Genomic DNA, 72,089 nt, shown 5'->3' on the forward strand with positions numbered 1-72,089 from the left:
AACACTATAAGTACCGCTGCCTTCCCTTCTAAAAGGAATTTCTACGAGGAACGCTGGCTTCCCTTCCACAGGGAAACACTATGAGGACTGCTGCCTTGCCTTCATCAGTGAAACACTATGAGGACTGCTACCTTGCCTTCATCAGTGAAACACTATGAGGACTGCTGCCTTGCCTTCATCAGTGAAACACTATGAGGACTGCTACCTTGCCTTCATCAGTGAAATACTATGAGGACTGCTGCCTTGCCTTCATCAGTGAAACACTATGAGGACTGCTGCCTTGCCTTCATCAGTGAAACACTATGAGGACAGCTGCCTTGCCTTCATCAGTGAAACACTATGAGGACTGCTGCCTTGCCTTCATCAGCGAAACACTATGAGGACTGCTACCTTGCCTTCATCAGTGAAACACTATGAGGACTGCTGCCTTGCCTTCATCAGTGAAACACTATGAGGACTGCTGCCTTGCCTTCATCAGTGAAACACTATGAGGACTGCTACCTTGCCTTCATCAGTGAAACACTATGAGGACTGCTGCCTTGCCTTCATCAGTGAAACACTATGAGGACTGCTACCTTGCCTTCATCAGTGAAACACTATGAGGACTGCTGCCTTGCCTTCATCAGTGAAACACTATGAGGACTGCTGCCTTGCCTTCATCAGTGAAACACTATGAGGACTGCTACCTTGCCTTCTGCAAGGGAACACTATGAGGACTGCTACCTTGCCTTCTACAAGGGAACACTATGAGGACTACTGCCTTGCCTTCTACAAGGGAACACTATGAGGACTCCTTCCTTGCCGTCTACAGAGAAACACTATGAGGACTGCTGCCTTGCCTTCTGCTGGGAAACTCTGTGAGGACTGCTGCCTTGTCTTCTACAGGGAAACACTATGAGGACTGCTGCCTTGCCTTCTACAGGGGAACAGTATGAGGACTGCTGCCTTGCCTTCTGCTGGGAAACTCTGTGAGGACTGCTGCCTTGCCTTCTGCTGGGAAACTCTGTGAGGACTGCTGCATTGCCTTCTGCTGGGAAACTCTGTGAGGACTGCTGCAATGACTTCTATAGGGGAACACTATGAGGACTGCTGCCTTGCCTTCTACAGGGAAACATTTTGAGGACTGCTGCCTTGCCTTCTACAGTGAAACACTATGAGGACTGCTGCCTTGCCTTCTACAGGTAATCACTATGAGGACTGCTGCCTTGCCTTCTACAGGTAAACACTATGAGGACTGCTGCCTTGCCTTCTACAGGGGAACGCTACGAGGACTGCTGCCTTGCCGTCTACAAGGGAACACTATAAGGACTGCTGCCTTGCCTTCTACAGGGAAACACTATAAGTACCGCTGCCTTCCCTTCTAAAAGGAATTTCTACGAGGAACGCTGGCTTCCCTTCCACAGGGAAACACTATGAGGACTGCTGCCTTGCCTTCATCAGTGAAACACTATGAGGACTGCTACCTTGCCTTCATCAGTGAAACACTATGAGGACTGCTGCCTTGCCTTCATCAGTGAAACACTATGAGGACTGCTGCCTTGCCTTCATCAGTGAAACACTATGAGGACTGCTACCTTGCCTTCATCAGTGAAACACTATGAGGACTGCTGCCTTGCCTTCATCAGTGAAACACTATGAGGACTGCTACCTTGCCTTCATCAGTGAAACACTATGAGGACTGCTGCCTTGCCTTCATCAGTGAAACACTATGAGGACTGCTGCCTTGCCTTCATCAGTGAAACACTATGAGGACTGCTACCTTGCCTTCTACAAGGGAACACTATGAGGACTGCTACCTTGCCTTCTACAAGGGAACACTATGAGGACTGCTGCCTTGCCTTCTGCTGGGAAACTCTGTGAGGACTGCTGCCTTGTCTTCTACAGGGAAACACTATGAGGACTGCTGCCTTGCCTTCTACAGGGGAACAGTATGAGGACTGCTGCCTTGCCTTCTGCTGGGAAACTCTGTGAGGACTGCTGCCTTGCCTTCTGCTGGGAAACTCTGTGAGGACTGCTGCATTGCCTTCTGCTGGGAAACTCTGTGAGGACTGCTGCAATGACTTCTACAGGGGAACACTATGAGGACTGCTGCCTTGCCTTCTACAGGGAAACATTTTGAGGACTGCTGCAATGACTTCTACAGGGGAACACTATGAGGACTGCTGCCTTGCCTTCTACAGGGAAACATTTTGAGGACTGCTGCAATGACTTCTACAGGGGAACACTATGAGGACTGATTCCTTGCCTTCTGCAGTGAAACACTCGGAGGACTGCTTCCTCTTCTTCTAGAGGGGAGGGATTTAAGGGCTGAATGCATTACCCTGCACAGGGGAGCAGTGCCCCGTATTGGGTGCATAATTCACTTTGGCTCCCATTTGGCTCCTAGGCGCAAGGTTGCAAGTTTTTTCAAACACACACGGGCACACCCACACACAGACACGTTCACATTTATTCATGTATGTATTCAGGCACACATACACACACACAAATACACATGCATGTTTCAGGGCACCCACGTACTAGTCTCGAAAACCAACCCTAGGCAATACAGTGACTAGAATCTGGTTTCAATTATGGACTCTTTTGGCATAGAAGAACTATGTCACTACCTACTTCAACAAGGTCGTCTCTGTGATCTCCAGTTGGCTAGCTAATATTTTCTATTTTATTCAAGTGGATAACGTAGTGAGGTAGGCAGTGACGTGGGTTCCTCTATGCCAAAAGAGTCCATCATTGAAACCAGACGCTAGTCACTGTGTTGCCTTGGGTCGGGTTTTAAAGACTACCCATATACAGCCACGCAAATACACATACACGCTTCAGTGCACCCACATACAGCCATGCAAATACACACACACACACACACACACACACACACACACACACACACACACACACACACACACACACACACACACACACACACACACCTCCAGAGCAAGCACCCAGTCCCCTCCCCTGGAGTAACGTTAAATGGATTATCTTCCACCAGTTTCTTCGTTATACTTCCTATGATTTGTGTCACTTGCTTCCACTCCAGCCCCATCCCCAGCACAAGGTGTGGCTGAGGAGAAGAAACAGAGGAGGATGTCCTTAATTTTCTCCCTTCTCTCCTGCTTCCCTCCCTCTCTCCGCCCTCTCTCCTCCCTCCCTCTCCACTGCCACTAATGACTGTGAAAGGACCATACCTCTGGGAAGATTTCTATTGAGAAATCCATTTGCGTGGAGAATGGAGGCTGAGGTGAAGGGTGGAGGGTGGGAGGTGGAGGGGAGAGTAGTCAACATGGCTCAGCACAGACAGCAGCCTGTGTGCTGAATGGGGATTAGCCAAACAGAAAGATACTTAGGGAGTTCACCTGGCTTCAACTCCTCTAACACCGCCCAGGCTATGGAACATGATTACACAGAATGTCTGCAGTCCCTGTCTTTTAATGTGAAATACATTCACTTCTGGAGGATCTTCTGCTGTATACACGTTGGTTCTGACGATAGAACGATGTCCCCACATTAGTCATGCAGTCATGATAAACTCTGATATGTTCCATGTTGATTAGGTTCCCTGAAGAGAGGGTGGACGCTAAAATAACGTATTCATTCTGTCATCATTCATTAAATAAATAATCTTATACTAAGTGGTCTGGCTGAAGTGTATTTGGCCACTGGGCTAAAAAAAACACACATTTGAGTTCAGATAGTTCATTTTTCCACAAGGGGGACACCCCTCCACAAAAGTTCCCTTTAGACTACAGAATTAAGGCCTCCAATCCCCATCCCTACTCCCTCCAACCCCCCTTTAGATTACAGACCCACACTCCCCATCCCTAGCCCTTCCAACCCCCCAAAGTCATGAGGGAAAGTCGTGACTGGTCTGTCCTGTGAGTGTCAGTGAGCGTTACTAATTTAGTGACCTCAGTTCTCCAGTGATGCAGTCAGACATTGTTTTGGCTCTGTCCTCTCTCTCACTCTCTTTCTCCTTTTTAAAGTACAGCTACACTGTTTTGTAGTGGAGCCATACTTCTCGCTCCCTCACTGGATGACCTCACCACTTCATCAGTGTGGATTAGGTCAAGTTTCTCCACACTGGCTCTGTTCCAGGTTCCAGGAGGGGGAGATCAGCAAGGCTCTCTCCCTAACAAAACACTCGATATGTCACAAATTTCCCGCTATTCACTATGTAGTGCAGTACTATTCACCAGAGTCCTATGGGATTCAGGTGCCATTTGGGACATAGACATTCCCTTACCACTCCCTCCCCACTCCCTCCCCACTCCCTCACCACTCCCTCACCACTCCAGTCAGCTAAAGAGAAAGTACCAGGCTGGGGTGGAAATAAAGTGTGCTTAAACTAAAACTTAATTAAAGGATCTCTGAGCTGAGAGATGCCCAAGCTAAATTCAAGTGGAATTTAGGAGAGAGAGTGTGCGTGTGTGTGAGCGTGTGTGTGTGTGTGTGTGAGTTCCCTGTTTCCCTGCCTACCTACCTGTCTACAAACACGAGTATACTTTTGTTTTTGTCTAAACCAAAAGCAAAGCAGAGTGCAAACGCTCCATAAACCCTCCAATAACAACTATGTCATTCGGGGGTTAAATCCGTCTGTGATCCCCATCGTCTGCTGCAGCCTGCTCCACCCTGACTTTAAGTGGTGATCTCACCGACCAGACTGCTCATTGTTCACTCAATCCCACTCTCAGACCCAGATGTCAGCTTTACAGTCTCATGCCGACCTCCCAGCCTCAGCTCCCATCTCAGCCATCCTCCCTGCCTCTCAGACAAGCTCCAAGGACCATGACCTTGGACAAAAGAGATAGGGGGAGGTAAACAAAAGGCAAGAATCAAACAGGGATGGCATATTTCTACAGTAAAAGTAAAGACAATAAAAAGTAAAAACAGAACGAGAGAGAGTTTTCGGGTGAAAGGTCTGACTGGATTCTGCTCTGGTTCCTCTACACCTCCATGTGAAGGAAAAAATAAAATAGAAATAGAAAAAGACAGATCTGGAAATCGAACCTGATTTACATGCAGATAAATACTCATCCTCCCACTCTCAATTTCTCTCTATTCATCTGTTGTGTCAGGTTGTATTTCTGTTGTCAGACATGGCAGAGAGTCTATCTGTGTGTCTATATTTGCGTGAAGAAGGTGGGTGGAACAGAACTATACCTCCACACAGTAATGCAGCACTACAACAAAATAATACATTCTATTCTATTCAAGTCTAAAAGTAGTCCGTAGGCAATATCTGTCGGCTTAGGGAGGCTGAGTGTTTGCCAGTGTAGCTCTATTTGAACAGGGGCTGGCTGGACCTGATGTGGAGAGTGTCATGCTTTACTGTGATAGATAAACACACGCAGCTGCCAGGCGGGGTTTTGATAAGGTCTGTGTGTGTGAGCTGTTATCAACGCAGAGTTGCGTTATGGGCAGGTGTGTGACCACCTTCATAGTCTGGTTTGATAAAGCAGGTTTGAAGAAAGGAAAGTCGGTTAATGGAGTGAAACACAAGGACTCATAAACATACAGCCAAACACTTTGACAGAGTTAAAAAACACAGCAAATATACAATAGCGTGTACACAAACGCACATATACATGCACACACGCACACACACACACACCCAGAAGCTCAACACACTGCACAGCACACACTAATCCACACACAAAAACCCATTGGACACAAAGCTCATACATTGTGCTCTCTCTCTCATACACACACACACACACACACACACACACACACACACACACACACACACACACACACACACACACACACACACACACACACACACACACACACACACACACACACACACACACACACACACAATTACTCTACTGTAGGCTGACTGTATAATTACAAATTTCACAACTCTTATATGCAACTCAAAACAGATCATCAAAAGGCTGTTTTTTCACAACTTTAATTAAGCACATTTTCAACACACAAAATTACCTACTAACTTTTTTACCAAACCTAACCGTTGTTTCATCTAGAAAAACTTTTCATATAAAGTAATTGCCGTTCACAATGCAATACTCACAATACTTTTCATATGATTCTCTTCTCATTTGTTTAAATGCATTTGACCATCACTTAATGCAACTGTGCTTAGTGGTTAATCACTTAACAGTTTAGTAAACCTATAGATTTGAAATTGGTTTGTCTACTATACAGTACCAGTCAAAAGTTTGGACACACCTACTCATTCAAGGGTTTTTCTTTATTTTTACTATTTTCATAGTTGTAAAATAATAGTGAAGACATCAAAACTATCATGTAGTAACCAAAAGTGCTAAAAATATATATATATATATTTGCCTTGATAACAACTGTGCACACTCTGGGCATTCTCTCAACCAGCTTCATGAGGTAATCACCTGGAATGTCTACAGTTTCCCTGTCTTTTAATGTGAAATAAATTCACTTCTGGAGGATCTTCTGCAGTATTCACGTTGGTTTACGAGGTAATCACCTGGAATGTATTTCAATTAACAGGTGTGCCTTGTTAAAAGTACATTTGTGGAATTTCTTTCCTCTTAATGCATTCGAGCCAATCAGTTGTGATATACAGACAATAGCCCTATTTGGTAAAAGACCAAGTCCATATTATGGCAAGAACTGATCAAATAAGCAAAGAGAAACAACAGTCCATCATTAATTTAAGACATGAAGGTCAGTCAAAACAGAACATTTCAAGAACTTTCCAAGTGCAGTCGCAAAAACAGTCAAGCTCTGTGATGAAACTGGCTCTCATGAGGACCGCCACAGAAAAGGAAGACCCAGAGTTGCCTCTGCTGCAGAGGACAAGTTCGAGTTACCAGCCTCAGACATTGCAGCCCAAATAAATTCTTCACAAAGTTAAAGTAACAGACACATCTCAAAATCAACTGTTCAGAGGAGACTGCGTGAATAAGCCTTTCATGGACGAATTGCTGCAAAGAAACCACTACCAAAGGACACCAATAATAAGAAGAGACTTGCTTGGGCCAAGAAACATGACCAATGGACATTGGACTGGAGGAAATCTGTCTTTGGTCTGATGAGTCCAAATGTGAGATTTTTGGTTCCAACAGCGGTGTCTTTGTGAGACGCAGAATAGGTGAACGAATGATCTCCACATGTGTGATTCTCACTGTAAAGCATGGAGGAGGAGGTGTGTGGGTGCTTTGCTAGTGACACTGTCAGTGATTTATTTAGAATCGTGTTACACTTAACCAGCATGAATACCACAGCATTCTGCAGCAATACACCATTCTATCTGGTTTGCGCTTATTGGGACTATAATTTGTTTTTCAACAGGACAATGACCCAACACACATACAGGTTGTGTAAGGGCTATTTGACCGAGAAGGAGAGTGATAGAGTGCTGCATCAGATGACCTGGCCTCCACGATCACCCAACCTCAACCCATTTGAAATTGTTTGGGATGAGTTGGACCACAGAATGAAGGAAAAGCAGCCAACATGTGCTCAGCATATGTGGGAACTCCTTCAAGACTTTTGGAACTGCATTCCAGATGAAGATGGTTGAGAGAATGCCAAGATTGTGCAAAGCTGTCATCAAGGCAACGGGTGGGCTACTTTGAAGAATCTAAAATATATTTTTAAAATCGTTTTGGTTACTACATGATTCCAAAAGTGTTATTTCATAGTTTTTACTATTTTCTACAATTTAAGAATGATGGAGGCCACTGTGTTCCTGGGGGGACCTTCAATGACACAATCCTGTCTCGAAGCTCTACGGACAATTCCTTTGACCTCATGGCTTGGTTGTTGCTCTGACATGCACTGTCAACTGTGGGACCTTATATAGGCAGGTGTGTGCCTTTACAAATCATGTCCAGTCAATTGAATTTACCACAGGTAGACTCCAATCAAGTTGTTGAAACATCTCAAGGATGATCAATGGAAACAGGATCCACCTGAGCTCAATTTTCGAGTCTCATAGCAAAGGGTCTGAATACTTATGTAAATAAGGTATTTCTGTCATTTATTTTCAATAAATTTACCAAACATTCGAAAAACCTGTTTTCGCTTTGTCATTATAGGGTATTGTGTGTAGATTGATGAGGAAAACAAATATTTAATCCATTTTAGAATAAGGCTGTAACGTAATAAAATGTGGAAAAAGTCAAGGGGTCTGAATACTATCTGAATGCACTATAAATTCACAAAATGTGTTACAGTATAATCTATTGGCAGTATACTCTGTTCTACCCTCAGAATTGACAGAAGACCCCATGGTGGTGGCCGGCTGCTGACCGACCAGCAGGAGTATGCAGTGGTGTAAATGGTGAGGGCCAGGAATGACATACGGATGTCCCAATATAAGCAGGCCATTGAGGAGAACGATGACACCTTTGCCAGTGTGGCATCCATCAGCCTACCAACAATCGGCTGCCTTTTGAAGAGGCTCGAGGTATCAATGAAACACATTTACCTGGTGCCTTTTGAGAGAAACAACGACCGGGTGAAACAACTGTATGTTCAGGGACAGCACTATACAGTATTGCTGTTACTTTTTGATGCAAATTCTACTTCACAATATCATATTGTAACTATACTGTAAAAATACGAACCAAAATATATTTTTAGAGGCTGAAGGTGCTTGATGCTGCTGTGAACCATCATGAGTATATCTTTGTTAATGAAGCGAGTTTCAACCTGGCCAAAACTCGGCGCAGTGGGCAGAACCTCATCATTTCACAATAAACGTATATTTTTGAATCAATGGTTGCATGGTGAGAGATGTTTACAATGATTTCACAATTGCACCTGCACTATTACAGGTTTTTAAGACTGGCTGCATTACAAGTGTGACCAGTTTGGAGTTTTGTACTAAGAATTGTGAAAATATACCACATACTTGTGAAAATAGTACCAAAGCGATCAAGAAAAACAAGTTATTTAAGGTGTACACACATCCTTATTGGGGCTAGCTTACACACTTGACATGAGATTGATTTCTAATGAATTTTCCCCTGTGATGAATGGTGGTAATAACAGTGGTCTGGCTGAGAGCAGAATACTGTACAGTCAGTATGCTCTCTGCAAGGCCAGGGTGATGTGATGTGTGTGTGTGTGTGTGTGTGTGTGTGTGTGTGTGTGTGTGTGTGTCTAATCAAGGTAGGGCTATGCATTATGCAGGTTGTACTGGACATGGTCAGACCCCATGCTGCATCATTTTTATGGCATGATCTGTCTTCTCTGGGCTCAGGATGCCATCGTGGTCCGCCGTGGGAGAAGTCAACTCCATGACAATCAAGCTTAATGGTTATAGAGTAGATGTACCTGAGTCTCTATCTCTCTCTCTCTCTCTCTCTCTCTCTCTCTCTCTCTCTCTCTCTCTCTCTCTCTCTCTCTCTCTCTCTCTCTCTCTCTCTCTCTCTCTCTCTCATATTATGTCCATATACAAATTGTTATATTTCAAAATGGGAAAATAAATAAACTTAGGTTTAGGTTGTATTTACAATGGTGATTGTTATTCACTGGTTGCCCCTTTCTTGCTGCTGTGATGGCACACTGTGGTATTTCATCCAAAAGATATGGGAGTTTATCAACATTCAATTTGTTTTCAAATTCTTTGTGGGTCTGTGTAATCTGAGGGAAATATGTGTCTCTAATATGGTCATACATTTGGCAGGAGGGTAGGAAGTGCAGCTCAGTTTCCACCTAATTTTGTGAGCGGTGTGGATACAGCCTGTCTTCTCTTGAGAGTCAGGTCTGACTTTGGTGACCTTTCTCAATAGCAAGGCTACGCTCACTGAGGCTGTACATAGTCAATGATTTCCTTAATTTTGGGTCAGTCACAGTGGTCAGGTATTCTGCCACTGTGTAGTCTCTGTTTAGGGTCAAATAGCATTCTAGTTTGGTCTGCTCTTTTGTAAATTCTTTCCAATGTTGTTTGTAATTATCTTTTATTTTCTCATGATTTGGTTGGGTCTAATTGTGTTCCTGTCCTGGAGCTCTGTGGGGTCTATTTGTGTTTGTGAACAGAGCCCCAGGACCAGCTTGGTTAGGGGGCTCTTCTCCAGGTTAATTTCTCTGTAGGTGATGGCTTTGGTTTGGAAGGTTTGGGAATCGCTTCCTTTTAGGTGGTTGTAGAATTGAACGTCTCTTTTCTGGATTTTGATAATTAGTGGGTATTGGCCTAATTCTGCTCTGCATGCATTATTTGGTGTTTTACATTGTACACTGAGAACATTTTTGCAGAATTCTGCATGCAGAGTCTCAATTTGGTGTTTGTCCCATTTTGTGAATTCTTGGTTGGTGAGCGGACGCCAGACCTCACATTCGCAATGGGTTCTATAACTGATTCAATAATTTTTTTGCCAGATCCTAATTGGTATGTCGAATTTTATGTTCCTTTTAATGGCATAGAAGGCCCTTCTTGCCTTGTCTCTCAGATCGTTCGCAGCTTTGTGGAAGTTACCTGTGGTGCTGATGTTTAGGCCGAGGTGTGTATCGTTTTTGTGTGCTCTAGGGCAACGGTGTCTAGATGTAATTTGTATTCGTGGTCCTGGCAACTGGACCTTTTTTTGGAATACCATTATTACTGAGATTTACTGTCAGGGACCAGGTCTGGCAGAATCTGTGCATAAGATCTAGGTGCTGCTGTAGGCCCTCCTTGGTTGGTGACAGAAGCACCAGATCATCAGCAAACAGTAGACATTTGACTTCAGATTCTAGTGGATGATGCCAGGTGCTGCAGAGTTTTCTAGTGCCCTCGCCAATTCGTTGATATATATGTTGAAGAGAGAGGGGCTTAAACTGCATTCCTGTCTCACCCCACTGCTCCGTGGGAAGAAATGTGTGTTTTTTGCCAATTTGTAACCGCATACTTGTTGTTTGTGTACATGTATTTTACAATGTTGTATGTTTTGAAATCAACAAAGCATGAGAAGTCTTTGCCTTTGTTTTGTTTGGTTGTCAATTAGGGTGTGCAGGGTGAATACATGGTCTGTTGTACAATAATTTGGTAAAAAGCCTATTTGACAATTGCTCAGTACATTGTTTTCATTGAGGAAATGTACGAGTCTGCTGTTCATGATAATGCAGAGGATTTTCCCAAGGTTGCTGGTTCCCATGGTAGTTATTGGGGTCTAATTTGTCTCCACTTTTGTGGATTGGGGTGGTCAGTCCTTGGTTCCAAATATTGGGGAAGATGCCAAAGCTAAGGATGATGTTAAAGAGTTTTAGCATAACCAATTGGAATTTGTCGTCTGTATATTTGATCATTTCATTAATGATACCATCAACACCCCATGCCTTTTTAGGTTGGAGGGTTTGTATTTTGTCCTGTAGCTCATTCAAGGTAATTGGAGAATCGAGTGGGTTCTGGTAGTCTTTAATAGTTGATTCTAAGATTTGTATTTGACCCTGTATATGTTTTGCTCTTTATTCTTTGTTATAGAGCCAAAAAGATTGGAGAAGTGGTTTACCCATAAATCTCCATTTTGGATAGATCATTCTTCGTGTTGTTGTTTGTTTAGTGTTTTCCAATTTTCTCAGAAGTGGTTAGAGTCTATGGATTCTTCAATTACATTGAGCTGATTTCTGATGTGCTGTTCCTTCTTTTTCCATAGTGTATTTCTGTATTGTTTTAGTGATTCACCATAGTGAAGGCGTAGACTCAGGTTTTCCGGGTCTCTATGTTTTTGGTTGGACAGGTTTCTCAATTTCTTTCTTAGATTTTTTGCATTCTTCATCAAACCATTTGTCATTGTTGTTCAATTTTCTCCAGTTTTGTATTTGAGATTTTTAGATTTGATAGGGAAGCTGAGAGGTCAAATATACTGTTAACCTCTTCAACCTATGGGGGCGCTATCATTATTGGATAAAAAAAACGTGCCTGTTTTAAGCGCAATATTTTGTCACGAAAAGATGCTCGACTATGCATATAATTGCCAGCTTTGGAAAGAAAACACTCTGACGTTTTCAAAACTGCAAAGATATTATCTGTGAGTGCCCCAGAACTGATCTACAGGCGAAACTAAGATGAAACTTCAAACAGGAAATGAGCAGGATTTTTGATGCTCTGTTTTACTATCGTCTCCTTATAAGGCTGTGAATATGCTGTGAACGAGCTTATGCGCTCTGCCGTTCGTCCAAGATGTCTGCAGCATTGTGACGTGTTTGCAGACATATCATTGGAAGATTGACCATAAGAGACTACATTTACCTGGTGTCCCGCCCGGTGTCCTGTGTCGAAATTATTGCGTAATCTGTAGGTCCATGCGCGTTCCATTTCTTCAGAAGAGAAAGTCAACTGCCACGAAGGATTTATCGTCGATAGATACAGTGCCTTGCGAAAGTATTCGGCCCCCTTGAACTTTGCGCCCTTTTGCCACATTTCAGGCTTCAAACATAAAGATATAAAACTGTATTTTTTTGTGAAGAATCAACAACAAGTGGGACACAATCATGAAGTGGAACGACATTTATTGGATATTTCAAACTTTTTTAACAAATCAAAAACTGAAAAATTGGGCGTGCAAAATTATTCAGCCCCCTTAAATTAATACTTTGTAGCGCCACCTTTTGCTGCGATTACAGCTGTAAGTCGCTTGGGGTATGTCTCTATCAGTTTTGCACATCGAGAGACTGACATTTTTCCCATTCCTCCTTGCAAAACAGCTCGAGCTCAGTGAGGTTGGATGGAGAGCATTTGTGAACAGCAGTTTTCAGTTCTTTCCACAGATTCTCGATTGGATTCAGGTCTGGACTTTGACTTGGCCATTCTAACACCTGGATATGTTTATTTTTTAACCATTCCATTGTAGATTTTGCTTTATGTTTTGGATCATTGTCTTGTTGGAAGACAAATCTCCGTCCCAGTCTCAGGTCTTTTGCAGACTCCATCAGGTTTTCTTCCAGAATGGTCCTGTATTTGGCTCCATCCATCTTCCCATCAATTTTAACCATCTTCCCTGTCCCTGCTGAAGAAAAGCAGGCCCAAACCATGATGCTGCCACTACCATGTTTGACAGTGGGGATGGTGTGTTCAGGGTGATGAGCTGTGTTGCTTTTACAGCAAACATAACGTTTTGCATTGTTGCCAAAAAGTTCAATTTTGGTTTCATCTGACCAGAGCACCTTCTTCCACATGTTTGGTGTGTCTCCCAGGTGGCTTGTGGCAAACTTTAAACTACACTTTTTATGGATATCTTCAAGAAATGGCTTTCTTCTTGCCACTCTTCCATAAAGGCCAGATTTGTGCAATATACGACTGATTGTTGTCCTATGGACAGAGTCTCCCACCTCAGCTGTAGATCTCTGCAGTTCATCCAGAGTGATCATGGGCCTCTTGGCTGCATCTCTGATCAGTCTTCTCCTTGTATGAGCTGAAAGTTTAGAGGGACGGCCAGGTCTTGGTAGATTTGCAGTGGTCTGATACTCCTTCCATTTCAATATTATCGCTTGCACAGTGCTCATTGGGATGTTTAAAGCTTGGGAAATCTTATTGTAATCCAAATCCGGCTTTAAACTTCTTCACAACAGTATCTCGGACCTGCCTGGTGTGTTCCTTGTTCTTCATGATGCTCTCTGCGCTTTTAACGGACCTCTGAGACTATCACAGTGCAGGTGCATTTATACGGAGACTTGATTACACACAGGTGGATTGTATTTATCATCATTAGTCATTTAGGTCAACATTGGATCATTCAGAGATCCTCACTGAACTTCTGGAGAGAGTTTGCTGCACTGAAAGTAAAGGGGCTGAATAATTTTGCACGCCCAATTTTTCAGTTTTTGTTTGTTAAAAAAGTTTGAAATATCCAATAAATGTCGTTCTACTTCAGGATTGTGTCCCACTTGTTGTATCTCAGTCTCTCTCTCTAGCCTCAGTCTCTCTCTCTGTCTCTCTCTAGCCTCACTGTCTCTCTCTTGTCTCTCTCTGTCTCTCTCCCTCTTCTCTCTCTGTCTATCTCTCTCTCTTTTTCTCCTCTCTCTCTGTCTCTCTCTCTCTGTCTCTCTCTCTTTCTTTTCTCTCTCTGTCTCTCAGTCTCTCTCTAGCCCCACTGTCTCTCTCTCTCTTCTCTCTCTCTGCCTCTTTCAGTCTCTCTCTAGACTCACTTTCTCTCTCTCTCTCTCTTTCTCCTCTCTCTGTCTCTCTCTCTTCTCTCTGTCTGTCTCTCTTAGTCTCTCTCTAGCCTCACTGTCTCTCTCTCTCTTTCTCCTCTCCCTCTGTCTCTCTCTCTCTGTCTCTCTCTCTTTCTCCTCTCCCTCTGTCTCTCTCTCTCTGTCTCTCTCTCTGTCTCTCTTTCTTCTCTCTCTCCGTCTCTCTCAGTCTTTCTCTAGACTCACTGTCTCTCTCTCTCTTCCTCCTCTCTCTCTTCTCTCTCTCTGCCTTGCTCAGTCTCTCTCTAGCCTCACTGTCTCTCTCTCTCTTTCTCTCTGTCTCTCTTCTCTCTGTCTGTCTCTCTTAGTCTCTCTCTCTCTCTCTCTCTCTCTCTCTCTAGCCTCTCTCTCTCTCTCTCTCTCTCTCTCTCTCTCTCTCTCTCTCTCTCTCTCTCTCTCTAGCCTCACTGTCTCTCCTCTCTCTGTCTCTCTCTAGCCTCTGTCTCTCTCTCTCTCTCTCTCTCTCTCTCTCTCTCTCTGTCTCTCTCTCTCTCGCTCTCTCTCTCTCTCTGTCTCTCTCTCTCTCTCTCTCTGTCTCTCTCTAGCCTCTGTCTCTCTCTCTTCTTCTCTCTCTCTCTCTCTCTCTCTCTCTCTCTCTCTCTCTCTCTCTCTCTCTCTCTCTCTCTCTGTCTCTCTCTCTAGCCTCACTGTCTCTCCTCTCTCTGTCTCTCTCTAGCCTCTGTCTCTCTGTCTCTCTCTCTCTAGCCTCACTGTCTCTCCTCTCTATCTCTCTCTCTCTCTCTCTGTCTCTCTCTCTAGCCTCACTGTCTCTCCTCTCTATCTCTCAAACCTAACTCTCTCTCTCCTCTCCTCACTCTCTCTCTTTGTCATTCTCTCATTTCCTTTTCCTTTCACCTTCCTGTTTTAATTTCTCTCCCCTTTCTCTCTCATTTCTTACCAACCCCTCCCTTTCTCATTTTGATACCCCTAAACTCTCATTTTCACACATTGTAATACAAAGTCTCATAGCCTTTCATTCAAACTCATTCCCACCAGGTAAGGGTTTAAAAACCCTTGATCTCTAAAATAAAATAGATCATAAAGTCGTGGCTGACTATCCTCACACTTTGTCCTTCTCTCTCATGTAAACCTTCCATCTCTTCCACTTTCTCTTTCTCTCTCTCTTCATTCACCCCTTTTCAGAATTAAAGCACACCTATTTGTATCAATGACTCATTGCAGGTTTTCCCACATGTTGTGTTAATTAATTCACGGTGGGATTGGTGAAAAACACTCTCTCTCTCTCTCTCTCTCTCTCTCTCTCTCACACACAATCTTTGGGGTTGCCATGACACCCGGCGAAAAGAGATAATACCACCAATAAGAGTGTGTCATGTGAGCTGAGAGGCTGATGTTATTGGCTCCAGGCCAGTTTACTCAACAGCCAGAGGATGTATAAACCCTCTCAAGTAGGCCTTAACCCCTGCAATCTGTCACGTTCTGACCTTATTTTTTTTTTTATGTCTATATTTTCGTTGTTCAGGGCTTGAGTTGGGGTGGGCATTCTATGTTGTTTTTCTATGTTTTGTTCTGTTGTTATATTTCTATGTGTTTGGCCTGGTATGGTTCTCAATCAGAGGCAGGTGTCAGTCGTTGTCTCTGATTGGGAGCCATATTTAGGTAGCCTGTTTTCTATTGTGTTTTGTGGGTGGTTGTATTTTCTGTCTGTCACACGGAACTGTTCCGGTTTTTGTTATTTCACGTTGTTATTTTGTATTTTTCAGTGTTCTATTAAAAGAATCATGAACACGTACCATGCTGCGCATTGGTCCTCCGATCCTTCCTACTACTCCTCGTCAGAGGAGGAAGAAGACGTTACACAATCCATCTCTCTGTGATGTTAACCCCTGCAATACATTTCTCTGTGATGTTAACCCCTGCAATCCATCTCTCTGTGATGTTAACCCCGGCAATACATCTCTCTGTGATGTTAACCCCGGCAATATATCTCTCTGTGATGTTAACCCCGGCAATACATCTCTCTGTGATGTTAACCCCGGCAATACATCTCTCTGTGATGTTAACCCCAGCAATACATCTCTCTGTGATGTTAACCCCGGCAATACATCTCTCTGTGATGTTAACCCCGGCAATACATCTCTCTGTGATGTTAACCCCAGCAATACATCTCTCTGTGATGTTAACCCCGGCAATACATCTCTCTGTGATGTTAACCCCAGCAATACATCTCTCTGTGATGTTAACCCCGGCAATACATCTCTCTGTGATGTTAACCCCGGCAATACATCTCGCCATGTCACTGGCGTTATGGAAAACTAGTAAATCAACTGGCTATGCTGTTCTGGAAAAATTATTTAAGCACATGTGCTGCAGTCTGTGGTTATCTCTTCCAGCAGGAAAATCTTTAAAAAGTGACTTCCCTAACATACAGGCAAAATAAATCAGCGACTATATGAAACTGTATACTGAGAGCAGGTAGCTGTTGTTCTCTCAGGGAAATAGCCCCATACACACCTACTAAATCAACGACTATATGGAACTGGTTATTGAGCACAGTTAGCTGTTGTTCTCTCAGGGAAATAGCCCCATACACACCTACTAAATCAGCGACTATATGGAACTGGTTATTGAGCACAGGTAGCTGTTCTCTCTGGGAAATAGCCCCATACACACCTACTAAATCAACGACTATATGGAACTGGTTATTGAGCACAGGTAGCTGTTCTCTCAGGGAAATAGCCCCATACACACCTACTAAATCAACGACTATGTGGAACTGGTTATTGAGCACAGGTAGCTGTTCTCTCAGGGAAATAGCCCCATACACACCTACTAAATCAACGACTATATGGAACTGGTTATTGAGCACAGGTAGCTGTTCTCTCAGGGAAATAGCCCCATACACACCTACTAAATCAATGACTATATGGAACTGGTTATTGAGCACAGGTAGCTGTTCTCTCAGGGAAATAGCCCCATACACACCTACTAAATCAACGACTATATGGAACTGGTTATTGAGCACAGGTAGCTGTTCTCTCAGGAAATAGCCCCACACACCTACTAAATCAACGACTATATGGAACTGATTATTGAGGACAGGTAGCTGTTGTTCTCTCAGGGAAATAGCCCCATACACACCTACTAAATCAACGACTATATGGAACTGGTTATTGAGCACAGGTAGCTGTTCTCTCAGGGAAATAGCCCCATACACAACTACTAAATCAACGACTATATGGAACTGGTTATTGAGCACAGGTAGCTGTTCTCTCAGGGAAATAGCCCCATACACACCTACTAAATCAACGACTATATGGAACTGGTTATTGAGCACAGGTAGCTGTTGTTCTCTCAGGGAAATAGCCCCATACACACCTACTAAATCAACGACTATATGGAACTGGTTATTGAGCACAGGTAGCTGTTCTCTCAGGGAAATAGCCCCATACACACCTACTAAATCAACGACTATATGGAACTGGTTATTGAGCACAGGTAGCTGTTCTCTCAGGGAAATAGCCCCATACACACCTACTAAATCAACGACTATATGGAACTGGTTATTGAGGACAGGTAGCTGTTGTTCTCTCAGGGAAATAGCCCCATACACACCTACTAAATCAACGACTATATGGAACTGGTTATTGAGCACAGGTAGCTGTTCTCTCAGGGAAATAGCCCCATACACACCTACTAAATCAACGACTATATGGAACTGGTTATTGAGCACAGGTAGCTGTTCTCTCAGGGAAATAGCCCCATACACACCTACTAAATCAACAACTATATGGAACTGGTTATTGAGCACAGGTAGCTGTTCTCTCAGGGAAATTACACACCTACTAAATCAACGACTATATGGAACTGGTTATTGAGCACAGGTAGCTGTTCTCCATAAATAGCCCCATACACACCTACTAAATCAACGACTATATGGAACTGGTTATTGAGCACAGGTAGCTGTTCTCTCAGGGAAATAGCCCCATACACACCTACTAAATCAACGACTATATGGAACTGGTTATTGAGCACAGGTAGCTGTTCTCTCAGGGAAATAGCCCCATACACACCTACTAAATCAACGACTATGTGGAACTGGTTATTGAGCACAGGTAGCTGTTCTCTCAGGGAAATAGCCCCATACACACCTACTAAATCAACGACTATATGGAACTGGTTATTGAGCACAGGTAGCTGTTGTTCTCTCAGGGAAATAGCCCCATACACACCTACTAAATCAACGACTATGTGGAACTGGTTATTGAGCACAGGTAGCTGTTCTCTCAGGGAAATAGCCCCATACACACCTACTAAATCAACGACTATATGGAACTGATTATTGAGCACAGGTAGCTGTTCTCTCAGGGAAATAGCCCCATACACACCTACTAAATCAACGACTATATGGAACTGGTTATTGAGCACAGGTAGCTGTTCTCTCAGGGAAATAGCCCCATACACACCTACTAAATCAACGACTATATGGAACTGGTTATTGAGCACAGGTAGCTGTTCTCTCAGGGAAATAGCCCCATACACACCTACTAAATCAACGACTATATGGAACTGGTTATTGAGCACAGGTAGCTGTTCTCTCAGGGAAATAGCCCCATACACACCTACTAAATCAACGACTATATGGAACTGGTTATTGAGCACAGGTAGCTGTTCTCTCAGGGAAGTAAACACTAACTAAACCAACGACTATGACTCATATAGGACTCTCTCAGGCCTCTTACGTGGATTGCAATGAGTCTGAGGCATTGATCAATGAACAGTGTAAAAGTACAGACATACTCTGGTGTGGTGGCTGCTGTTATAGAATAATGAAGAGAGAGAAAGAGAGACAGACCGAATTGTTTTATTATTTATTTCCCTTTTTTTATTATCCATTTCACTTGCTTTGGCAATGTAAACATATGTTTCCCAAGCCAATAAAACCCTTAAATTGAAATTGAATTGAGAGACAGCGAGGCGAGAGAGATACTGAGTGAGAGAGAGAGAGAGAGAGAGAGAGAGAGAGAGAGAGAGAGAGAGAGAGAAAGATATATATATTTTGAGAGAGAGAGAAAGAAAGATAGAGAGGGAGATAGATAGTGTAACGAACTTCTTCGTCTGATGAGGAGTAGGAAGGATCGGACCAAAATGCAGCGTCGTACGTGTTCATATTTCCTTTAATAAACTGAACACTAAATACAAAAGAACAAAATGAGGGAAAGAAATTAAAATCGAAACAGTTCTCTATGGTGAAAACAATTACCCACAAACACCAGGTGGGAACAGGCTACCTAAGTATGGTTCTCAATCAGAGACAACGATTGACAGCTGCCTCTGATTGGGAACCATACCAGGCCAAACACATAGAACTATAACACACAGAACAGAGGCTGAGACATAGGACACAGCTGATCCAATTATATCAACCCACACTGCCACGTCTCTGTTGTGCTGCTATTAAAACCAGCAGCCAATCACATTGACAGTTATTGCACTGTTACTAAGGGAAGATCCATAGAACCATAGGTAGTCATCAGGGCCTGCCCAGCAGAGTGGGCCTACCCTGTCTGTGATTCAGTAATGAGTGTTGTGCTGTATGTGTTTCAGTAATGAGCGTTGTGCTGTCTGTGTTTCAGTAATGAGCTTTGTGCTGTCTGTGTTTCAGTAATGAGCTTTGTGCTGTCTGTGTTTCAGTAATGAGCGTTGTGCTGTATGTGTTTCAGTAATGAGTGTTGTGCTGAATGTGTTTCAGTAATGTGCGTTGTGCTGTCTGTGTTTCAGTAATGAGCGTTGTGCTGTATGTGTTTCAGTAATGAGCGTTGTGCTGTCTGTGTTTCAGTAATGGGCTTTGTGCTGTCTGTGTTTCAGTAATGAGTGTTGTGCTGTATGTGTTTCAGTAATGAGCGTTGTGCTGTATGTGTTTCAGTAATGAGCGTTGTGCTGTATGTGTTTCAGTAATGAGCTTTGTGCTGTCTGTGTTTCAGTAATGTGCGTTGTGCTGTCTGTGTTTCAGTAATGAGCGTTGTGCTGTATGTGTTTCAGTAATGAGCGTTGTGCTGTCTGTGTTTCAGTAATGAGCTTTGTGCTGTCTGTGTTTCAGTAATGAGTGTTGTGCTGTATGTGTTTCAGTAATGAGCGTTGTGCTGTATGTGTTTCAGTAATGAGCGTTGTGCTGTCTGTGTTTCAGTAATGAGTGTTGCGCTGTCTGTGTTTCAGTAATGAGTGTTGTGCTGAATGTGTTTCAGTAATGTGCGTTGTGCTGTCTGTGTTTCAGTAATGAGCGTTGTGCTGTATGTGTTTCAGTAATGAGCTTTGTGCTGTCTGTGTTTCAGTAATGAGCGTTGTGCTGTATGTGTTTCAGTAATGAGTGTTGCGCTGTCTGTGTTTCAGTAATGAGTGTTGTGCTGAATGTGTTTCAGTAATGTGTGTTGTGCTGTATCTGTTTCAGTAATGTGCGTTGTGCTGTATGTGTTTCAGTAATGAGTGTTGTCCTGCGTCTCATATTTGTATATGATGGGTTTCATATCATTTAGCCAGGCTTAATTGGAATGTGTTTGACAGTCTTAAAGGAGTAGCTTTGTAGAACTTGATGTTAGATGGTTCCTCACCCTGGAAGGAGAAACAGTAATCCATGGTTAAGTTTTATTTAAACAGCCACTACAACCTAAGAATCAATGGAAGTTATGGGGGCACGTGAGCATGTTTTAAAAAACGTAACTATCAAAGGTAATGTGCACATACACACACAAACAGTCATACATGCACACACGCGCACACACACACACACACACACACACACAGGTCAATTGCCATAGCCTACACAAGTCTTTTTACTCACACTGTCTGCATTTATTACCCACCACATTCTGGGAGAATTGTGTGTGTGTGTGTGTGTGTGTGTGTGTGTGTGTGTGTTAAAGTGGAATTTCTCCAGTTAATGGTGCACTGTAGACTTTCTCTGTCTCTGCCTCTAAGGGATTTTCATCTTTGACCCTGGGGACAGGAGAGAGGTCACAAACTAAGCCCAGGAAAAGGAAACATGTTCCTCAGTGTTTCGTAAAGGCTCTAATAAAGCCTCTATTTTTTTCTCAACATCTATCTCTTCTAAATACTGTAAATTCAAAACACAGTTCTTCCAGACACAACATTGTTAAAGCAGTCAGGTTAAGTGGAGTTATGTCTCATTTTTGACATACACTGCTACGAACGAGACTGATATACAGTCTACTGTATGACTTCCAAAGTTACAACAGATATTTTCCGTTTTTTTGTTTGTTTTTTTGATAACTTTCTATCCTATGTAAGTCCTGTAGTAGAAATCTAAAGTATTATCATTCAGGCACATGCACAGACTACTCCTGTGTGTTAGTGTCTCAAAGCTGGGTTTAATTATGCGAGACACAGTGTCACGACTCCCACAGAAGGCGGCTCCTCTTCTTGTTCGGGCGGCGCTCGGCGGTCGTCGTCACCGGTCTACTAGCTGCCACCGATCCCTTTTTCCTTTTCTGTTGGTTTTGTCTTATTGGTTACACCCGTTTCTTGTTTAGGTTTTAGTCTGGCTATTTAAGCCGATGATGCCCGCCTGCTTTTGTGCGGGCTTATTTCCTCTGTTCGTGTCTGTGGTTGTGCAACTTTCTTGTTTTTCTCCGGACTGGTTGGGTCCTGGTTTTGGGCCGGTCTTTGTTATGCACCTGGTGTTTTGGCGTGACCATTTTCCTGCGCCGGAATAAAAAACAATTGTCCTTTACCCTCTGTTCCCTGCGCCTGTTCATAAGCGAGCTCAAATGTATGCACACACACACACACACACGTATCCACGGATACACACACACACACATTGGTTTTACTATCAAAGTGGGGAACCAAAAAATGTATTTCCCTAACCCGTAAATCAAACCCTAACCCTAATCCTAACCCCTAACCCCTTACCTTAATTCTAACCCTAACCCTAATCCTAACCCCTAACCCCTAACCCCTTACCCCTTACCCCTAACCCCTTACCTTAATTCTAACCCTAACCCTAATTCTAAACCTAATGTCCGAAATGTCCCCACTTGTCAAATGTTCCTTGTTTTACAATCCTTGTGAGGACTGGTCTTTGTCTCTGCCTCGGTCTCTTCCTTGGTCACTGTCACTGCCTCTGTCTCTGCCTAAAATATAATGTTTCCTTTCAGAGACCAGCGAAATGTCCCCACTTGTCAAGTGTTCCTTGTTTTACAATCCTTGTGAGGACTTCTGGAACACCAAAAGGATGTCTCTGTCTGTCTCTGTCTCTGTCTCTCAACCCAAGAATTCTAGGACAATCTGCTTTTTCCCCATCCCTCTTTCTTCTTTTGTCATTCTCCCTCCAGTCTCTGTCTTTTGCTCTTCTTTCTTTATCCCTCTCTTTCCCTCTTTCTTTTGACATCCTCCCTCCGTCTCTGTCGTTGTGAGTCCATGACTGCTGGCAGTCCAAGCGAGGGATGTTATTTGGAGAATAATGGGACCACATTCTTCAGCTTGCTCTGATACATTCGTTTCTAACAGCTAGGAGGCATCAGTCATTCCTTTCTTCCTAAGGCTACTGTCAAACTTTTGATTTGATTTCTGGGTTTTGGGAGAAGACACTGAAGACAATATTCAGTCAGCCTGGCACATGACAGAGACATCAAAGATGTAAGGAGGTTTAAGAAAAAGTGCAAATGTTGAAATATGGAGCTAAAAGACAAAGCGTTGATGTTAAATTGTCTCCCACAGGAGTGAGGAAGAGTTAGTAATGTCCTTTAACGATGATCTTGTGGCCATGATAGATAGAAGTCCTTGGATACACTTTAACAGCAAGAGCCTAGCCTGCAAGACACAAGACAAAGAGTGTAACATCACATTCACACAAGCATCATGGGATACGAGAATCTCATAGATGGGGTGAGGTGACAGAAACACAGCTACACCTCTCCTCTAGCTCTTCTGTCTCTGGGAAATTGACAGACGACCATGAAAAATATTTATGGCTTTTTAAAAGAAACCATGCCACAATTTTATGAGAAATAAAATTCATCGTGGTTTTTTACAACATCATACATTTTTAGAGGTCTGTCTTTCTATCTCAATCCTATACACTGTTGTTCTCAATCACTGTTTAATATTTCAGAGGGATTGTGACAAAATGGGCTTCTCATGAAACCCAGTGAAAACATTTCCGCTGCTGAAGCTAGGTTTCCATACAACTGCCGGCAGATTTTCATGCAATTATTATCAAATCTGCATAAAAACAATATGCACATTGTACCACCAGAGATGTGTTTTCATCAAATGTACTTGCTGTGGATAAAAGGCTGTGCGTAATGATGTAGTACACATACAAAATGCCTTTTGCAGTTAAATTCCCATGTACCGAATAAAACATACAAGTTAAATGGGTTTCCATCACATTTTCAAATCAACTGATAGTTTTCTCACAACAAAAATGTGCGTTATATAGCATGTGTGCCTACTCTGGCCAACACCTAGCAGATACAGTGCAGGTATAGCCAACAACTGGCAGATCCAGTGCAGGTATAGCCAACACCTAGCAGATCCAGTGCAGGTATAGCCAACACCTAGCAGATACAGTGCAGGTATAGCCAACACCTAGTAGATACAGTGCAGGTATAGCCAACACCTAGCAGATCTAGTGCAGGTATAGCCAACAACTGGCAGATCCAGTGCAGGTATAGCCAACACCTAGCAGATACAGTGCAGGTATAGCCAACACCTAGCAGATCCAGTGCAGGTATAGCCAACACCTAGCAGATCCAGTGCAGGTATAGCCAACAACTGGCAGATCCAGTGCAGGTATAGCCAACACCTAGCAGATACAGTGCAGGTATAGCCAACAACTGGCAGATACAGTGCAGGTATAGCCAACAACTGGCAGATACAGTGCAGGTATAGCCAACAACTGGCAGATACAGTGCAGGTATAGCCAACAACTGGCAGATACAGTGCAGGTATAGCCAACACCTAGCAGATACAGTGCAGGTATAGCCAACAACTGGCAGATACAGTGCAGGTATAGCCAACACCTAGCAGATCCAGTGCAGGTATAGCCAACAACTGGCAGATCCAGTGCAGGTATAGCCAACAACTGGCAGATCCAGTGCAGGTATAGCCAACAACTGGCAGATCCAGTGCAGGTATAGCCAACAACTGGCAGATACAGTGCAGGTATAGCCAACACCTAGCAGATCCAGTGCAGGTATAGCCAACAACTGGCAGATCCAGTGCAGGTATAGCCAACAACTGGCAGATCCAGTGCAGGTATAGCCAACAACTGGCAGATACAGTGCAGGTATAGCCAACACCTAGCAGATACAGTGCAGGTATAGCCAACAACTGGCAGATCCAGTGCAGGTATAGCCAACAACTGGCAGATCCAGTGCAGGTATAGCCAACAACTGGCAGATCCAGTGCAGGTATAGCCAAAAACTGGCAGATCCAGTGCAGGTGTAGCCAACACCTAGCAGATACAGTGCAGGTATAGCCAACACCTAGCAGATCCAGTGCAGGTATAGCCAACAACTGGCAGATCCAGTGCAGGTATAGCCAACACCTAGCAGACCCAGTGCAGGTATAGCCAACAACTGGCAGATCCAGTGCAGGTATAGCCAACAACTGGCAGATCCAGTGCAGGTATAGCCAACAACTGGCAGATACAGTGCAGGTATAGCCAACAACTGGCAGATACAGTGCAGGTATAGCCAACACCTATCAGATACAGTGCAGGTATAGCCAACACCTAGCAGATCCAGTGCAGGTATAGCCAACAACTGGCAGATCCAGTGCAGGTATAGCCAACAACTGGCAGATACAGTGCAGGTATAGCCAACACCTAGCAGATACAGTGCAGGTATAGCCAACACCTAGCAGATCCAGTGCAGGTATAGCCAACAACTGGCAGATCCAGTGCAGGTATAGCCAACAACTGGCAGATCCAGTGCAGGTATAGCCAACACCTAGCAGATACAGTGCAGGTATAGCCAACACCTAGCAGATACAGTGCAGGTATAGCCAACACCTAGCAGATACAGTGCAGGTATAGCCAACAACTGGCAGATCCAGTGCAGGTATAGCCAACAACTGGCAGATACAGTGCAGGTATAGCCAACAACTGGCAGATACAGTGCAGGTATAGCCAACAACTGGCAGATCTAGTGCAGGTATAGCCAACAACTGGCAGATCCAGTGCAGGTATAGCCAACAACTGGCAGATCCAGTGCAGGTATAGCCAACAACTGGCAGATCCAGTGCAGGTATAGCCAACAACTGGCAGATCCAGTGCAGGTATAGCCAACAACTGGCAGATCCAGTGCAGGTATAGCCAACAACTGGCAGATCCAGTGCAGGTATAGCCAACACTGGCAGATCCAGTGCAGGTATAGCCAACAACTGGCAGATCCAGTGCAGGTATAGCCAACAACTGGCAGATCCAGTGCAGGTATAGCCAACAACTGGCAGATCCAGTGCAGGTATAGCCAACAACTGGCAGATACAGTGCAGGTATAGCCAACACCTAGCAGATACAGTGCAGGTATAGCCAACACCTAGCAGATACAGTGCAGGTATAGCCAACACCTAGCAGATACAGTGCAGGTATAGCCAACAACTGTCAGATACAGTGCAGGTATAGCCAACAACTGTCAGATACAGTGCAGGTATAGCCAACAACTGTCAGATACAGTGCAGGTATAGCCAACAACTGTCAGATACAGTGCCGTATAGCCAACAACTGCCAGATGCAGTGCCGTATAGCCAACAACTGGCAGATGCAGTGCAGGTATAGCCAACACCTAGCAGATACAGTGCAGGTATAGCCAACAACTGGCAGATCCAGTGCAGGTATAGCCAACAACTGGCAGATCCAGTGCAGGTATAGCCAACAACTGGCAGATCCAGTGCAGGTATAGCCAACAACTGGCAGATACAGTGCAGGTATAGCCAACAACTGGCAGATATAGTACAGGTATAGCCAACAACTGGCAGATCCAGTGCAGGTATAGCCAACAACTGGCAGATCCAGTGCAGGTATAGCCAACAACTGGCAGATCCAGTGCAGGTATAGCCAACAACTGGCAGATCCAGTGCAGGTATAGCCAACAACTGGCAGATCCAGTGCAGGTATAGCCAACAACTGGCAGATATAGTGCAGCTATAGCCAACAACTGGCAGATCCAGTGCAGGTATAGCCAACAACTGGCAGATACAGTGCTGTATAGCCAACAACTGGCAGATACAGTGCAGGTATAGCCAACAACTGGCAGATACAGTGCAGGTATAGCCAACAACTGGCAGATACAGTGCTGTATAGCCAACAACTGGTAGATATAGTGCAGGTATAGCCAACAACTGGCAGATCCAGTGCAGGTATAGCCAACAACTGGCAGATACAGTGCTGTATAGCCAACAACTGGCAGATACAGTGCAGGTATAGCCAACAACTGGCAGATGCAGTGCAGGTATAGCCAACAACTGGCAGATGCAGTGCAGGTATAGCCAACAACTGGCAGATACAGTGCAGGTATAGCCAACAACTGGCAGATCCAGTGCAGGTATAGCCAACAACTGGCAGATACAGTGCTGTATAGCCAACAACTGGCAGATACAGTGCAGGTATAGCCAACAACTGGCAGATACAGTGCTGTATAGCCAACAACTGGTAGATACAGTGCAGGTATAGCCAACAACTGGCAGATACAGTGCGAGTATAGCCATCAACTGGCAGATACAGTTTGGGTATAGCCAACAACTGGCAGATACAGTTTGGGTATAGCCAACAACTGGCAGATACAGTTTGGGTATAGCCAACAACTGGCAGATACAGTGCAGGTATAGCCAACAACTGGTAGATACAGTACAGTGCAGGTATAGCCAACAACTGGCAGATACAGTGCCTGTTACGAATCCCTTTTGGCCCGACAGTCTAGGGGGGATGGTAATGAGACCCGTAACATAACTCATGCAAATTATTATTGTGACAAAGTAAAAGTGTGCACGAAATAACCACGACAACAGAAATCTACCGTCAAACTCTAGGTTTATTTATAAACACACGGTAATGGGGGGGAGCAGGAAAAGGGGCTGAGCTGGACCTAAGGAAAGAAACAATAAGCATCCAAAACACCCCTAAGCTAGACTAGCCTACTTTAACAACAGCTAACTAACTAACCAAAAATACAGTGGGTGGTCCGCCCAGTTCTAACTAGTGTATTTAACAAAGTTCACCTACGGGTAGTGTATGCCCATGGGCGACTTGTCTTGGTTTCCCCCTTTTCCCACCAGCAAACAAACAAACACCATAACCAAAAACAATACTCACAGGTGATGACAAAGTGCTATGGAGGTGCTTTAAACAAAAGAGAGGTTAAGACACAAAGCGAGAGTGAAACACAGAGACCTACAGACATGGCACTTACAGAGAGATTGAGCTAGAGATTGAGCTCTAGAACAAACAAATGATGGGGTTTTTAAACCATGGGGAAGGAACTGTGATAGGGTAGGAAATAGGAGGAGGTGTGTCTTCTGATTGATGATTGATTGTTGACTGATTGGGGAGTGATGATTTTCACCTGTGAGGGGAGAAGGAGAGAAAAGAAACACACACACAGGATACACACACACACACAGGATAACTGTATCCGTAACAGTGCCGTATAGCCAACAACTGGCAGATACAGTGCCGTATAGCCAACAACTGGCAGATACAGTGCCGTATAGCCAACAACTGGCAGATACAGTGCCGTATAGCCAACAACTGGCAGATACAGTGCCGTATAGCCAACAACTGGCAGATACAGTGCCGTATAGCCAACAACTGGCAGATACAGTGCCGTATAGCCAACAACTGGCAGATACAGTGATGTATAGCCAACAACTGGTAGATATAGTGCAGGTATAGCCAACAACTGGCAGATACAGTGATGTATAGCCAACAACTGGTAGATATAGTGCAGGTATAGCCAACAACTGGCAGATCCAGTGCAGGTATAGCCAACAACTGGCAGATACAGTGCTGTATAGCCAACAACTGGCAGATACAGTGCAGGTATAGCCAACAACTGGCAGATACAGTGCTGTATAGCCAACAACTGGCAGATACAGTGCAGGTATAGCCAACAACTGGCAGATACAGTGCAGGTATAGCCAACAACTGGCAGATACAGTGCTGTATAGCCAACAACTGGTAGATATAGTGCAGGTATAGCCAACAACTGGCAGATCCAGTGCCGTATAGCCAACAACTGGCAGATACAGTGCCGTATAGCCAACAACTGGCAGATAGTGCGGCTATAGCCAACAACTGGCAGATACAGTGCAGGTATAGCCAACAACTGGCATAGCCAACAACTGGCAGATACAGTGCCGTATAGCCAACAACTGGCAGATACAGTGCCGTATAGCCAACAACTGGCAGATAGTGCGAGTATAGCCAACAACTGGCAGATACAGTGCCGTATAGCCAACAACTGGCAGATACAGTGCCGTATAGCCAACAACTGGCAGATAGTGCGGCTATAGCCAACAACTGGCAGATACAGTGCCGTATAGCCAACAACTGGCAGATACAGTGCCGTATAGCCAACAACTGGCAGATACAGTGCCGTATAGCCAACAACTGGCAGATAGTGCGAGTATAGCCAACAACTGGCAGATACAGTGCCGCATAGCCAACAACTGGCAGATACAGTGCCGTATAGCCAACAACTGGCATAGCCAACAACTGGCAGATACAGTGCCGTATAGCCAACAACTGGCAGATACAGTGCAGATATAGCCAACAACTGGCAGATACAGTGCCGTATAGCCAACAACTGGCAGATACAGTGCCGTATAGCCAACAACTGGCAGATACAGTGCCGTATAGCCAACAACTGGCAGATAGTGCGGGTATAGACAACAACTGGCAGATACAGTGCCGTATAGCCAACAACTGTAAGATACAGTGCCGTATAGCCAACAACTGGCAGATACAGTGCCGTATAGCCAACAACTGTAAGATACAGTGCCGTATAGCCAACAACTGGCAGATACAGTGCTGTATAGCCAACAACTGGCAGATACAGTGCCGTATAGCCAACAACTGGCAGATACAGTGCCGTATAGCCAACAACTGGCAGATAGTGCGAGTATAGCCAACAACTGGCAGATAGTGCGAGTATAGCCAACAACTGGCAGATAGTGCGAGTATAGCCAACAACTGGCAGATACAGTGCCGTATAGCCAACAACTGTAAGATACAGTGCCGTATAGCCAACAACTGGCAGATAGTGCGAGTATAGCCAACAACTGGCAGATAGTGCGAGTATAGCCAACAACTGGCAGATACAGTGCCGTATAGCCAACAACTGGCAGATACAGTGCCATATAGCCAAGAACTGGCAGATAATGCGGGTATAGACAACAACTGGCAGATACAGTGCCGTATAGCCAACAGCTGGCAGATAGTGCGAGTATAGACAACAACTGGAAGATACAGTGTGGGTATAGCCAACAACTGGCAGATAGTGCGAGTATAGACAACAACTGGCAGATAGTGTGAGTATAGCCAACAACTGGCAGTTAGTGCGAGTATAGACAACAACTGGCAGTTAGTGCGAGTATAGACAACAACTGGCAGTTAGTGCAAGTATAGACAACAACTGGCAGATACAGTGCGAGTATAGCCAACAACTGGCAGATACAGTGCCGTATAGCCAACAACTGGCAGATACAGTGCCATATAGCCAAGAACTGGCAGATAGTGCGGGTATAGACAACAACTGGCAGATACAGTGCTGTATAGCCAACAGCTGGCAGATAGTGCGAGTATAGACAACAACTGGAAGACACAGTGTGGGTATAGCCAACAACTAGCAGATAGTGTGAGTATAGCCAACAACTGGCAGTTAGTGCGAGTATAGACAACAACTGGCAGTTAGTGCGAGTATAGACAACAACTGGCAGTTAGTGCAAGTATAGACAACAACGGGCAGATACAGTGTGGGTATAGCCAACAACTGGCAGATAGTGCGAGTATAGACAACAACTGGCAGTTAGTGCGAGTATAGACAACAACTGGTAGTTAGTGCGAGTATAGACAACAACTGGCAGTTAGTGCGAGTATAGACAACAACTGGCAGATAGTGCTAGTATAGACAACAACTGGCAGTTAGTGCGAGTATAGACAACAACTGGCAGATAGTGCGAGTGTAGACAACAACTGGCAGATACAGTGTGGGTATAGACAACAACTGGCAGATACAGTGTGGGTATAGACAACAACTGGCAGATACAGTGTGGGTATAGCCAACATGATGCCAATACCAGAGTGGGCGCCAGTTGTATGGAAACCTAGCTTCAGCGGCGGAAATATTTTTCCAGGGTTTTATGAGAAGCCCATTTTGTCACAATCCCTCTGAAATATAAAACAGTGATTGAGAACAACAGTGTATAGGATTGAGATAGAAAGACAGGCCTCTAAAAATGTATGATGTTGTAAAAAAAACTAAGATTCATTTTATTTCTCATAAAATTGTGACATACAGTGAGGCAAAAAAGTATTTAGTCAGCCACCAATTGTGCAAGTTCTCCCACTTAAAAAGATGAGAGGCCTGTAATTTTCATCATAGGTACACTTCAACTATGACAGATAAAATGAGGTAAACAAAATCCAGAAAATTACATTGTAGGATTTTTTATGAATTTATTTGCAAATTATGGTGGAAAATAAGTATTTGGTCACCTACAAACAAGCAAAATTTCTGGCTCTCACAGACCTGTAACTTCTTCTTTAAGAGGCTCCTCTGTCCTCCACTCGTTACCTGTATTAATGGCACCTGTTTGAACTTGTTATCAGTATAAATCTGAATCTGCAATAGGTAAACATCTTGGTTTGAAGAAATCAACTGTGGGAGCAATTATTAGGAAATGGAAGACATACAAGACCACTGATAATCTCTCTCGATCTGGGGCTCCACGCAAGATCTCACCCCGTGGGGTCAAAATGATCACAAGAACGGTGAGCAAACATCCCAGAACCACACGGGGGGACCCAGTGAATGACCTACAGAGAGCTGGGACCAAAGTAACAAAGCCTACCATCAGTAACACACTACGCCGCCAGGGACTCAAATCCTGCAGTGCCAGACGTGTCCCCCTGCTTAAGCCAGTACGTGTCCAGGCCCGTCTGAAGTTTGCTAGAGAGCATTTGGATGATCTAGAAGAAGATTGGGAGAATATCATATGGTCAGATGAAACCAAAATATAACTTTTTGGTAAAAACTCAACTCGTCGTGTTTGGAGGACAAAGAATGCTGAGTTGCATCCAAAGAACACCATACCTACTGTGAAGCATGGGGGTGGAACCATCATGCTTTGGGGCTGTTTTTCTGCAAAGGGACCAGGACGACTGATCCGTGTAAAGGAAAGAATGAATGGGGCCATGTATCGTGAGATATTGAGTGAAAACCTCCTTCCATCAGCAAGGGCATTGAAGATGAAACATGGCTGGGTCTTTCAGCATGACAATGATCCCAAACACACCGCCCGGCCAACGAAGGAGTGGCTTCGTAAGAAGCATTTCAAGGTCCTGGAGTGGCCTAGCCAGTCTCCAGATCTCAACCCCATAGAAAATCTTTGGAGGGAGTTGAAAGTCCGTGTTGCCCAGCAACAGCCCCAAAACATCACTGCTCTAGAGGAGATCTGCATGGAGGAATGGACCAAAATGCCAGCAACAGTGTGTGAAAACCTTGTGAGGACTTTTGACCTCTGTAATTGTGAGAACGTTTGACCTCTGTAATTGCCAACAAAGGGTATATAACAAAGTATTGAGATAAACTTTTGTTATTGACCAAATACTTAATTTGCAAATTAATAAATTAAAAATCCTACAATGTGATTTTCTGGATTTTTTTTCATCTCATTTTGTCTGTCATAGTTGAAGTGTACCTATGATGAAAATTACAGGCCTCTCTCATCTTTTTAAGTGGGAGAACTTGCACAATTGGTGGCTGACTAAATACTTTTGCCCCGCTGTAGTTTCCTTTAAAATGCCATGAATATTTTTCAGACCCTCAATATTTATTGGAAAGGAGCATCAAGCTCATCATCTTCCACTTTCACCATCCTGTGAAGTTCATCATAATTGATTTAATCTGTAGCCCAATAAACTGCATTCTTTCCAGAGTCGTAGTGAGAAAATCACACAACATGTCACCATGTGACTACAAGTTTACTTCGATATGATGGTTTTACATCAATATTTCTTTCATCATTAAATTTACCGACACAAAAAGGATCACCTTGTGTAGTGTATTTAGCTTTGTCGACATTTTGAAAGATTACCAACAAATGTTCTGTTTCCAGCATGACTGTCATTACCTTTTTTATCCAACATGTATTTTACTTACATGAACAGGTTGGATGGAAACCTGGTTTGGTATAACAAACTGTTTTTATACGAGTTTCTCCTTTCTGTGAGTGAGGAAACCCAAACCAGATTGGGGGGATGGATGAAAGGTATGTCCTGGACTGAAGCAGATCAGGGGTGCACTCCACTCAGACACAGATGTGACCTCGATATTATCTGATACCCCTGGATTAGCAGAGCTCTAGGGTGAAACTGCATCCTATTCCCTATATAGTGCATGATCTTTGACTAGGTCAAACACGGCTCTGGTCAAAAGTAGTGCGCTATATGGGGAATAGGGTGCCATTTCAGACATGTCATCTGATACCCCTGGCTAAGCATCTGGGTCTGAATCAGGTCTGGCACCTCTTCTAGTCAGAATGGGGAAGAGGGATAATCTCCCATATGACAGACTGGATGCCATAGTTGCAGCGTAGGCTAACTGTAACCAGCTGTCAAAGCGTCAGAAAGACACAACACGTTTTGCAGCTCTGATTCAGCCTACACACAACACAATGTATCTCTATCACCATGCTTTGATAAAAAGAACACTGTCCCGACTAGCTACCTCGCATTCCAACCAAGGTGCATGAATAGCCACCCCCCCCCCCCCCCCCAAACCCCCTAAAAAAATTTGCTTTCATAATTCTTAGCATACCAACTGTCTTTGTAGCCAAAATGTACAATACTGTATATAGGCCTATTTATTTTCTGCAACAACACAACTCATCACACATTGTAAGCAAGTAAGCCAGTGACTCCTAGTAACAAGAGAAGACTAAATGATTGACATCGGGAAATGACAACATAGCGAATCATGATGTAAATATGCTAGTTAGCTATACTGTCTCATTTTTTAATTAATTCGAATTTGTTCTTTGACTTTCCGACCTGAAGACGAGCTCATGATTTGACCTAGTATTTTTCTGAGTTCCCAGTTGTCTTGAAAGCACCATAAAACTCATGGTATCCTTCGCCAGCTCTGATCTGTATGAAGTTGGATTCGGTGCTCTCTCTGCATTAAAACCAAATATTAATCCAGGTTGGATGTGACAGCAGAGGTGAGGAGGGCACTGTCAAACCCACTTCCTGGCTTTGAGAATCTCTGACACGACATGCATCAACCACACCTATCACACCCATCTCATTATAGGTGATGAGATAAGATACATTATGTCAGATTCATTTGTAATTGACTGTCATAGCACCACATTAAATGTATGTGATGGTGAGTTCAGAAGACAATCAGAAATACTGGTAGAATGTTTTTCAATTGACTGCCAAAGCCCCAAATAAAAAAGTAAATTTTGGCTATTAATTACATGTTTTATTCACATGGTTGGAGTCGTGAGAAATGGGGTTGTGGGCCAAGACAAAATGACGATCCCCTGCCCTAGAAAAACCTAAACCTACTTGAAGGTAAAAGCGCTCACTGTTGCCCCTAGTGGCTGGTTTCAATTACATCTCCCAACATCCTTAGACATGGATGGATGTGGAATACTGACTTGCATTGACTTGCATTAAGGGTGACCTGGCTGAAAAGGGCAGGTGTGACGGGGGAGGAAATATAACCCGTTTTGAGATGTGGCTCTCCGGTGCAAAATGAGTTTGACCCCCCTGATATAAACAGCAAAAAAGCATCACATTGTCCTCTAGATGTTTACTGGTCTGTCCTGACCTGACCTAGATCAGTCGCCCACAGACCATCCATCCATCTCTCTCTCTGTCGCTCTCTCATTCACCCTCTCCATCTCTCTCTCCCTCCCTCCTTCTCTCTGTCTCTCTCTCCTACTGTCTCTCTCATTATTCATATTAATGATGCTGACACACACAGGTCAGGGGTCATCTATCAGACTCACAGAGAAAGAAAGAGAATGAGAGAGAAAGCTTTTCAAATGTTAATGCTCTTCTCACTACTCCCTCTCTGCTCCTATCAGGGCTCAGAGACACACAGTATGTTAATGTATTATTCAACACCTACAGAACTGAACAGAAACACAGTGCCTGAGCACTGGACAAGTTTATTTCAGTCCGCAGGTATTTTCGAAAACCATACACTGGAAAATTCCCAAAGTGCTTTCTTTGTCGAAAATGGATGAAAAGTTTGGACCCTCAAGTAAGTTTTTCTTCGGGCAAAGAAAACAGCAAATCTTCAGTGATTAGTTATTCAACTGCTACAAGCCTAAACCACTATACTGTACTGTGTTCATCTATATCCAGACCTTTCTGAACAACAAGGCCCGTCCATGCCATATTTTAACCACGGGACACTGCTCATAAACGATAAGCATTATGCGTGAGTAAGAATGAGGCCCTTTTATATCACAACCTTAACCCCCATCCCTTTAATGTCACAGTATTCACAACAACAACCCCTCCCTTTTATATCATAATATCCAAAACCTCTCTCATACCCCTTACATGTAATATCACAGTATTCACAATCTCTCTAACCCCCTCCCTTTAATAGCACAATATTCACAACCTCCCTCACACCCCTCTCATTAATATCACAATATTCCAACCTCCCTCACACCCCCTTCTTTTTAATATCACAGTATTCACAACCTCTCTCACACCCCCACCCTTTAATATCACAGTATTCACAACCTCTCTCACACCCCCACCCTTTAATATCACAGTATTCACAACCTCTCTCACACCACCTCTCTTTAATATCACAGTATTCACAACCTCTCTCACACCACCTCCCTTTAATATCACAGTATTCACAACCTCTCTCACACCACCTCCCTTTAATATCACAGTATTCACAACGTCTCTCACACCACCTCCCTTTAATATCACAGTATTCACAACCTCCCTCACACCCCCTTCTTTTTAATATCACAGTATTCACAACCTCTCTCACACCCCCACCCTTTAATATCACAGTATTCACAACCTCTCTCACACCCCCACCCTTTAATATCACAGTGTTCACAACCTCTCTCACACCACCTCTCTTTAATATCACAGTATTCACAACCTCTCTCACACCACCTCCCTTTAATATCACAGTATTCACAACCTCTCTCACACCACCTCCCTTTAATATCACAGTATTCACAACCTCTCTCACACCACCTCCCTTTAATATCACAGTATTCACAACCTCTCTCACACCACCTCCCTTTAATATCACAGTATTCACAACCTCTCTCATACACCCACCCTTTAATTTCACAGGATTCACAACCTCTCTCACACCCCCACCCTTTACAATAATAGTATTCACAGGCTCTCTCATATACCCCCCCCCCTTTAATTTTGCAGTATTCACAACCTCTCTCACACCCCCACCCTTTAATATCACAGTATTCACAACCTCCCTCACTCCCCCACCCTTTGAACTTCTTCTCACTCTGAGTACACATGTAAGGGGGTCCAGGCTCTAAATGGAACCCCATGTCCTTATCTCCCTTTTTCTTTGACTGGGGTAACTGGTGGGGTAAGGCTGGGGGTCATGGTACATGCGGTACATGGTATCCTCCAGACTTACCACCCTGTGTAGGGCTGAAATCCTTCATCTCTGACCCCCCTGTGTTGGAGAGAAGTAGGGAGGTCTGGACACCCAGAGGACACCCAGGGGGGGACTAACGAGCAGATGACAGTGTGTCTCAGTGGGTGTCGTGTGGAGCGGATACACTTGGGTGAGGTACCTCTGGTCTCCACCAATAGTAGTAGAATCAGAGAAGATAGAAGGCATTCCTGTCTTGTCTGTTACTCAATGCGAAGGAGAGGATATATTTCAACAAATCCTTTATCTCCTTCCTCACACCCTACAAATCCCAAACAGTTTTATGAATGACTATACCAGGAGCTGAGGAAGCCGGGCCGTTGATTATACAGTATACAGCCTTATACAGCTTGTCAGTCTGTTGTGTCTGTTCTATAGGGATTAATCAGCAGACCATAGCCACACCTGGTTGAGTTAGTTTGGGTGCTTGACTGTAGACTGGACATCCCCATTGAGCCCCCAGGCCCTGTTTCCTAAACATGTAGCTGAGGCTACTCCAGAGACGGTGGACTGGTGGGGGTGGAAGGGGAAGGGGGAGAATAGAATAGAGGGGGTGGATGGAATGGTTGCATTAGGATAGAAGAGGGATTAAGAGAGGCTGCAGTAGCTTTAAAACCCCAGTCGGTCACATTTGAATGGAAGAGGAGGAGTGAAGATGGGTTGCAATTCAGTAGCATGACTCTCCCTGTGTCTGTCTGTGCTTTTGAGATGGAATGTTGTGGTTGGGATGATTAAGACAGAACAGGATGACTGTTCAGTTGTTTTCTCTCTGACAACATAGCCCCTCCCCTTCTCTGACGGTCTGTCCCCCATATAACCATCACCTTTCTCTGTTCTATTCAGTTCAAATTGGGTTGTATCATACATTCTGGGACCAGAATTTGTTATTTTGGTTTCTGTTTTACATTCTGGGACGAGAGTTCGTTATTTCTCGGAAGCAGGCAAATCCTCCTGGTACCCAACAACCAGCACCACCCTGGCCTCTCTATTTGTACTCTGTCCCCCTCTAACGTTTGGGGATTTGAATAGTATGAGTCAGCGGCAGTTCAATTCACTGTGTCCGATTATTCCCCATCAGAGGAAGTGTGAGTTCTATTGTTAATGGTAATGAGTAAACAAAACTTTACTCATCCTTTTCTCAAAGGGCCAAGGAACAGACCTGAGGGAGGAGAAGAGTAGCATACCATCTTTCACACCCACGCACGAACGCATGCTAGCATACAAGCACACACGCACACGTGCACACACATAACCTACTGCTGTAGTTACTGAGCTTCCCAGACAATTTATTTTCCTGAGATATTACTGGTTCCGCTTCACTGAGTTGCGATGGACAGAAAAGTAGTTTGAAACAGTAAAAAGCGAATTATAGTGAAAACATCCAGGAATAACTTGTAGGCCATCATTGTAAATAAGAATTTGTTGTTAACTGACTTGCCTAGTTAAATAAAGGTAAAATAAAATATTTCAATATATTCCCTACCAGAACAAATGAAAGCCACTCTCGTGCATCACAACGGAGAGTGATTAGAATGTTTGTGTGGAAATGGAACACAGGGGAACAAACTATCCCGTAAGAGGGTTGTTCATTCCTTCAGCACACCAAATAGGGTTAAACGGTAACCTTTGGTCTTTGGTCCTCTCCTGGCTCCACTAGCAGTATCTAGAGGGTCATTTGCATCCTAGACAGTAGCCTTGAGGCCTTTTGAATGAGGAAAGTGTGTGTGTGTGTGTGTGTGTGTGTGTGTGTGTGTGTGTGTGTGTGTGTGTGTGTGTGTGTGTGTGTGTGTGTGTGTGTGTGTGTGTGTGTGTGTGTGTGTGTGTGTGTGTGTGTGTGTGTGTGTGTGTGTGTACCACTCCAGTGTGTGTGTGTATGTACCACTCCAGTGTGTGTGCTGTGATTCTGGGTCAATTAACATTCCAGCCTAGTTTCTCAGGGGTTTAGCATGCGTGACCTGAGGCTCCAGGGCATCTTGGGTATAGCCGAGGTCCGTGGTGGAGCAAGCCATCCTTCCACGCTACTGACTTTTGACCTTCAGTTGAGCATGGCTCAGGAGTTAAACAGCTAAGTAAATGTTAGAGGAGGTTAGAGAAAATGGTTCTGTTGCAGGTAGTTTTCTGTGTTGACTGAAGTGCAGAGGTCAAAAGCCTGGAGCATTGACATTGGAGATACTTTTGGTCATGTAGTGTATGTTGACACCTGCTTGTCGAACATCTCATTCCAAAATCATGGGCATTAATATGGAGTTGGTCCCCCTTTGCTGCTATAACAGCCTCCACTCATTGCTATGGCAACTTGCTTCCATTGAGCCACAAGAGCATTAGTGAGGTTAGGCGATTAGGCCTGGCTCGCAGTCGCCGTTCCAATTCATCCCAAAGCTGTTCGATAGGGTTGAGGTCAGGGCTTTGTGCAGGCCAGTCATGTTCTTCCACACCAATCTCGACAAACCATTTCTGTATGGATCTCGCTTTGTGCACAGGGGTATTGTCATGCTGAAACAGGAAAGGGCCTTCCCCAGACTGTTGCCACAAAGTTGGAAGCACAGAATCGTCTAGAATGTCATTGTATGTTGTAGTGTTAAGATATCCCTTCACTGGAACTAAAGGGCCCGAACCATGAAAAACAGCCCCAGATCATTATTCCTCCTCCACCAAACTTTACAGTTGGCACTATGCGTTGGGGCAGGTAGCGTTCTCCTGGCATCCACCAAACTCAGATTCGTCCGTCAGACTGCCAGAGGATGAAGCATGATTCTTCACGCCAGAAAATGTGTTTCCACTGCTAGTTTCCAATGGCGGCGAACTTTAAACCACTTCAGGCGAAGCTTGGTGCATGGTGAGATCTTAGGCCTGTGTGCGGCTGCTCGGCTCCATTTCATTTAGCTCCCGATGAACAGTTATTGTGCTGAAATTGCTTCCAGAAGCAGTTTAGAACTCAGTAGTGAGGGAAAGGGAAAGGGGAATACCTAGTCAGTTGTACAACTGACTGTATTCAACTGAAATGTGTTTTCCACATTTAACCCCTCTGAATCAGAGAGGTGCGGGGACTACCTTAATTGACATACACGTCATCGGTGCCAGGGGAACCGTGGGTTAACTTCCTTGCTCAGGGGCAGAATGACACATTTTTACATTGTCAGCTCAGGGATTCGATTCAACAACCTTTTGTTTACTGGCCCAACATTCCTACCCGCAAAGCTACCTGCCGCCCCAGTGCTGCAACCAAGGACAAATGATTTTTACGTGCTACACGCTTCAGCACTCGGCGGTCCAATTATGTGAGCTTATGTGGCCTACCACTTCGCGGCTGAACTGTTTTTGCTCCTAGACGTTTCCACTTCACAATAACAACACTGACAGTTGACCTGGGCAGCTCTAGCAGGACAGAAATTTGATGAACTGACTTGTTGAAAAGGTAGCATCCTATGACAGTGCCACATTGATTTTAGACACGTGTCAGCAGTGGTTGGCTGAAATAGCCAAATCCACTAATTTAAAGGGGTCTCCACATACTTTTGTATATATAGTGTGTTTTCCTTCTTCTGAGCAATATATACTGAACAAAAATATAAATGCAACATGTAAAGTGTTGGTCCCAATCTTCATGAGCTGAAATAAAAGATCCCCGAAATGTTCCATCGGCACAAAAAGCTTATTTCGCTCAAATTTTGGTCACCCAGTGACTGGCTGGCACTGTTAGTGAGCATTTCTCATTTGGCAAGATGATCCATCCACCTGACAGGTGTGGCATATCAATAAACTGATTAAACAGCATGATCTTTATACAGTTGCATCTTGTGCTGTGGACAGTAAAAGGACACTCTAAACTCATTCTGATTGTCTGGGCCTGGCTCCCCAGTGGTTGGGCCTGGCTATGAAGTGGGCCTATGCCCTCCCAGGCCCATCCATGGCTGTGCCCCTGCTTAGTCATGTGAAATCCATAGATTAGGGCCTAATGAATTTATTTCACTTGACTGATTTCCTTATATAAACTTTAACTCAGTAAAACCATTGAAATTGTGGCATGTTGCGTTTATATTTTTGTACAGTATAAATAATCTAATTTCGGTCTCGCTTTTTTCTCTCTCGCTCTCTCTCTTATTCTATCTCTTTCTCACACACAGAAACACACACACACAAATACACACACAAATACACACACTCAGGAAACCAACCACATGACCTGCCTGAGGCTAAAGGAAATGTGAATATTGAGCGGCAACCTTTAACTGACCTCAGAGATGCAGAGCTCTCTCCATTATGATTGGACTGAAGCCAAGCCAGGGTCGTCCCTACTGGGTCGAAGGCCAAAGTGGGCTCATTCATGCTGGAGCAGAGCCAAAGTGATGATTCAGTCAGGAGAGCAGTGGAGGTGTTGTGAGTCCCACTAATGATGAGAGGAGAGGAGAGGAGAGGAGAGGAGAGGAGAGGAGAGGAGAGGAGAGGACAGGACAGGAGAGGAGAGGAGAGGAGAGGAGAGGAGAGGAGAGGAGAGGAGAGACATTGCTCTCTGAGTTGGCGCCCCCCACCCCTTGGGTTGTGCCCGTGGCGGAGATCTTTGTGGGCTATACTCAGCCTTGTCTCAGGATGGTACGTTGGTGGTTGAAGATATCCCTCTAGTGGTGTGGGGGCTGTGCTTTGGCAAAGTGGGTGGGGTTATATCCTTCCTGTTTGGTCCTGTCCGGGGGTGTCCTCGGATAGGGCCACAGTGTCTCCTGACCCCTCCTGTCTCAGCCTCCAGTATTTATGCTGCAGTAGTTTATGTGTCGGGGGGCTAGGGTCAGTTTGTTATATCTGGAGTACTTCTCCTGTCCTATTCGGTGTCCTGTGTGAATTTATGTGTGCTCTCTCTAATTCTCTCCTTCTCTCTTTCTTTCTCTCTCTCGGAGAACCTGAGCCCTAGGACCATGCCTCAGGACTACCTGACATGATGACTCCTTGCTGTCCCCAGTCCACCTGGCCGTGCTGCTGCTCCAGTTTCAACTGTTCTGCCTTATTATTATTGGACCATGTTGGTCATTTATGAACATTTGAACATCTTGGCCATGTTCTGTTATAATCTCCACCCGGCACAGCCAGAAGAGGACTGGCCACCCCACATAGCCTGGTTCCTCTCTAGGTTTCTTCCTAGGTTTTGGCGTTTCTAGGGAGTTTTTCCCAGCCACCGTGCTTCTACACCTGCATTGCTTGCTGTTTGGGGTTTTAGGCTGGGTTTCTGTACAGCACTTTGAGATATCAGCTGATGTACGAAGGGCTATATAAATACATTTGATTTGAGTCGGAGTATGGGACTGAGATGCGTAAGAAGAGAAAGAGTGGGATTATGTGAGAGGGGAGGATAGGGATAGAGAAAAAGACAACAATAAGAACAGATAAATACTTAGGGTGTTGTATAGAACTAAACAGTCATTCAGTGCTTGGTTCAGACATGTTTTCATAAGAGTTAGCATTATGGAGTGGAATGGGGTAGACAGAGCACTGAATATACAGTATGCACTATACACAACTAATTACAATATTACTCACTATGGAGATGTATTTCATGCTACGTTAAAGATGCTCCAGGTCAGGAGATGTGTGAGTCAGATAGATCCAGTAGGAGTAGTGGGAAGGAACAGCTTGTCTCTATCCGTGGGAGGGACTGCTTTGTGGATGGGAAAATGTCCTGGAAGATCAGTCATGAGGGAGGGCTGGAGGGAGAAGGTTGGAGGGAAGGACAGATGAGTTGTGTGTATTTTCCTGTGGTCTGATAGATGGAGAATGTCTGTGCACACAGAACAGAAGAGTCAGGGAGAGTTGAAAGTTGAAAACTGGGTCATGGTCTCTAAGGATGTTAACGTCTAGAGAGAGCCAAGGTTAGAGATAGTGATGCAGCAAGGGAGGAAAGTGAAACAGATTTTTTTTTGCTTCTCATACATTCCCCTAGAAAAAAGAAATTAGGAAAAGCATGAAAAATAATATAGAAACTGAATGATTGTCTATTACAGCAGTATTGAGGAATATTCTGAAAAAAATGAATATGCAGTATTAGAATGAGTAAGTTAGTTATAACACTTCAAATGTATCAATGTAAGCAAGGGGAGTCAGTTGTAAATGGAAAATGCATTAATGAGAGAGGGGAAGGAAGGAATTGTAAATGAGGTGAGACCCGGCACATGAAGTGGGCCTGTTCAGAGGGAATGGATGATGGAGGTGCTGTAAGGATGTCATTTGGAGGTTAAAGGAGATTATAGCTGTATGAAGGTTGAACTTCAAGGTAATAGAGAGTACAGTAGCCTAAGCCTGAGGTGTACTGGAGTTGTACACTGAACAAAGAGAGGTTTCCTCCTTCCCTCCACAGCTGTAATGGTTTGTCAGCTGGACCATTTCCAATCATCTTTAAATATTTAAAAAATCACATAAGTCACAAAGAAACAGAAAGAAACAGAAAGGAAGGAGAAACTTAAAGGGAGGGAGGGAGGGAGGGAGGGAGGGAGGGAGGGAGGGAGGGAGGGAGGGAGGGAGGGAGGGAGGGAGGAGGGAGGGAGAAAGTGAAGGCTATAGAGACAGCAGAATGATGAGATAAAGGGACATTCCCATTTCCCTCCTGAAGATTCTCCTCCTCTCCAAACTGCTCCCTCCCGGCCTACCTCTAACCCCACTGCTTCCTGCCTGCCTCTTCTACCCTAATGCCTGCTTCTGCTCCCTGCCTGCCTCTAACCCCATTGCTTCCTGCTTGCCTCTCCTCCCTCCCTCCCTGCCTGCCTGCCTCTTCTCACTGCTTCCTCCCTGCCTGCCTCTAACCCCATTGCTTCCTGCTTGCCTCTCCTCCCTCCCTCCCTCCCTGCCTGCCTGCCTCTTCTCACTGCTTCCTCCCTGCCTGCCTCTAACCCCATTGCTTCCCACCGGCCTCTCCTCCTTGCCTTCCCATGTTTCATACAGCACTATTTTCACCCTGAACATAAAGTCCTTGTTTTTCACCCAGACCCAGTCCATACGCTGTCACAGGAATCAACATAAATAATAGTTTCTGTAATAGTCCCCGTGACTTTGTGGAAGGGCAAAGTCCTTTTCCACCATAATTGAAATGCTTCGTCATTTCATTCTATTTATCATGTCTGAGCTGCTGGAGAGAGAGAGAGAGAGAGAGAGAGAGAGAGAGAGAGAGAGAGAGAGAGAGTGTTACTGATTCTCACACTTCTGTAGACAGACACTAGCTCAAAGTCATACACAATCAAACACACACACTAATAATCACACATACACACACACACACACACACACATATATAGACCCATGAGCACAGAACCCAATCCCCTGCTGTCTGTCTCCCTCTCTGTAGACTCCCAGGCTAAATCCTCTTGCTAATCTTCAATTAAAACAGTGATAATAGCTGTTAGCATAACACTGCTGGCTAGTCCTTCACCCTTCTACCCAGTGACTTGCTGGCTAGTCCTTCACCCTTCTACCCAGTGACTTGCTGGCTAGTCCTCCACCCTTCTACCCAGTGACTTGCTGGCTATCCCTGCCCCTTCCACCCAGTGACTTGCTGGCTAGCCCGCCCCCTTCCATCCAGTGACTTGCTGGCTAGCCCTCCCCCTTCTACCCAGTGACTTGCTGGCTAGCCCTCCCCCTTCTACCCAGTGACTTGCTGGCTAGCCCTCCACCCTTCTACCCAGTGACTTGCTGGCTAGCCCTCCCCCTTCTACCCAGTGACTTGCTGGCTAGTCCTCCACCCTTCTACCCAGTGACTTGCTGGCTAGCCCTCCACCCTTCTACCCAGTGACTTGCTGGCTAGCCCTCCCCCTTCCACCCAGTGACTTGCTGGCTAGTCCTCCACCCTTCTACCCAGTGACTTGCTGGCTAGCCCTCCACCCTTCTACCCAGTGACTTGCTGGCTAGCCCTCCCCCTTCCACCCAGTGACTTGCTGGCTAGCCCTCCACCCTTCTACCTAGTGACTTTCTGGCTAGCCCTCCCCCTTCTACCCAGTGACTTGCTGGCTAGCCCTCCCCCTTCCACCCAGTGACTTGCTGGCTAGCCCACAACCCTTGTACCCAGTGACTTGCTGGCTAGCCCTCCACCCTTCTACCCAGTGACTTGCTGGCTAGTCCTCCACCCTTCTACCCAGTGACTTGCTGGCTAGTCCTCCACCCTTCTACCCAGTGACTTGCTGGCTAGCCCTCCACCCTTCTACCCAGTGACTTGCTGGCTAGTCCTCCACCCTTCTACCCAGTGACTTGCTGGCTAGTCCTCCACTCTTGTACCCAGTGACTGGCTGGCTAGCCCTCCACCCTTCTACCCAGTGACTTGCTGGCTAGCCCTCCCCCTTCTACCCAGTGACTTGCTGGCTAGCCCTCCACCCTTCCACCCAGTGACTTGCTGGCTAGTCCTCCACCCTTCTACCCAGTGACTTGCTGGCTAGTCCTCCACCCTTCTACCCAGTGACTTGCTGGCTAGCCCTCCACCCTTCTACCCAGTGACTTGCTGGCTAGCCCTCCCCCTTCCACCCAGTGACTTGCTGGCTAGTCCTCCACCCTTCTACCCAGTGACTTGCTGGCTAGCCCTCCACCCTTCTACCCAGTGACTTGCTGGCTAGCCCTCCCCCTTCCACCCAGTGACTTGCTGGCTAGTCCTCCACCCTTCTACCCAGTGACTTGCTGGCTAGCCCTCCACCCTTCTACCCAGTGACTTGCTGGCTAGCCCTCCCCCTTCCACCCAGTGACTTACTGGCTAGCCCTCCACCCTTCTACCTAGTGACTTTCTGGCTAGCCCTCCCCCTTCTACCCAGTGACTTGCTGGCTAGCCCTCCCCCTTCCACCCAGTGACTTGCTGGCTAGCCCACAACCCTTGTACCCAGTGACTTGCTGGCTAGTCCTCCACCCTTCTACCCAGTAACTTGCTGGCTAGACCTCCACCCTTGTACCCAGTGACTGGCTGGCTAGCCCTCCCCCTTCTACCCAGTGACTTGCTGGCTAGCCCTCCACCCTTCTACCCAGTGACTTGCTGGCTAGCCCTCCACCCTTCTACCCAGTGACTTGCTGGCTAGCCCTCCACCCTTCTACCCAGTGACTTGCTGGCTAGCCCTCCACCCTTCTACCCAGTGACTTGCTGGCTAGTCCTCCACCCTTCTACCCAGTGACTTGCTGGCTAGTCCTCCACCCTTCTACCCAGTGACTTGCTGGCTATCCCTCCACCCTTCTACCCAGTAACTTGCTGGCTAGCCCTCCCCTTCCACCCAGTGACTTGCTGGCTAGCCCTCCACCCTTCTACCCAGTGACTTGCTGGCTAGCCCTCCCCCTTCCACCCAGTGACTTGCTGGCTAGTCCTCCACCCTTCTACCCAGTGACTTGCTGGCTAGCCATCCACCCTTCCACCCAGTGACTTGCTGGCTAGTCCTCCACCCTTCTACCCAGTGACTTGCTGGCTAGCCCTCCACCCTTCTACCCAGTGACTTGCTGGCTAGCCCTCCCCCTTCCACCCAGTGACTTACTGGCTAGCCCTCCACCCTTCTACCTAGTGACTTTCTGGCTATCCCTCCCCCTTCTACCCAGTGACTTGCTGGCTAGCCCTCCCCCTTCCACCCAGTGACTTGCTGGCTAGCCCACAACCCTTGTACCCAGTGACTTGCTGGCTAGTCCTCCACCCTTCTACCCAGTGACTTGCTGGCTAGACCTCCACCCTTGTACCCAGTGACTGGCTGGCTAGCCCTCTTCTACCCTGACTTGCTGGCCCAGTGACTTACTGGCTAGCCCTCCACCCTTCCCTAGTGACTTTCTGGCTTCTACCCAGTGACTTGCTGGCTAGCCCTCCCCTTCCACCCTTCTACCCAGTGACTTGCTGGCTAGTCCTCCACCCTCTACCCACCCTTCCACCCTTGTACCCAGTGACTGGCTGGCTAGCCCTCCCCCCTTCTACCCAGTGACTTGCTGGCTACCCACCCTTCTACCCAGTGACTTCTTCTACCCAGTGACTTGCTGGCTAGCCCTCCACCCTTCTACCCAGTGACTTGCTGGCTGGCCCTCCACCCTTCTACCCAGTGACTTGCTGGCTAGTCCTCCACCCTTCTACCCAGTGACTTGCTGGCTAGTCCTCCACCCTTCTACCCAGTGACTTGCTGGCTATCCCTCCACCCTTCTACCCAGTAACTTGCTGGCTAGCCCTCCACCCTTCTACCCAGTGACTTGCTGGCTAGCCCTCCCCCTTCCACCCAGTGACTTGCTGGCTAGTCCTCCACCCCACCCAGTGACTTGCTGGCTAGCCCTCCACCCTTCCACCCAGTGACTTGCTGGCTAGTCCTCCACCCTTCTACCCAGTGACTTGCTGGCTAGCCCTCCACCCTTCTAACCAGTGACTTGCTGGCTAGCCCTCCCTTCCACCCAGTGACTTACTGGCTAGCCCTCCACCCTTCTACCTAGTGACTTTCTGGCTATCCCTCCCCTTCTACCCAGTGACTTGCTGGCTAGCCCTCCCCTTCCACCCAGTGACTTGCTGGCTAGCCCACAACCCTTGTACCCAGTGACTTGCTGGCTAGTCCTCCACCCTTCTACCCAGTGACTTGCTGGCTAGACCTCCACCCTTGTACCCAGTGACTGGCTGGCTAGCCCTCTACCCTTCTACCCAGTGACTTGCTGGCTAGCCCTCCTCCCCACTTGCTGGCTTCCACCCTTCTACCCAGTGACTTGCTGGCTAGCCCTCCACCCTTCTACCCAGTGACTTGCTGGCTAGCCCTCCACCCTTCTACCCAGTGACTTGCTGGCTAGTCCTCCACCCTTCTACCCAGTGACTTGCTGGCTAGTCCTCCACCCTTCTACCCAGTGACTTGCTGGCTATCCCTCCACCCTTCTACCCAGTAACTTGCTGGCTAGCCCTCCCCTTCCACCCAGTGACTTGCTGGCTAGCCCTCCGCCCTTCCACCCAGTGACTTGCTGGCTAGTCCTCCACCCTTCCACCCAGTGACTTGCTGTCTAGTCCTCCACCCTTCCACCCAGTGATTTGCTGACTAGCCCTCCACCCTTGTACCCAATGACTTGCTGGCTAGTCCTCCACCCTTCCACCCATTGACTTGCTGGCTAGCCCTCCTCCTTCCACCCAGTGACTTGCTGGCTAGTCCTCCACCCTTCTACCCAGTGACTGGCTGGCTAGTCCTCCACCCTTCTACCCAGTGACTTGCTGGCTAGTCCTCCACCCTTCTACCCAGTGACTTGCTGGCTAGCCCTCCACCCTTCCACCCAGTGACTTGCTGGCTAGTCCTCCAGCCTTCTACCCAGTGACTTGCTGGCTAGCCCTCTACCCTTCTACCCAGTGACTGGCTGGCTAGTCCTTCACCCTTCTACCCAGTGACTTGCTGGCTAGCCCTCCAACCTTCTACCCAGTGATTTGCTGGCTAGTCCTCCACCCTTGTACCCAGTGACTGGCTGGCTAGTCCTCCACCCTTGTACCCAGTGACTTGCTGGCTAGTCCTCCAGCCTTCTACCCAGTGACTTGCTGGCTAGTCCTCCACCCTTCTACCCAGTGACTTGCTGGCTAGTCCTCCACCCTTCTACCCAGTGACTTGCTGTCTAGTCCTCCACTATTCTACCCAGTGACTGGCTGGCTAGTCCTCCACCCTTGTACCCAGTGACTGGCTGGCTAGTCCTCCACCCTTGTACCCAGTGACTTGCTGGCTAGTCCTCCACCCTTCTACCCAGTGAATTGCTGGCTAGTCCTCCAACCTTCTACCCAGTGACTGGCTGGCTAGCCCTCCCCTTCCACCCAGTGACTGGCTGCCTAGCCCTCCACCCTTCTACCCAGTGACTGGCTGGCTAGTCCTCCACCCTTCTACCCAGTGACTGGCTGGCTAGTCCTTCACCCTTCTACCCAGTGACTGGCTGGCTAGTCCTCCACCCTTCTACCCAGTGACTGGCTGGCTAGTCCTTCACCCTTCTACCCAGTGACTGGCTGGCTAGCCCTCCCCTTCCACCCAGTGACTGGCTGCCTAGCCCTCCACCCTTCTACCCAGTGACTTGCTGGCTAGTCCTCCACCCTTCTACCCAGTGACTGGCTGGCTAGTCCTCCACCCTTCTACCCAGTGACTGGCTGGCTAGTCCTTCACCCTTCTACCCAGTGACTGGCTGCCTAGCCCTCCCCTTCCACCCAGTGACTGGCTGCTTAGCCCTCAACCTTTCCACCCAGTGACTGGGCTGGCTAGCCCTAGACCCCTCCACCCTGAATCCATCCCTCCGTCCCTCCACACCTCTACCCTGAATCCATCCCTCCATCCCTCTCCTTTTAAATCTGTAAAAGGAGACTGACGCAAGCACACTAGCAAGCACACACATACACACACAGGCAAACATTGCCGACCGGATTGACCTAAATTGAGCCCCACTTCACAAACTAATTTGTGTTTAACACAAAGAGGGATTAGTGCAGATTAGGATGACAGGGTCTGAGGGTAACAGGCCCGGGCCAATTAGAATCACTGAATGCATCCCAAATTGCATCCTATTTCCTATGTAGTGCACTACTTTGGAACAGAGCCCTATGGGCCCTGGTTAAAAGTAGTGCACTAAGTAGGGAAGGTGTGTTATTTGGGATGCAGTCACCGCCTTTACAAAGACACCAATAGGGCTAATCCAGCCAGCCGTGCTGCAGAGGCTAACACTGGAATCTGTGATATATGGCTCCGAAATGTTACAACACTACAGAACTGTTATGTACAGCAGTTGTCACGAGACCTGCGTTCAAAAAGTATTTGTTTTCTTTCAAATACGTTAGCTGTGCTCAATTAAAGTTGCCTGGCGCAATAGAATCAATGAGATAACCATCAACCTAAATCTGCTAATAATCTTCATTGAACTTGTATCACTTGTAAGGCTTTGACTGCCCTCCTCCTCCTATAATACAGTCGTGGCCAAAAGTTTTGAGAATGACACAAATATACATTTTCACAAAGTTTGCTGCTTCAGTGTCTTTAGATATTTTTGTCAGATGTTATTATGGAATACTGAAGTATAATTACAAGCATTTCATAAGTGTCAAAAGCTTTTATTGACAATTTCATGAAGTTGATGCAAAGAGTCCATATTTGCAGTGTTGACCCTTCTTTTTCAAGACCTCTGCAATCCGCCCTGGCATGCTGTCAATTAACTTCTGGGCCACATCCTGACTGATGACAGCCCATTCTTTCATAATCAGTGCTTGGAGTTTGTCAGAATTTGTGGGTTTTTGTTTGTCCACCCGCTTCTTTAGGATTGACCACAAGTACTCAATGGGATTAAGGTCTGGGGAGTTTCCTGGCCATGGATCAAAAATATCCTTGTTTTGTTACCCAAGCCACTTAGTTGTCACTTTTGCCTTATGGCAAGGTGCTACATCATGCTGGAAAAGGCATTATTCGTCACCAAACTATTCCTGGATGGTTGGGAGAAGTTGCTCTCGGAGGATGTTGGTACCATTCTTTATTCATGGCTGTGTTCTTAGGCAAATTTGTGAGTGAGCCCACTCCCTTGGCTGAGAAGCAACCCCACACATGAATGGTCTCAGGATGCTTTACTGTTAGCATGATACAAGACTGATGGTAGCGCTCACCTTGTCTTCTCCGGACAAGCTTTTTATCCAGATGCCCCAAACTATCGGAAAGGGGATTCATCAGAGAAAATGACTTTACCCCAGTCCTCAGCAGTCCAATTCCTGTACCTTTTGCCAAATAGTAGTCTGTCCCTGATGTTTTTCCTGGAGAGAAGTGGCTTCTTTGCTGCCCTTCTTGACACCAGGCCATCATGCAAAGGTCTTCGCCTCACTGTGCGTGCAGATGCACTCACCACCTGCCTGCTGCCATTCCTGAGCAAGCTCTGTACTGGTGGTGCCCCGATCCCGCAGCTGAATCAACTTTAGGAGACGGTCCTGGCGCTTGCTAGACTTTCTTGGGCGCCCTGAAGCATTCTTCACAACAATTGAACCGCTCTCCTTGAAGTTCTTGATGATCCGATAAATGGTTGATTTAGGTGCAATCTTACTGGCAGCAATATCCTTGCCTGTGAAGCCCTTTTTGTGCAAAGCAATGATGACGGCACGTGTTTCCTTGCACGTAACCATGGTTGACAGAGGAAGAATAATGATTCCAAGCACCATCCTCCTTTTGAAACTTCCAGTCTGTTATTCAAACTCAATCAGCATGACATAGTGATCTCCAGCCTTGTCCTCGTCAACACTCACACCTGTGTTAACGAGAGAATCACTGACATGATGTCAGCTGGTCCTTTTGTGGCAGGGCTGAAATGCAGTGAAAATGTTTTTTGGGGGGGATTCAGTTCATTTGCATGGCAAAGGGACTTTGCAATTAATTGCAATTCATCTGATCACTCTTCATAACATTCTGGAGTATATACAAATTGCCATTATACAAACTGAGGCAGCAGACTTTGAAAATTAATATTTGTTTCATTCTCAAAACGTTTGTCCACGACTGTACATAATATAATATATCATCTGAGTGTGGGAAGGGGGAGTAAGAGTGTGGGAAGGGGGGTCAATGAGTGTGGGACGGGGGCGGGTTAAGAGTGTGGGAAGGAGGGGGTTAAGAGTGTGGGAAGGGGGTTATGAGTGTGGGATGGAGGGTCAATGAGTGTGGGAAGGGGGGTTATGAGTGTGGGAGGGGGCCTATGAGTGAGAACGGGGGTCTAAGAGTGGGTGTGGTTGTGTGTGTGGGGGTGTCCATGTGTGTATGGGGGGGTTCTTTGAGTGTGGCTAGGGGAGGTCTATAAGTGTGTGTGTGTGTGTGTGTGTGTGTGTGTGTGTGTGTGTGTGTGTGTGTGTGTGTGTGTGTGTGTGTGTGTGTGTGTGTGTGTGTGTGTGTGTGTGTGTGTGTGTGAAAGGGGGGTTGAGCAAATTATATTGTGGTTGTTTGAATGGGTGTTCAGCACATGGTTGTGGTTATGAGTGTGTGTGTCGCTGAGTGTCTAGCCTCAGATGGAGGAAAAGAAGCAGGGCTCTCATCAATTGCACAGAGACATACAGACATCCAGGCCCCATCAACTGCACAGAGACATACAGACATCCAGGCCCCCAAAGAGCAGCAGTAAAATAACAATAGTAAGACTATATACAGGAGGTACCGGTACAGTGTGTGGGGGCATCGGTTAGTCGAGGTAATTGAGGTAATATGTACATGTAGGTAGAGTTATTAAAGTGACTATGCATAGATGATAACAGAGAGTAGCAGTGGCGTAAAAGAGGGGGGGGCAATGCTAATATAGCAGATATGGAGTATGACTCAGCTTCAAGTTATATTAGTCCTATGTCCAGGATTCACATGGTATTTACCATCCAACAAAATGCTTACTTGGAGGTTACTTCTCGACAGGAAATAAAATATAAGAATATGAACATAAAGTCAATTGCTCAGTAGAATAGAATAAACATTTTAGCATAAGTATAATACAGGAAGACACAATTTATAGTCAAACATTTACATGTTGGAAAGTGTATAAACTGAGCAGTATAATAAGAGTCTGGTAGCAGCAGTTGTGATGTGTCTGTTTAGGTGTGTGTCTATGTGGGTGTGTCTGTGTAGGTGTGTGTCTATGTGGGTGTGTCTGTGTAGGTGTGTGTCTGTGTATGTGTGTGTCTATGTGGGTATGTGTCTGTGTAGGTGTGTGTCAGTGTGGGTGTGTGTCTATGTGGGTGTGTGTCTTTGTAGGTGTGTGTCTGTGTGGGTGTGTATCTATGTGGGCGTGTGTCTGTGTGTCTGTGTGTCTGTGTGGGTGTGTATCTATGTGGGTGTGTGTCTGTTTAGGTGTGTGTGTGTGTGTGTGTGTGTGTGTGTGTGTGTGTGTGTGTGTGTGTGTGTGTGTGTGTGTGTGTGTGTGTGTGTGTGTGGCAGAGATACAGTTTAGAGAGTGAAGCTGCATGTCACCGATCGGGGGTCAGTCCTAGTCGGAGGAGCGGAGCGTCTCTCTCTCTGAGACACAGTTAACAAGCTGCCTGCGGGGCAGAAGATAAAAACAGTCCAGCCAGCTGTTGGACGTCCTGCTTAACTCTGCTAATTACAAACCCAGTGGGCATCCTCTCTGTCCAGACTCCCCCTGCACACACACACACTCACACACACTCATACATGCATATGAACGGGCAGACACGTGCACACACACACAGGCACGCGCACACACATAAACACCGCACACACACCCTGTCCCATCCTGCCTGTCCCGTCTGACCCCCACCTCTGCTCCATCTGCTAGCGAGCTCTTTAATTAGGAGCAGCTCTTTAGTTGATGAAAGAGAGTGAAGGCTTGAAAACTTCAAACCAACGTCTGACTCCAAACCACGGCACGTCTGCGCTGTGCTTGCACTCAACCCCACATACAACTGCCAATGAAATGGGCCTCCTCCCTCCTTCATTAACATTAGATAACAGTGGCTATGCTAGCTACCTCGTCATGTCAGACGTCATTCATCAATGGGGCGTCTAAGGTAGACCGAGTGTGCCTCCATAAATAAAGACTTTTCCTGAAGCTATGTTGTTCTTTGTTTGCTGGACTTGTTCTCTCTCTGTGGTTGTTTTGGTTTGTAGATTAAGGTCTTTGCTTGGGACTGTTGTTTGGACTAGCTAGCAGGCTGGCAGGAGCACTGAACTTGTCACTGACAGGTACCTTCATTGGGGGTTTGGTAGACTGGTGTGTGTGTGTATATGTGTGTGTGTGTGGGGGGGTCAGTTCTTTGCTGTGGAGGTAGAATAGTGGCCTTGTGGAATATTGATAGTTTTGATCTGTTGTCAACATTCCCCATCATTTGATGTCTTCTGTTGTCTTGTCAACACTCCAACTATTTCCCTCCTCACTCTTCATTTAGATGGATTATCTGACCTTCATTCGGATGGAGTGTCTGACCTTCATTCGGATGGAGTGTCTGACCTTCATTTAGATGGATTATCTGACCTTCATTTAGATGGATTATCTGACCTTCATTCAGATGGAGTGTCTGAACTTCATTCAGATGGATTATCTGACCTTCATTCAGATGGAGTGTCTGACCTTCATTCAGATGGGGTGGCTGACCTTCATCCAGATGGAGTGTCTGACCTTCATTCAGATGGAGTGTCTGACCTTCATTCAGATGGAGTGTCTGACCTTCATTCAGATGGATTATCTGACCTTCATTCAGATGGAGTGTCTGACCTTCGTTCAGATGGGGTGTCTGACCTTCATTCAGATGGAATATATGACTTACATTCCGATGGAGTGTCTGACCTTATTCAGATGGATTATCTGATCTTCATTCAGATTAAGTGTCTGACCTTCATTCAGATGGAGTGCCTGACCTGAGCCGCTTTCCCTTCTGTGTCCAAAAGGTACCCTATGCACATAGGCCTGCCGGTCAATGGAGTAGCAGATTGTGACGGTTCCTCATTCTAATCTAATCACCTCCTCTGTGTCACGCCCTGATCTGTTTCACTTGTCTTTGTGATTGTCTCCACTCCCCTCCAGGTGTTGCCCATCTTCCCCATTATCCCCAGTGTATTTATACCTATGTCCTCATTTTGTCTGTTGCCAGTTCATTTGGTTTGTCAAGTCTACCTGCGTTTTCCCCTTGCTCCTGTCTTTTCTAAAGTTCCTGTTTTTTAGTTTTCCATTTTTGACCTTTCTTCCTGCCCTGAGCCTGAGCCTGAGCCTGACCCTGAGCCTGAGCCTGAGCCTGAGCCTGAGCCTGCTTGCTGTTCTGTACCTTGTCCCACTACCCTGGAAAACTGACCTCTGCCTGCACTTGACCTGTTGTATTGCCTGCCCCCTGTTCTAGTAAAAAACTGTTGTTACTTCGACACTATCTGCATCTTGGTCTTCCCTGAAACGTGATACTCTGTGCTGGTTCCTAATTCTAATCTAATCACCTCCTATGTGTTGGTTCCTCAATCTAATCTAATCACCTCCTCTGTGCTGGTTCCTCAATCTAATCTTATCACCTCCTCTGTGCTGGTTCCTCATTCTAATCTAATCACCTCCTCTGTGCTGGTTCCTCAATCTAATCACCTCCTCTGTGCTGGTTCCTCAATCTAATCACCTCCTCTGTGCTGGTTCCTCATTCTAATCTAATCACCTCCTCTGTGCTGGTTCCTCAATCTAATCACCTCCTCTGTGCTGGTTCCTCATTCTAATCTAATCACCTCCTCTGTGCTGGTTCCTCAATCTAATCACCTCCTCTGTGCTGGTTCCTCAATCTAATCACCTCCTCTGTGCTGGTTCCTCATTCTAATCTAATCACCTCCTCTGTGCTGGTTCCTCATTCTAATCTAATCACCTCCTCTGTGCTGGTTCCTCATTCTAATCTAATCACCTCCTCTGTGCTGGTTCCTCAATCTAATCACCTCCTCTGTGCTGGTTCCTCATTCTAATCTAATCACCTCCTCTGTGCTGGTTCCTCAATCTAATCACCTCCTCTGTGCTGGTTCCTCATTCTAATCTAATCACCTCCTCTGTGCTGGTTCCTCAATCTAATCACCTCCTCTGTGCTGGTTCCTCATTCTAATCTAATCACCTCCTCTGTGCTGGTTCCTCAATCTAATCTAATCACCTCTGTGCTGGTTCCTCAATCTTATCGAATCACCTCCTCTGTGCCGGTTCCTCAATCTAATCTAATCACCTCCTCTGTGCTGGTTCCTCAATCTAATCTAATCACCTCTGTGCTGGTTCCTCAATCTAATCTAATCACCTCCTCTGTGCTGGTTCCTCAATCTAATCTAATCACCTCCTCTGTGCTGGTTCCTCATTCTAATCTAATCACCTCCTCCGTGCTGGTTCCTCATTCTAATCTAATCACCTCCTCTGTGCTGGTTCCTCATTCTAATCTAATCACCTCCTCTGTGCTGGTTCCTCAATCTAATCTAATCACCTCCTCTGTGCTGGTTCCTCATTCTAATCTAATCACCTCCTCCGTGCTGGTTCCTCATTCTAATCTAATCACCTCCTCTGTGCTGGTTCCTCATTCTAATCTAATCACCTCCTCTGTGCTGGTTCCTCATTCTAATCTAATCACCTCCTCTGTGCTGGTTCCTCAATCTAATCTAATCACCTCCTCTGTGCTGGTTCCTCATTCTAATCTAATCACCTCCTCTGTGCTGGTTCCTCAATCTAATCACCTCCTCTTTGTTGGTTCCTCATTCTAATCTAATCACCTCCTCTGTGCTGGTTCCTCAATCTAATCGAATCACCTCCTCTGTGCTGGTTCCTCAATCTAATCTAATCACCTCCTCTGTGCTGGTTCCTCAATCTAATCACCTCCTCTGTGCTGGTTCCTCAATCTAATCACCTCCTCTGTGCTGGTTCCTCATTCTAATCTAATCACCTCCTCTGTGCTGGTTCCTCAATCTAATCTAATCACCTCCTCTGTGCTGGTTCCTCAATCTAATCTAATCACCTCCTCTGTGCTGGTTCCTCAATCTAATCACCTCCTCTGTGCTGGTTCCTCATTCTAATCTAATCACCTCCTCTGTGCTGGTTCCTCAATCTAATCTAATCACCTCCTCTGTGCTGGTTCCTCAATCTAATCTAATCACCTCCTCTGTGCTGGTTCCTCATTCTAATCTAATCACCTCCTCTGTGCTGGTTCCTCAATCTAATCTAATCACCTCCTCCGTGCTGGTTCCTCAATCTAATCACCTCCTCTGTGCTGGTTCCTCAATCTAATCACCTCCTCTGTGCTGGTTCCTCATTCTAATCTAATCACCTCCTCTGTGCTGGTTCCTCATTCTAATCTAATCACCTCCTCTGCTGGTTCCTCAATCTAATCTAATCACCTCCTCTGTGCTGGTTCCTCATTCTAATCTAATCACCTCCTCTGTGCTGGTTCCTCAATCTAATCTAATCACCTCTGTGCTGGTTCCTCATTCTAATCTAATCACCTCCTCTGTGCTGGTTCCTCATTCTAATCTAATCACCTCCTCTGTGCTGGTTCCTCATTCTAATCTAATCACCTCCTCTGTGCTGGTTCCTCAATCTAATCTAATCACCTCCTCTGTGCTGGTTCCTCATTCTAATCTAATCACCTCCTCTGTGCTGGTTCCTCAATCTAATCACCTCCTCTTTGTTGGTTCCTCATTCTAATCTAATCACCTCCTCTGTGCTGGTTCCTCAATCTAATCTAATCACCTCCTCTGTGCTGGTTCCTCATTCTAATCTAATCACCTCCTCTGTGCTGGTTCCTCAATCTAATCACCTCCTCTGTGCTGGTTCCTCAATCTAATCACCTCCTCTGTGCTGGTTCCTCATTCTAATCTAATCACCTCCTCTGTGCTGGTTCCTCAATCAATCTAATCACCTCCTCTGTGCTGGTTCCTCAATCTAAATCACCTCCTCTGTGCTGGTTCCTCATTCTAATCTAATCACCTCCTCTGTGCTGGTTCCTCATTCTAATCTAATCACCTCCTCTGTGCTGGTTCCTCAATCTAATCACCTCCTCTGTGCTGGTTCTCAATCTAATCACCTCCTCTGTGCTGGTTCCTCATTCTAATCTAATCACCTCCTCTGTGCTGGTTCCTCATTCTAATCTAATCACCTCCTCTGTGCTGGTTCCTCAATCTAATCTAATCACCTCCTCTGTGCTGGTTCCTCATTCTAATCTAATCACCTCCTCTGTGCTGGTTCCTCAATCTAATCACCTCCTCTGTGCTGGTTCCTCATTCTAATCTAATCACCTCCTCTGCTGGTTCCTCAATCTAATCTAATCACCTCCTCTGTGCTGGTTCCTCAATCTAATCTAATCACCTCTCTGTGCTGGTTCCTCATTCTAATCGCACCTCCTCTTGTTGGTTCCTCATTCTAATCGAATCACCTCCTCTGTGCTGGTTCCTCATTCTAATCTAATCACCTCCTCTGTGCTGGTTCCTCAATCTAATCTAATCACCTCCTCTGTGCTGGTTCCTCAATCTAATCTAATCACCTCTGTGCCGGTTCCTCATTCTAATCTAATCACCTCCTCTGTGCTGGTTCCTCAATCTAATCTAATCACCTCCCTGTGCTGGTTCCTCAATCTAATCTAATCACCTCCTCTGTGCTGGTTCCTCATTCTAATCTAATCACCTCCTCTGTGCTGGTTCCTCATTCTAATCTAATCACCTCCTCTGTGCTGGTTCCTCATTCTAATCTAATCACCTCCTCTGTGCTGGTTCCTCAATCTAATCTAATCACCTCTGTGCCCTCATTCTAATCTAATCACCTCCTCTGTGCTGGTTCCTCATTCTAATCTAATCACCTCCTCTGGTTCTCAATCTAATCTAATCACCTCTGTGTTCCTCATTCTAATCTAATCACCTCCTCTGTGCTGGTTCCTCATTCTAATCTAATCACCTCCTCTGTGCTGGTTCCTCAATCTAATCTAATCACCTCTGTGCTGGTTCCTCATTCTAATCTAATCACCTCCTCTGTGCTGGTTCCTCATTCTAATCTAATCACCTCCTCTGTGCTGGTTCCTCATCTAATCTAATCACCTCCTCTGTGCTGGTTCCTCATTCTAATCTAATCACCTCCTCTGTGCTGGTTCCTCAATCTAATCTAATCACCTCCTCTGTGCTGGTTCCTCATTCTAATCTAATCACCTCCTCTGTGCTGGTTCCTCAATCTAATCTAATCACCTCCTCTGTGCTGGTTCCTCATTCTAATCTAATCACCTCCTCTGTGCTGGTTCCTCAATCTACCTAATCACCTCCTCTGTGCTGGTTCAATCTCAATCTAATCTAATCACCTCCTCTGTGCTGGTTCCTCAATCTAATCTAATCACCTCCTCTGTGCTGGTTCCTCAATCTAATCTAATCACCTCCTCTGTGCTGGTTCCTCAATTCTAATCTAATCACCTCCTCTGTGCTGGTTCCAATCATTCTAATCTAATCACCTCCTCTGTGCTGGTTCCTCATTCTAATCTAATCACCTCCTCTGTGCTGGTTCCTCATTCCAATCTAATCACCTCCTCTGTGCTGGTTCCTCAATCTAATCTAATCACCTCTGTGCCGGTTCCTCATTCTAATCTAATCACCTCCTCTGTGCCGGTTCCTCATTCTAATCTAATCACCTCCTCTGTGCTGGTTCCTCATTCTAATCTAATCACCTCCTCTGTGCTGGTTCCTCAATCTAATCTAATCACCTCTGTGCTGGTTCCTCATTCTAATCTAATCACCTCCTCTGTGCTGGTTCCTCAATCTAATCTAATCTAATCTAATCACCTCCTCTGTGCTGGTTCCTCAATCTAATCACCTCTGTGCTGGTTCCTCATCAATCACCTAATCTAATCACCTCCTCTGTGCTGGTTCCTCAATCTAATCTAATCACCTCTGTGCTGGTTCCTCATTCTAATCTAATCACCTCCTCTGTGCTGGTTCCTCAATCTAATCTAATCACCTCTGTGCTGGTTCCTCAATCTAATCTAATCACCTCTGTGCTGGTTCCTCATTCTAATCTAATCACCTCCTCTGTGCTGGTTCCTCATTCTAATCTAATCACCTCCTCTGTGCTGGTTCCTCAATCTAATCTAATCACCTCTGTGCTCATTCTAATCTAATCACCTCCTCTGTGCCGGTTCCTCATTCTAATCTAATCACCTCCTCTGTGCTGGTTCCTCATTCTAATCTAATCACCTCCTCTGTGCTGGTTCCTCAATCTAATCTAATCACCTCTGTGCCGGTTCCTCATTCTAATCTAATCACCTCCTCTGTGCTGGTTCCTCAATCTAATCTAATCACCTCCTCTGTGCTGGTTCCTCAATCTAATCACCTAATCTAATCACCTCTGTGCTGGTTCCTCATTCTAATCTAATCACCTCCTCTGTGCTGGTTCCTCAATCTAATCTAATCACCTCCTCCGTGCTGGTTCCTCAATCTAATCTAATCACCTCTGTGCAGGTTCCTCATTCTAATCTAATCACCTCCTCTGTGCTGGTTCCTCAATCTAATCTAATCACCTCTGTGCCGGTTCCTCATTCTAATCTAATCACCTCCTCTGTGCTGGTTCCTCATTCTAATCTAATCACCTCCTCTGTGCTGGTTCCTCAAATCTAATCACCTCCTCTGTGCTGGTTCCTCATTCTAATCTAATCACCTCCTCTGTGCTGGTTCCTCATTCTAATCTAATCACCTCCTCTGTGCTGGTTCCTCATTCTAATCTAATCTAATCACCTCCTCTGTGCTGGTTCCTCATTCTAATCTAATCACCTCCTCTGTGCCGGTTCCTCATTCTAATCTAATCACCTCCTCTGTGCTGGTTCCTCATTCTAATCTAATCACCTCCTCTGTGCTGGTTCCTCAATCTAATCTAATCACCTCTGTGCCGGTTCCTCATTCTAATCTAATCACCTCCTCTGTGCTGGTTCCTCAATCTAATCTAATCACCTCCTCCGTGCTGGTTCCTCAATCTAATCTAATCACCTCCTCTGTGCTGGTTCCAATCAATCTAATCACCTAATCTAATCACCTCCTCTGTGCTGGTTCCTCAATCTAATCTAATCACCTCTGTGCCGGTTCCTCATTCTAATCTAATCACCTCCTCTGTGCCGGTTCCTCAATCTAATCTAATCACCTCCTCTGTGCTGGTTCCTCATTCTAATCTAATCACCTCCTCTGTGCTGGTTCCTCAATCTAATCTAATCACCTCTGTGCTGGTTCCTCATTCTAATCTAATCACCTCCTCTGTGCTGGTTCCTCAATCTAATCTAATCACCTCCTCCGTGCTGGTTCCTCAATCTAATCTATTCTAATCTAATCACCTCCTCTGTGCCGGTTCCTCATTCTAATCTAATCACCTCCTCTGTGCTGGTTCCTCATTCTAATCTAATCACCTCCTCTGTGCTGGTTCCTCAATCTAATCTAATCACCTCTGTGCCGGTTCCTCATTCTAATCTAATCACCTCCTCTGTGCTGGTTCCTCATTCTAATCTAATCACCTCCTCTGTGCTGGTTCCTCAATCTAATCTAATCACCTCTGGTTCCTCATTCTAATCTAATCACCTCCTCTGTGCTGGTTCCTCATTCTAATCTAATCACCTCCTCTGTGCTGGTTCCTCAATCTAATCTAATCACCTCCTCTGCTGGTTCCTCATTCTAATCTAATCACCTCCTCTGTGCTGGTTCCTCATTCTAATCTAATCACCTCCTCTGCTGGTTCCTCAATGGTTTCCTCATTCTAATCTAATCACCTCCTCTGTGCTGGTTCCTCAATCTAATCTAATCACCTCCTCTGTGCTGGTTCCTCATTCTAATCTAATCACCTGCTCTGTGCTGGTTCCTCATTCTAATCGAATCACCTCCTCTTTGTTGGTTCCTCATTCTAATCGAATCACCTCCTCTGTGCTGGTTCCTCATTCTAATCTAATCACCTCCTCTGTGCTGGTTCCTCAATCTAATCTAATCACCTCCTCTGTGCTGGTTCCTCAATCTAATCTAATCACCTCTGTGCCGGTTCCTCATTCTAATCTAATCACCTCCTCTGTGCTGGTTCCTCAATCTAATCTAATCACCTCCTCCGTGCTGGTTCCTCAATCTAATCTAATCACCTCCTCTGTGTTGGTTCCTCAATCTAATCGAATCACCTCTGTGCCGGTTCCTCATTCCAATCTAATCACCTCCTCTGTGCTGGTTCCTCAATCTAATCTAATCACCTCTGTGCCGGTTCCTCATTCTAATCTAATCACCTCCTCTGTGCTGGTTCCTCATTCTAATCTAATCACCTCCTCTGTGTTGGTTCCTCATTCCAATCTAATCACCTCCTCTGTGCTGGTTCCTCAATCTAATCTAATCACCTCTGTGCCGGTTCCTCATTCTAATCTAATCACCTCCTCTGTGCCGGTTCCTCATTCTAATCTAATCACCTCCTCTGTGCTGGTTCCTCATTCTAATCTAATCACCTCCTCTGTGCTGGTTCCTCAATCTAATCTAATCACCTCTGTGCCGGTTCCTCATTCTAATCTAATCACCTCCTCTGTGCTGGTTCCTCAATCTAATCTAATCACCTCTGTGCTGGTTCCTCATTCTAATCTAATCACCTCCTCTGTGCTGGTTCCTCAATCTAATCTAATCACCTCTGTGCTGGTTCCTCATTCTAATCTAATCACCTCCTCTGTGCTGGTTCCTCAATCTAATCTAATCACCTCCTCCGTGCTGGTTCCTCAATCTAATCTAATCACCTAATCTAATCACCCTCTGTGCTGGTTCCTCATTCTAATCTAATCACCTCCTCTGTGCTGGTTCCTCATTCTAATCTAATCACCTCTCTGTGCTGGTTCCTCAATCTAATCTACCTCACCTCTGTGCTGGTTCCTCATTCTAATCTAATCACCTCTGTGCTGGTTCCTCATTCTAATCTAATCACCTCCTCTGTGCTGGTTCCTCATTCTAATCTAATCACCTCTGTGCTGGTTCCTCATTCTAATCTAATCACCTCCTCTGTGCTGGTTCTCATCAATCTAATCTAATCACCTCCTCTGTGCTGGTTCCTCATTCTAATCTAATCACCTCCTCTGTGCTGGTTCCTCAATCTAATCTAATCACCTCCTCTGTGCTGGTTCCTCATTCTAATCTAATCACCTGCTCTGTGCTGGTTCCTCATTCTAATCTAATCACCTCTCTGTGCTGGTTCCTCATTCTAATCTAATCACCTCCTCTGTGCTGGTTCCTCATTCTAATCTAATCACCTCCTCTGTGCTGGTTCCTCATTCTAATCTAATCACCTCCTCTGTGCTGGTTCCTCAATCTAATCTAATCACCTCCTCTTGTGCTGGTTCCTCATTCTAATCTAATCACCTCTTCTGTGCTGGTTCCTCAATCTAATCTAATCACCTCCTCTGTGCTGGTTCCTCATTCTAATCTAATCACCTCATTCCTCAATCTAATCACCTCCTCTGTGCTGGTTCCTCATTCTAATCTAATCACCTCCTCTGTGCTGGTTCCTCATTCAATCTAATCACCTCCTCTTGCTGGTTCCTCAATTCTAATCTAATCACCTCCTCTGTGCTGGTTCCTCATTCTAATCTAATCACCTCCTCTGTGCTGGTTCCTCATTCTAATCTAATCACCTCCTCTGTGCTGGTTCCTCATTCTAATCTAATCACCTCCTCTGTGCTGGTTCCTCAATCTAATCTAATCACCTCCTCTGTGCTGGTTCCTCATTCTAATCTAATCACCTCCTCCTCATTCTAATCTAATCACCTCCTCTGTGCTGGTTCCTCAATCTAATCTAATCACCTCTGTGCCGGTTCCTCATTCTAATCTAATCACCTCCTCTGTGCTGGTTCCTCATTCTAATCTAATCACCTCCTCTGTGCTGGTTCCTCAATCTAATCTAATCACCTCTGTGCCGGTTCCTCATTCTAATCTAATCACCTCCTCTGTGCTGGTTCCTCATTCTAATCTAATCACCTCCTCTGTGCTGGTTCCTCAATCTAATCTAATCACCTCTGTGCCGGTTCCTCATTCTAATCTAATCACCTCCTCTGTGCTGGTTCCTCATTCTAATCTAATCACCTCCTCTGCTGGTTCCTCGTTCTAATCTAATCACCTCCTCTGTGCTGGTTCCTCATTCTAATCTAATCACCTCCTCTGTGCTGGTTCCTCAATCTAATCTAATCACCTGCTCTGTGCTGGTTCCTCATTCTAATCGAATCACCTCCTCTTTGTTGGTTCCTCATTCTAATCGAATCACCTCCTCTGTGCTGGTTCCTCATTCTAATCTAATCACCTCCTCTGTGCTGGTTCCTCAATCTAATCTAATCACCTCCTCTGTGCTGGTTCCTCAATCTAATCTAATCACCTCTGTGCTGGTTCCTCATTCTAATCTAATCACCTCCTCTGTGCTGGTTCCTCAATCTAATCTAATCACCTCCTCCGTGCTGGTTCCTCAATCTAATCTAATCACCTCTGTGCAGGTTCCTCATTCTAATCTAATCACCTCCTCTGTGTTGGTTCCTCATTCCAATCTAATCACCTCCTCTGTGCTGGTTCCTCAATCTAATCTAATCACCTCTGTGCCGGTTCCTCATTCTAATCTAATCACCTCCTCTGTGCTGGTTCCTCATTCTAATCTAATCACCTCCTCTGTGCTGGTTCCTCAATCTAATCTAATCACCTCTGTGCCGGTTCCTCATTCTAATCTAATCACCTCCTCTGTGCTGGTTCCTCATTCTAATCTAATCACCTCCTCTGTGCTGGTTCCTCATCTCTAATCACCTCTGTGCTGGTTCCTCATTCCAATCTAATCACCTCCTCTGTGCTGGTTCCTCAATCTAATCTAATCACCTCTGTGCTGGTTCCTCATTCTAATCTAATCACCTCCTCTGCTGGTTCCTCGTTCTAATCTAATCACCTCCTCTGTGCTGGTTCCTCATTCTAATCTAATCACCTCCTCTGTGCTGGTTCCTCAATCTAATCTAATCACCTCCTCTGTGCTGGTTCCTCATTCTAATCTAATCACCTGCTCTGTGCTGGTTCCTCATTCTAATCGAATCACCTCCTCTGTGCTGGTTCCTCATTCAATCTAATCACCTCTGTGCTGGTTCCTCATTCTAATCTAATCACCTCCTGTGCTGGTTCCTCAATCTAATCTAATCACCTCTGTGCTGGTTCCTCATTCTAATCTAATCACCTCCTCTGTGCTGGTTCCTCAATCTAATCTAATCACCTCTCTGTGCTGGTTCCTCATTCTAATCTAATCACCTCCTCTGTGCTGGTTCCTCAATCTAATCACCTAATCACCTCTGTGCTGGTTCCTCAATCTAATCTAATCACCTCCTCTGTGCTGGTTCCTCATTCTAATCTAATCACCTCCTCTGTGCTGGTTCCTCATTCTAATCTAATCACCTCCTCTGTGCTGGTTCCTCATTCTAATCTAATCACCTCCTCTGTGCTGGTTCCTCATTCTAATCTAATCACCTCCTCTGTGCTGGTTCCTCATTCTAATCTAATCACCTCCTCTGTGCTGGTTCCTCTTCTAATCTAATCACCTCCTCTGTGCTGGTTCCTCAATCTAATCTAATCACCTCCTCTGTGCTGGTTCCTCAATCTCTGTGCTGGTTCCTCATTCTAATCTAATCACCTCCTCTGTGCTGGTTCCTCAATCTAATCTAATCACCTCTGTGCAGGTTCCTCATTCTAATCTAATCACCTCCTCTGTGCTGGTTCCTCAATCTAATCTAATCACCTCCTCTGTGCTGGTTCCTCAATCTAATCTAATCACCTCTGTGCAATTCTAATCTAATCACCTCCTCTGTGCTGGTTCCTCAATCTAATCTAATCACCTCTGTGCTTCCTCATTCTAATCTAATCACCTCCTCTGTGCTGGTTCCTCATTCTAATCTAATCACCTCCTCTGTGCTGGTTCCTCAATTCTAATCTAATCACCTCTCTGTGCTGGTTCCTCATTCTAATCTAATCACTCCTCTGTGCTGGTTCCTCAATCTAATCTAATCACCTCTGTGCTGGTTCCTCATTCTAATCTAATCACCTCCTCTGTGCTGGTTCCTCAATCTAATCTAATCACCTCCTCTGTGCTGGTTCCTCATTCTAATCTAATCACCTCCTCTGTGCTGGTTCCTCAATCTAATCTAATCACCTCTGTGCTGGTTCCTCATTCTAATCTAATCACCTCCTCTGTGCTGGTTCCTCAATCTAATCTAATCACCTCCTGTGCTGGTTCCTCATTCTAATCTAATCACCTCCTCTGTGCTGGTTCCTCAATCTAATCTCCTCCTCTGTGCTGGTTCCTCATTCTAATCTAATCACCTCCTCTGTGCTGGTTCCTCATTCTAATCTAATCACCTCCTGTGCTGGTTCTCATTCTAATCTAATCACCTCCTGTGCTGGTTCCTCAATCTAATCTAATCACCTCCTCTGTGCTGGTTCCTCATTCTAATCTAATCACCTCCTCTGTGCTGGTTCCTCAATCTAATCTAATCACCTCCTCTGTGCTGGTTCCTCATTCTAATCTAATCACCTCTCTGTGCTGGTTCCTCAATCTAATCTAATCACCTCCTCTGTGCTGGTTCCTCAATCTCTAATCACCTCTCTAATCTAATCACCTCTGTGCTGGTTCCTCATCTCTAATCACCTAATCACTAATCACCTCTCTGTGCTGGTTCCTCATTCTAATCTAATCACCTCCTCTGTGCTGGTTCCTCAATCTAATCTAATCACCTCTGTGCTGGTTCCTCATTCTAATCTAATCACCTCCTCTGTGCTGGTTCCTCAATTCTAATCTAATCACCTCCTCTGTGCTGGTTCCTCATTCTAATCTAATCACCTCCTCTGTGCTGGTTCCTCAATCTAATCTAATCACCTCTGTGCTGGTTCCTCATTCTAATCTAATCACCTCTCTGCTGGTTCCTCAATCTAATCTAATCACCTCCTCTGTGCTGGTTCCTCAATCTAATCTAATCACCTCTGTGCTGGTTCCTCATTCTAATCTAATCACCTCCTCTGTGCTGGTTCCTCAATCTAATCTAATCACCTCCTCTGTGCTGGTTCCTCATTCTAATCTAATCACCTCCTCTGTGCTGGTTCCTCAATCTAATCTAATCACCTCTCTGTGCTGGTTCCTCAATCTAATCTAATCACCTCCTCTGTGCTGGTTCCTCATTCTAATCTAATCACCTCCTCTGTGCTGGTTCCTCAATCTAATCTAATCACCTCCTCTGTGCTGGTTCCTCATTAATCTAATCACCTAATCACCTCACCTCTGTGCTGGTTCCTCATTCTAATCTAATCACCTCCTCTGTGCTGGTTCCTCAATCTAATCTAATCACTCCTCTGTGCTGGTTCCTCATTCTAATCTAATCACCTCCTCTGCTGGTTCCTCATTCTAATCTAATCACCTCCTCTGTGCTGGTTCCTCAATCTAATCTAATCACCTCCTCTGTGCTGGTTCCTCATTCTAATCTAATCACCTAATCTAATCACCTCACTCTTTGCTGGTTCCTCATTCTAATCTAATCACCTCTTCTGTGCTGGTTCCTCAATCTAATCTCCTCTTTGTTGGTTCCTCATTCTAATCTAATCACCTCTTCTGTGCTGGTTCCTCAATCTAATCTCCTCTTTGTTGGTTCCTCAAATCTAATCACCTCCTCTGTGCTGGTTCCTCAATCTAATCAATCACCTCTTTGTGCTGGTTCCTCAAATCTAATCACTCCTCTGTGCTGGTTCCTCATTCTAATCTAATCACCTCCTCTGTGCTGGTTCCTCATTCTAATCTAATCACCTCCTCTGTGCTGGTTCCTCATTCTAATCTAATCACCTCCTCTGTGCTGGTTATTCATTCTAATCTAATCACCTCCTCTGTGCTGGTTATTCATTCTAATCTAATCACCTCCTCTGTGCTGGTTCCTCATTCTAATCTAATCACCTCTGTGCTGGTTCCTCATTCTAATCTAATCACCTCCTCTGTGCTGGTTCCTCATTCTAATCTAATCACCTCCTCTGTGCTGGTTCCTCATTCTAATCTAATCACCTCCTCTGTGCTGGTTCCTCATTCTAATCTAATCACCTCTGTGCATTCCTCATCAATCTAATCACCTCCTCTGTGCTGGTTCCTCAATTCTAATCTAATCACCTCCTCTGTGCTGGTTCCTCATTCTAATCTAATCACCTCCTCTGTGCTGGTTCCTCATTCTAATCTAATCACCTCCTCTGTGCTGGTTCCTCATTCTAATCTAATCACCTCCTCTGTGCTGGTTCCTCATTCTAATCTAATCACCTCTCTGTGCTGGTTCCTCATTCTAATCTAATCACCTCCTCTGTGCTGGTTCCTCAATCTAATCTAATCACCTCCTCTGTGCTGGTTCCTCATTCTAATCTAATCACCTCCTCTGTGCTGGTTCCTCAATCTAATCTAATCACCTCCTCTGTGCTGGTTCCTCAATCTAATCTAATCACCTCCTCTGTGCTGGTTCCTCAATTCTAATCTAATCACCTCCTCTGTGCTGGTTCCTCATTCTAATCTAATCACCTCCTCTGTGCTGGTTCCTCAATCTAATCTAATCACCTCTGTGCTGGTTCCTCAATCTAATCTAATCACCTCCTCTGTGCTGGTTCCTCATTCTAATCTAATCACCTCCTCTGTGCTGGTTCCTCAATCTAATCTAATCTAATCTAATCACCTCTGTGCTGGTTCCTCATTCTAATCTAATCACCTCCTCTGTGCTGGTTCCTCAATCTAATCTAATCACCTCCTCTGTGCTGGTTCCTCATTCTAATCTAATCACCTCCTCTGTGCTGGTTCCTCAATCTAATCTAATCACCTCCTCTGTGCTGGTTCCTCATTCTAATCTAATCACCTCCTCTGTGCTGGTTCCTCATTCTAATCTAATCACCTCCTCTGTGCTGGTTCCTCATTCTAATCTAATCACCTCCTCTGTGCTGGTTCCTCAATTCTAATCTAATCACCTCTGTGCTGGTTCCTCATTCTAATCTAATCACCTCCTCTGTGCTGGTTCCTCAATCTAATCTAATCACCTCCTCTGTGCTGGTTCCTCATTCTAATCTAATCACCTCCTCTGTGCTGGTTCCTCATTCTAATCTAATCACCTCCTCTGTGCTGGTTCCTCATTCTAATCTAATCACCTCCTCTGTGCTGGTTCCTCATTCTAATCTAATCACCTCTTCTGTGCTGGTTCCTCAATCTAATCAATCACCTCTGTGCTGGTTCCTCATTCTAATCTAATCACCTCCTCTGTGCTGGTTCCTCATTCTAATCTAATCACCTCCTCTGTGCTGGTTCCTCATTCTAATCTAATCACCTCCTCTGTGCTGGTTCCTCAATCTAATCTAATCACCTCTCTGTGCTGGTTCCTCATTCTAATCTAATCACCTCCTCTGTGCTGGTTCCTCATTCTAATCTAATCACCTCCTCTGTGCTGGTTCCTCAATCTAATCTAATCACCTCCTCTGTGCTGGTTCCTCATTCTAATCTAATCACCTCCTCTGTGCTGGTTCCTCAATCTAATCTAATCACCTCTCTGTGCTATTCTAATCTAATCACCTCCTCTGTGCTGGTTCCTCATTCTAATCTAATCACCTCCTCTGTGCTGGTTCCTCATTCTAATCTAATCACCTCCTCTGTGCTGGTTCCTCATTCTAATCTAATCACCTCTGTGCTGGTTCTGTGCTGGTTCCTCATTCTAATCTAATCACCTCCTCTGTGCTGGTTCCTCAATCTAATCTAATCACCTCTCTGTGCTGGTTCCTCATTCTAATCTAATCACCTCCTCTGTGCTGGTTCCTCATTCTAATCTAATCACCTCCTCTGTGCTGGTTCCTCATCAATCTAATCTAATCACCTCCTCCTCTGTGCTGGTTCCTCATTCTAATCTAATCACCTCCTCTGTGCTGGTTCCTCAATCTAATCTAATCACCTCTGTGCTGGTTCCTCATTCTAATCTAATCACCTCCTCTGTGCTGGTTCCTCAATCTAATCTAATCACCTCCTCTGCTGGTTCCTCAATCTAATCTAATCACCTCTGTGCTGGTTCCTCATTCTAATCTAATCACCTCCTCTGTGCTGGTTCCTCATTCTAATCTAATCACCTCCTCTGTGCTGGTTCCTCAATCTAATCTAATCACCTCCTCTGTGCTGGTTCCTCATTCTAATCTAATCACCTCCTCTGTGCTGGTTCCTCATTCTAATCTAATCACCTCCTCTGTGCTGGTTCCTCATTCTAATCTAATCACCTCCTCTGTGCTGGTTCCTCAATCTAATCTAATCACCTCCTCTGTGCTGGTTCCTCAATCTAATCTAATCACCTCTAATCCTCATTCTAATCTAATCACCTCCTCTGTGCTGGTTCCTCATTCTAATCTAATCACCTCCTCTGTGCTGGTTCCTCAATCTAATCTAATCACCTCCTCTGTGCTGGTTCCTCATTCTAATCTAATCACCTCTCTGTGCTGGTTCCTCATTCTAATCTAATCACCTCCTCTGTGCTGGTTCCTCAATCTAATCTAATCACCTCCTCTGTGCTGGTTCCTCAATCTAATCTAATCACCTCTCTGTTGGTTCCTCATTCTAATCTAATCACCTCCTCTGTGCTGGTTCCTCAATCTAATCTAATCACCTCCTCTGTGCTGGTTCCTCATTCTAATCTAATCACCTCTTCTGTGCTGGTTCCTCATTCTAATCTAATCACCTCCTCTGTGCTGGTTCCTCAATCTAATCTAATCACTCCTCTGTGCTGGTTCCTCATTCTAATCTAATCACCTCCTCTGTGCTGGTTCCTCATCTAATCTAATCACCTCCTCTGTGCTGGTTCCTCATTCTAATCTAATCACCTCCTCTGTGCTGGTTCCTCATTCTAATCTAATCACCTCCTCTGTGCTGGTTCCTCATTCTAATCTAATCACCTCTGTGCTGGTTCCTCATTCTAATCTAATCACCTCCTCTGTGCTGGTTCCTCAATCTAATCTAATCACCTCCTCTGTGCTGGTTCCTCATTCTAATCTAATCACCTCCTCTGTGCTGGTTCCTCATTCTAATCTAATCACCTCCTCTGTGCTGGTTCCTCATTCTAATCTAATCACCTCCTCTGTGCTGGTTCCTCATTCTAATCTAATCACCTCTCTGTGCTGGTTCCTCATTCTAATCTAATCACCTCCTCTGTGCTGGTTCCTCAATCTAATCTAATCACCTCCTCTGTGCTGGTTCCTCATTCTCAATCTAATCTAATCACCTCCTCTGTGCTGGTTCCTCATTCTAATCTAATCACCTCCTCTGTGCTGGTTCCTCATTCTAATCTAATCACCTCCTCTGTGCTGGTTCCTCATTCTAATCTAATCACCTCCTCTGTGCTGGTTCCTCATTCTAATCTAATCACCTCCTCTGTGCTGGTTCCTCATTCTAATCTAATCACCTCTCTGTGCTGGTTCCTCATTCTAATCTAATCACCTCCTCTGTGCTGGTTCCTCATTCTAATCTAATCACCTCCTCTGTGCTGGTTCCTCAATCTAATCTAATCACCTCCTCTGTGCTGGTTCCTCAATCTAATCTAATCACCTCTGTGCCGGTTCCTCATTCTAATCTAATCACCTCCTCTGTGCTGGTTCCTCAATCTAATCTAATCACCTCCTCCGTGCTGGTTCCTCAATCTAATCTAATCACCTCTGTGCAGGTTCCTCATTCTAATCTAATCACCTCCTCTGTGCTGGTTCCTCATTCTAATCTAATCACCTCCTCTGTGCTGGTTCCTCATTCTAATCTAATCACCTCCTCTGTGCTGGTTCCTCAATCTAATCTAATCACCTCTCTGTGCTGGTTCCTCATTCTAATCTAATCACCTCCTCTGTGCTGGTTCCTCATTCTAATCTAATCTAATCACCTCCTCTGTGCTGGTTCCTCAATCTAATCTAATCACCTCCTCTGTGCTGGTTCCTCATTCTAATCTAATCACCTCCTCTGTGCTGGTTCCTCAATCTAATCTAATCACCTCCTCTGTGCTGGTTCCTCATTCTAATCTAATCACCTCCTCTGTGCTGGTTCCTCATTCTAATCTAATCACCTCTTCTGTGCTGGTTCCTCAATCTAATCAATCACTTTGTTGGTTCCTCATTCTAATCTAATCACCTCTTCTGTGCTGGTTCCTCAATCTAATCACCTCCTCTTTGTTGGTTCCTCATTCTAATCTAATCACCTCTTCTGTGCTGGTTCCTCAATCTAATCACCTCCTCTTTGTTGGTTCCTCATTCTAATCTAATCACCTCTTCTGTGCTGGTTCCTCAATCTAATCACCTCCTCTTTGTTGGTTCCTCATTCTAATCTAATCACCTCCTCTGTGCTGGTTCCTCATTCTAATCTAATCACCTCCTCTGTGCTGGTTCCTCATTCTAATCTAATCACCTCCTCTGTGCTGGTTCCTCATTCTAATCTAATCACCTCCTCTGTGCTGGTTCCTCAATCTAATCTAATCACCTCCTCTGTGTTGGTTCCTCATTCTAATCTAATCACCTCCTCCGTGCTGTTTCCTCAATCTAATCTAATCACCTCTGTGCCGGTTCCTCATTCTAATCTAATCACCTCTGTGCTGGTTCCTCATTCTAATCTAATCACCTCCTCCATGCTGTTTCCTCAATCTAATCTAATCACCTCTGTGCCGGTTCCTCATTCTAATCTAATCACCTCTGTGCTGGTTATTCATTCTAATCTAATCACCTCCTCTGTGCTGGTTCCTCATTCTAATCTAATCACCTCCTCTGCTGGTTCCTCAATCTAATCTAATCACCTCCTCTGTGCTGGTTCCTCATTCTAATCTAATCACCTCCTCCGTGCTGGTTCCTCAATCTAATCACCTCCTCAGTGCTGGTTCCTCATTCTAATCTAATCACCTCCTCTGTGCTGGTTCCTCATTCTAATCTAATCACCTCCTCTGTGCTGGTTCCTCAATCTAATCTAATCACCTCCTCTGTGCTGGTTCCTCATCTAATCAATCACTCCTCTGTGCTGGTTCCTCATTCTAATCTAATCACCTCCTCTGTGCTGGTTCCTCATTCTAATCTAATCACCTCCTCTGTGCTGGTTCCTCATTCTAATCTAATCACCTCCTCTGTGCTGGTTCCTCATTCTAATCTAATCACCTCCTCTGTGCTGGTTCCTCAATCTAATCTAATCACCTCTGTGCCGGTTCCTCATTCTAATCTAATCACCTCCTCTGTGCTGGTTCCTCAATCTAATCTAATCACCTCCTCCGTGCTGGTTCCTCAATCTAATCTAATCAATCACTCCTCTGTGCTGGTTCCTCATTCTAATCTAATCACCTCCTCTGTGCTGGTTCCTCATTCTAATCTAATCACCTCCTCTGTGCTGGTTCCTCAATCTAATCTAATCACCTCTGTGCTGGTTCCTCATTCTAATCTAATCACCTCCTCTGTGCTGGTTCCTCATTCTAATCTAATCACCTCCTCTGTGCTGGTTCCTCATTCTAATCTAATCACCTCCTCTGTGCTGGTTCCTCATTCTAATCTAATCACCTCCTCTGTGCTGGTTCCTCAATCTAATCTAATCACCTCCTCCGTGCTGGTTCCTCATTCTAATCTAATCACCTCCTCTGTGCTGGTTCCTCAATCTAATCTAATCTAATCACCTCTGTGCCGGTTCCTCATTCTAATCTAATCACCTCCTCTGTGCTGG

The sequence above is a fragment of the Oncorhynchus nerka genome, linkage group LG4, assembly GCF_034236695.1.
Source record: "Oncorhynchus nerka isolate Pitt River linkage group LG4, Oner_Uvic_2.0, whole genome shotgun sequence".
Lineage (NCBI taxonomy): Eukaryota > Metazoa > Chordata > Actinopteri > Salmoniformes > Salmonidae > Oncorhynchus > Oncorhynchus nerka.